This window comes from Lithobates pipiens, unplaced genomic scaffold (assembly GCF_037356315.1).
Source record: "Lithobates pipiens isolate NorthernLeopardFrog02 unplaced genomic scaffold, aLitPip1_a1.2 Scaffold_16, whole genome shotgun sequence".
NCBI classification, from domain to species: Eukaryota; Metazoa; Chordata; class Amphibia; order Anura; family Ranidae; genus Lithobates; species Lithobates pipiens.
Window position 1 is genome coordinate 551,515,076 of NW_027507748.1, and position 72,089 is coordinate 551,587,164.

A 72,089-nucleotide genomic window follows, 5' to 3' on the forward strand; every position below is an offset into this window, starting at 1 on the left:
CCCGCTCGGAGAAAAGTCCGCTCATTCCGAGCGGGTCTCCAGGTAGGCGGGGCCCGCGAAGGAGACGTCGCTGGCCCCGCCGCCTGGTATGGACTTAAAGGGGAACCCCAAAGCCGAAAAAAATCGGCGTGGGGGTCCCCCCGAAGTCCACAACAGACCCTTGTCCGAGCATGCTACCCGGCCGGCCAGGAAAGGGGGGCGAGCGAGCGCCCCCCCTCCTGAGCCGTACCAGGCCGCGTGCCCTCAACATGGGGGGGTGCCTTGGGGAAGGGGGGGCCGCACGGCCCCCCCACCCCAAAGCACCTTGTCCCCATGTTGATGAGGACAAGGGCCTCTTCCCGACAACCCTGGCCGTTGGTTGTCGGGGTCTGCGGGCGGGGGGCTTATCAGAATCCGGGAGCCCCCTTTAATAAGGGGGCCCCCGGATACCGGCCCCCCACCCTATGTGAATGAGTATGGGGTACAATGTACCCCTACCCATTCACCTGTAAAATAAAAGTACCAAAACAAACACAACACACAAGATAAAATACTTTATTGCACAGCTCCGGGGGTCTTCCGTCTTCGGGGGTCTTCTCGCCGGACTCCTCCGCTATCTTCTTGTAGCTCTTTTGCTAGCGGAGGAGTCCGGCTTTCTTCCTCGCCGCCGGCCTCTTCTCCCGACTTCGGGGGTCTTGTCCCCCTCTTCAGTTCTTCTGCCGGTCTTCTGTCACCGCCGCCGTCGCCGCCGTCGCCGCCGCCTTCCGTTCTTCTTCTTCTTCTCCAGGAGATGTTGCCTCGACGATCTCTCCGGCCGGAATGCCAGGGACGCACTGCGCGGCCACTTATATAGGGACAAGGGGCAGTGTCACATGGCTTTATGTCACATGGGTTGGTGTCACATGGTGACTCCGCCCCCTTACGATGTCATAGTCCCCATGTGACATCAACCCATGTGACCAACCCATGTGACATAAAGCCATGTGACACCGCCCTTTGTCCCTATATAAGTGGCCACGCAGTGCGTCCCTGGCATTCCGGCCGGAGAGATCGTCGAGGCAACATCTCCTGGAGAAGAAGAAGAAGAAGAACGGAAGGCGGCGACGGCGGCGACGGTGGCGACAGAAGACCCGGCCACCGCCTGTAAAAGAGCTATAAGAAGGCGCGGTGGCCCGGCAGAAGAACCGAAGAGGGGGACAAGACCCCCGAAGTCGGGAGAAGAGGCCGGCGGCGAGGAAGAAAGCCGGACTCCTCCGCTAGCAAAAGAGCTACAAGAAGATAGCGGAGGAGTCCGGCGAGAAGACCCCCGAAGACGGAAGACCCCCGGAGCTGTGCAATAAAGTATGTTATCTCGTGTGTTGTGTTTTTTTTGGTACTTTTATTTTACAGGTGAATGGGTAGGGGTACATTGTACCCCATACTCATTCACATAGGGTGGGGGGCCGGTATCCGGGGGCCCTCTTATTAAAGGGGGCTCCCGGATTCTGATAAGCCCCCCGCCCGCAGACCCCGACAACCAACGGCCAGGGTCGTCGGGAAGAGGCCCTTGTCCTCATCAACATGGGGACAAGGTGCTTTGGGGTGGGGGGGCCGCGCGGCCCCCCCTTCCCCAAGGCACCCCCCCATGTTGAGGGCACGCGGCCTGGTACGGCTCAGGAGGGGGGGCGCTCGCTCTCCCCCCTTTCCTGGCCGGCCGGGTAGCGTGCTCGGACAAGGGTCTGTTGTGGACTTGGGGGGACCCCCATGCCGATTTTTTTCGGCTTTGGGGTTCCCCTTTAAGTCCATACCAGGCGGCGGGGCCAGCGACGTCTCCTTCGTGGGCCCCGCCTACCTGGAGACGCGCTCGAAATGAGCGGACTTTCCTCCGCGTGTGTGGGCGAGTCCGTTCATTTCAAAAGTAGGGCGGATAGTATGGCGGACTTAGTACGCCGTATTAGTCCGCTCAAAAAGTGGTGTGTGTGGTCAAGTCCGTTCATTCGAAAGTATGACGGACTGTCCGTCGGATTGTCTGACGGACTAAGTTGGCCAGACAGTCCGCCTCGTGTGTACGCGGCTTTAGTTTCTGAAGAACACAACAGACATCTGTAGTGTGTAGCGTGTAGTGGCTCACCAGAGACTTTGGAAAATATGAGGATATTGTCAAGATAAACCACCACACATAACTGCAACAAATCTCAGAGGACATTGTTCATGGAAAACTGCCGTGGCGTTACAAAGGCCAAAAGGCATTACAAGGTATTTATAATGGTCTGTTCTGGTATTAAACACAGTTTTCCACTCGTCAAGCAAAAAGAGAAGGATTGGGAATTCATATGAGGCAATGACTATAGGTAGTTCTTATACCTCCATCCCTGGTAAATTTTTAAAAGAAGAGAGGGGTTGTGGGACTTTGTATGAAGCAGACTACTAAGTTGAACGAACCAATGAGTATCGTAATTGTTTATTATTAAAAAGGGCATACATACATATAAAATAGTAGAAAAATATATATAATAAAATAGGTCTTGATAGATATATCTAAACAATTCATGATTATACACAATTATTCCAACATGATACACATAGTAAGGGACCATGGGTATGTGGACCCAAATTGTACTGGTAACATACAAACATGATATTAATGATGAAAGTGATTCCTTAAGGTTAACTATAATAAAACACAGATATAACGCGTGGATACTGTGACGTAGCATCATAAGAAAGCTCTACGCATTTTGTAGTCATATTACCACTCATTAGGAGCAGATGTAGATTTGGGAGTATCTATAGTAGGATAAAAATGCTAGAATAGTATGATGGTAGAAAAAAGGGGAGTATGACACAAGGAAAAAAAGGGGGAACACAACGGATCCCAAACACTCTCACCTAGCTGTAGTATATGGGTAAAAATGTTGATATTGAGAATTGGAGGCACTATAGAAGACATCATCCCCGGGAGCTGAGGTGGTAACACCTGCGGCACCACCAACAACTAATGAATAAACATTGAAATGAGATCTCCAGTTATCAGCTGTGGTGTATATAATTAGTGCTGTATATAATTTGTGCTGTATATAGTTCCCAGGAGATTCTGTGAAAATTAATAAATTATCAATAAAGTGATTGCACGACTGATAAACTGAAGAAATGAAAGTTAACCCAAAACCGTGTAACAATAGTAGGTAAACCAAGTGAATGGAAAAGACATAGTGTTTAACATCAAGAGACATAGGATGAAATGAAGGTAGCAGCGTAGGAATAAATGAGTAGGTAAGATAGACCATAAGGTACCTTAGAGGTGGATTCGAGGAATACTACAAGATAATGCAATAGTATCTCAAGAGTGACGCAAAACAAGGTGTTAGCACAGTAAAAGTGTGGTATAAGTACCAGCTGTGGTCCCCAGGTAACCACCATCACACAATCAAAAGGGGAGGCGGCGCCACCGCCTGAGCAACAATTAGCACTCAGCGGTTAGCGCTCAAACCTCCCTCGTGGTATAAGCAGATGGGAAAACATATTGGGGTGTGGCGTCATGAATGATGTCACACACTCGGCATGTGGGCGTGGCATTGACCCGCATCAAGTGCCTGCCTGTCCCCCCCACAATGGGAGGGGAAGGCCCTGGTGCGCATCGCAGCTCCCGGGGATAACGAAAGCCAAGGCTACCCCCAAAATTCAGGAATTGGCCCCCATATAAAAAAAAAAAAAAATAATGGCAAAGGTAGGTCACAGATTATATTATTATTATTATAATTATAATACAGGATTTACATAGCGCCGACAGTTTACGCAGCGCTTTACAACATTAGGATAGACATTACAATACAATACAATTCAAGACAGGGGGAATCAGAGGGCCCTGCTCATTAGAGCTTACAATCTAGGAGGGAGGGTCAAGATATACAAAAGGGTAATAGCTGTGGGGGATGAGTAATGGAGAAAATAGTGCAGTTGTTAGATGGAGGCAGGATAGGCTTCTCTGAAGAGGAAAGTTTTCAGGGATCGCCTAAAAGTGGATAAATTTGGAGACATTCTGACAGATTGGAGTAGTAAGTTCCAGAGAATGGGTGGATATGGGAGGAGGTGATGAGGGAGCTAGAGAGCAGGAGGTCTTGGGAAGAACGAAGTGGGCGATAAGGTTGGTATTTTGAGACTAGGCTAGTGATGTAGCTGGGAGCAGAGTTGTGGATGGCTTTGTAAGTAAGTGTTAGTATTTTGAATTTAATTTGTTGGGCAAGTGGCAGCCAATGGAGGGATTGGCAGAGAGGGGTAGCAGACACTGTGCGGTTTGTAAGGTGTATGAATCTGGCAGCAGCATTCATGATGGACTGAAGGCGGAATAGTCTATTTAAAGGTGAGTCAATGAGGAGGGAGTTGCAGTAGTCAAGACGAGAGATTACCAGGGAGAGAATCAGGAGCTTTGTGGTTTCATTAGTTAGAAAGGGACGTAGTTTAGAGATGTTTCGGAGGTTGAGGCGGCAAGCTTTGGAAAGTGATTGGATGTGGGGCTGAAAGGAGAGTTCAGAGTCCAGGATAACACCTAGCACCTTGACATGTGGGGATGGGTGGATGGTTGTGCCATTGCTCTTGACAGAGAAGTCAGGGGAAGAGGCGCGTGGGGGAGGAAATATTATAAGTTCGGTTTTGGACAAGTTGAGTTTGAGGAAGTGTTGTGACATCCATATAGATATGTCTGTTAGTAAGTTGGTGATGCGTTAGGAGACTGATGGAGTGAGTTGAGCGGTGAAGAGATAGATTTGTGTGTCGTCAGCGTAGAAATTATATTGAAAGCCATGAGTGACTATCAGCTGACCCAGGGAAGAGGTGTAGATTGAAAATAAAAGAGGTCCAAGAACAGAACCTTGGGGGACTCCGACAGAGAAGGGAAGAGGAGTGGGGGAAGTAGAATTGTGACACTGAAGGTGTGTTGGGATAGGTAGGATGAGAGCCACTGAAGAGCACAGTCACGGAGACCAAGGGAGTAAAGTTTTTTGAGGAGGAGAGGGTGGTCGACCATGTCAAAGGCAGCTGAAAGGTCCAGAAGTAGGAGTACAGAATAGTGTCCGTTGGTTTTTGCAGTTAGTAGGTAATTTGTGAGTTTTAAAAGAGCAGTTTCTGTTGAGTGTTGAGGGCAAAATCCGGATTGAAGGGGATCAAGAAGATTGTTTTTAATGAGGTAGTCACTTAGTTGGTTGTAAACCAGACGTTCGAGGAATTTAGAGGAAAATGGGAGCAAGGAGATAGGGCATAGGTTGTTAAGATTGGTAGGGTCCAGGGACGGCTTTTTAAGTATGGGGGTGACCAGTGCATGTTTTAGAGCATTGGGGAAAATGCCAGAGGTGAGGGAGAGATTGAAGATGTGAGTTAGAGAGTGTAGGATAGAGTCAGATGGCGACCATAGTGTTTGAGAGGGAATAGGATCCAGGGGGCAGGTGGTTAGGTGGGCGTTAGAAAGGAGTTTATAAACTTCGTCTGTAGTAGCAGAGTGGAGATTTCATTACGGATTGTATCAATCTTGTTTTTGAAGTGATTAGCAATCTCCTGGGCAGTGAGTGAGTCAGTGGGTGGAGGCGGTGGAGGCGGTGGAGGACGGAGTAGAGAGTTGAAGGTAGAGAAAAGTTTACGGGGATTGGACGAGAAGGTGTTAATAAGAGTTGTAAAATAGGTCTGCTTGGCAGTGTGGAGGAAAGAGTAGTATTTTTGGAGGGCAGATTTGTATTGGTTGAAGTCTTTGAGAGACTTGGTCTTGTGCCACAGATGCTCAAGAGCGCCACTATGTTTTTTGAGAATTCTAGTGTCATCTGTTTGCCAGGGTTGTAGGGGTCAAAGCCTGATTATGCGTATAGTGAGGGGAGCGAGCTTGTCCAGGGTGGAGGACACGGATTTATTGTAGATGGAAGTGGCTTAGTTGGGGCAGGACAGGGGAGAGCTTGTGTCATAGAGGTGGTCAGCAGCAGAATAGAGGAGAGAAGAGTTGAAGTTGCGAAAGTTTCTACAGGTGATGGTTAGGGGATTGTAGGGAAAGGTGTTGGAAGACAGGGAGAGAGAGAAACTAATTAGGTGATGGTCGGAAAGAGGAAAATTATTATTTGAGAAGTTGGATGGAGTGCAAAGGTAGGAGAATACAAGGTCAAGGGTGTTGCCATCAGAATGAGTAGAAGCCTGTACCCATTGCTTCAGGTCAAATGAAGAGGTTAGACTAAGAAGTTTAGAAGTAGCAGGAGTGTTTGTATTAGCAGGGATGTTGAAATCACCGAGAAGGATTGTGGGAATTTCTGAAGACAGAAAGTATGGTAGCCAGGCAGAGGACTCCTCAAGGAAAGTTGATAATGGTCCAGGGGGCCGGTAGATCACAACAATTCTTAGGGAAGTAGGAGAGAATAGACGTATACAGTGAGCTTCAAATGATGAGAGGGAAAGAGAGGGAGGGGAGTGAATAACCTGGAAGGTGCATTGGGGGGATAGGAGGAGTCCCACTCCACCTCCCTTGCGTCCAGTAGGCCTAGGGGAGTGAGTCCAGTGAAGGCCACCCTGGGAGAGGGAAGCAGGAGAAGGGGTATCAGATTCGTGGAGCCAGGTTTCGGTGAGAGCAAGTAGATTTAAGGAATTAGTGACAAAGAGGTCATGAACAGCGGTGAGTTTGTTGCAGACATATTAAAAGTAAGTGTAATAAATTAGTTGTGTGCTTCCATCCCTGGTTTAATGAGAACAAAAAGAGAAGGACTTTATATGAGGCAATTTGTAATAATAAACAATTACTATACTCATTGGTTCATTCAATTTAGTAGTGTTCATCTTACAAAGTCTCACAACCCCTCTCTTCTTTTAAAATGTATTTAAGTGAATGGTTTTCCCCATGCTGTGACATGATAAAACGCACATTAACGCAACATGCAGGCGTGAATGGGGCCTTACAGGGTAGTAAAAAATGTAATGGACTAGTGGTGTCAAATTGTAAGTATCAGCAGTTGTGGGATAACTGGAGAATATTTCTGTTTCAAAAAGAACAAATAAAGTAGCAGGATGCTAATGGACTAGTGGTGTCAGATTGTCTGTTGTCTCTGCTACAAACAACAAATAAAGATAGCAGGATAGATTTGTTATCTTTGCTCTATGATTCGCTGCTGATAGTATACAAGTGACACAGTGCTGCAATTCCTTGCCGGTGGGAAGTTCATCTGACACACATTATTGGATGTTCCAAAGGTTTGATCATTCACTTTGTGTGGCCAGCTGTCACTTTTTCTGGAAACTACATGATAGTGGATAACATATGGGTCGTGCTTATTAACCTCATATTAAAACACCTAAAGCATTCAATAGAAAAAAGATAAGACATAGCTACTGTCTTTCTGTCTTGTGAGTCAAATCATTTCCCAAATTCAAAATCAGAGGTGGGATGATTTGTTACTTTGTAACTATACCATTGAAACCTTCCTCTTTAAATGAATTTACAGAAAGATGATGAGATTTGTTACTTCATTACAGAGGATTGTAAATATACCAATAAAACCTTTTTCTTAAGAATATACAGAAAGATGATGAAAGATGATTGTTTTTTTAAAACCATATAGTTATTTAAACCGCAGTTAGTCACTAAATTATAGTTTAGCTCTCTACTATTGTATTGACCCATACAAACAAGTTCAGATTAAGCAAGTAGAAATAAAAAAGCAAGGTGAAATAATAAACTACAATTGTTCATGATTTCTTTAGTTAATTAGATAATGTTTCTGATAAAGAATTACAAAAGCGTGCCTGTTCCAGAATGGCCAAGGTTGGGGATACTACGAAACATTTTAAAGCAGAATTTTAGCAGGCAGTATGTGCAGGAGAGGAAAACAGAGGGTATGACAGTGGGCAATATGTGCAGAAGAGGAAAACAGAGGGTATGACAGTGGGCAATATGCGCAGAAGAGGAAAACAGAGTAAACAGTATGTACAGGAGAGGAGTTTGGAGGGTATGACAGTAGGCAGTATGTACAGAAGAGGAGTGCAGAGTGTAGGAGAGTGGGCAGTATGTGCAGACATGGTAGAAACTAGGGGGTTGCTGGAGTGGGCTGCGCCCCCCAGATCTCAGCTGTGTCCCCTCCAAAGCACCTTGACCACCCTCCCTCCACCCTGGATCCTCTGCCTGGCCGCTGAGCTCCTTTCCCATCCCAGCACTGTACACAGCTCCTCCTCCCAACACTACACGGAACTGAAATCACATTCCTTTAAACACAGCCAGTGTGTTTTGACCCGGGAATTTCACAGGTTAGAACGGCAACATAGCAGCCAGCTACACCTTGTGAAAATCATGGCTGACTGGCTGTGTGTAAAGGTCTCTGTCATCTTCCTTTCCAATGGTGATCCCTGTTCTCTGACTCTCCAGCAGTGATCCCTTTCCTCTGACTCTCCAGCAGTGATCCCTTTCCTCTGACTCTCCAGCAGTGATCCCTGTCTTCTCCCTCTCTCTCTCCAGTGGTGATCCCTGTCTTCTGACCCTGCAGGGGTGATCCTTGTTTTCTTCCTCTCCAACTGTAAACCCTGTATCCTCCCTCTCCAGTGGTGATCCCTGTGCTCTGACTCTCCAGCGGTGATCCCTGTGCTCTCACTCTCCAGCGGTGATCCCTGTGCTCTCACTCTCCAGCGGTAATCCCTGTGCTCTGACTCTCCAGCGGTGATCCCTGTGCTCTGACTCTCCAGCGGTGATCCCTGTGCTCTGACTCTCCAGGGGTGATCCCTGTGCTCTGACTCTTCAGGGGTGATCCCTGTGCTCTGACTCTTCAGGGGTGATCCCTGTGCTCTGACTCTTCAGGGGTGATTCCTGTCCTCTGACTCCCCAGGGGTGATTCCTGTCCTCTGACTCCCCAGGTGTGATTCCTGTCCTCTGACTCACCAGGGGTGATTCCTGTCCACTGACTCCCCAGGGGGGATCCCTGTCCCCTGACTCCCCAGGGGTGATCCCTGTCTTTTCCCTCCCCAGGGGTGATTCCTGTCTTTTCCCTCTCCAGGGGTGATTCCTGTCTTTTCCCTCTCCAGGGGGGATCCATGTCCTCTGCTTCTCCAATGGTGATCCATGTCCTCTGCTAATCCAATGGTGATCCCTGTCCTCTGCTTCTCCAATGGTGATCCATGTCTTCTCCCTTTTCAGCGGTGATCCCTGTCCTCTGGAGGATTGTATGACAGTGGGCAGTATGTGCAGGATAGGAGTGTAGGCAATATGTGCAGGAGAGGCGTACGTAGTGTTTGACAATGAACAGTATGTGTAGGAGAGGTGTGAGGAGGATATGACAGTGAACAGTATGTGCAGGAGAGGGGTGAGGAGGGTATGACAGTGAACAGTATGTGCAGGAGAGGGGTGAGGAGGGTATGACAGTGAACAGTATGTGCAGGAGAGGGGTAAGGAGGGTATGACAGTGAGCAGTATGTGCAGGAGAGGGGTGAGGAGGGTATGACAGTGAGCAGTATGTGCAGAAGAGGGGTGAGGAGGGTATGATAGTGAGCAGTATGTGCAGGAGAGGAGTGAAAATACAACTTCAGAAGTGATGTAATGTGTTGACTAGTTTTATATGTATTCTTTAGTTTCTGAGCATGCGTAGCCTTGCTCTTACGATTTTTTTTCATGCGAAAACCATGCAAATTAAACGGAAATTGAGTTTGCGTACGACAAAAATTTTATAGTCTGCACATCCAGCTTTTGACTGACGAAAAAACTGAATCAGCTGTCAAAACCACAATACTAACGACTTGAAAATCGGCATATTGTTCATCGGATGAAATTTTACTTCTGTTTTTTGTATCGTGTGTACGGGGCTTAAGGCTGGCCATACATGTTCAATTTTCTTGTACAATTTTCCTTTAGCTTTACCTTAAACTTTGTAGTGCAAGGGCTTGCCAAACTGGATACAATTGAAAGTTGTTTAACCACTTAAGGACCGCCGTATTGCCATTGTACGTCATCACAATGGCACAGGCAGCCCCTCCCGCTGGATACGGCGGTCCGGTTCGCTCCAGGAGCGATCCGTGATGAGGGGATGGCCGTTGGTTTCTGGCCACCCCCTTTGGATCGCTCCTGGCCAATGACAAGCTTCCTCCCACTGTGTATTGTTTACACAGGAAGGAGGAAGTGATGTCATTCTCCTCGGGGCGGTCTTTTTGACCGGACTACGAGGAGAAGACACAAAGTAAGTGTGCACCAACACTACACTGACATGTAGGTACACACAGGCACACAAACCCCCTCCCCCCGATCCCCCCCGCCCCCCCTCCCCCCCCCAGTCACAGTGTCACTGATTGCATTGATCATTTTTTACTGATCACTGCATTCAGTGTCAGTTGTAAAAGTAAAAACTGTCAGGGAAGTTAGTGTTAGGTCCAGGGTAGCCCCCTATCACCCCCCAATAAAGATTTAACCCCCTGATTGCCCCTAGAGTTAACCCTTTCACCCCCTTTTGCCAGTGTCACTAAGCGATCATTTTTCTGATCGCTGCAGTAGTGTCGCTAGGTAGCTAGTTATTTTTTTAGGTTCACCGCCAGGTTTTTATATCGCTAGGTACCCCGATATACTACCCAATAATGGTTTTAACCCCCTGATTGCTCCTAGTTAACCCTTTCACCCCCTTTTGCCAGTGTCACTAAGCGATCATTTTTCTGATCGCTGCAATAGTGTCGCTAGTGTCGCTAGGTAGCTATTTTTTTTTTTAGGTTCACCGCCAGGTTTTTATAGCGCTAGGTACCCCGATATACTACCCAATAATGGTTTTAACCCCCTGATTGCCCCTAGTTAACCCTTTCACCCCCTTTTGCCAGTGTCACTAAGCGATCATTTTTCTGATCGCTGCATTAGTGTCTTTATTGTCGCTAGGTAGCTAGTTTTTTTTTAGGTTCACCGCCAGGTTTTTATAGCGCTAGGTACCCCGATATACTACCCAATAATGGTTTTAACCCCCTGATTGCCCCTAGTTAACCCTTTCACCCCCTTTTGCCAGTGTCACTAAGCAATCGTTTTTCTGATCGCTGCATTAGTGTCACTAGTGCCGCTAGGTAGCTAGTTATTTTTTTAGGTTCACCGCCAGGTTTTTATAGCGCTAGGTACCCTGATATACTACCCAATAATGGTTTTAACCCCCTGATTGCCCATTGTTAACCCTTTCACCCCCTTTTGCCAGTGTCACTAAGCGATCGTTTTTCTGATCACTGCATTAGTGTCACTATTGTCGCTAGGTAGCTAGTTATTTTTTTAGGTTCACCGCCAGGTTTTTATAGCATTAGGTACCCCCATATACTACCCAATAATGGTTTTAACCCCCTGATTGCCCCTAGTTAACCCTTTCACCAGCGATCACAGTATAAGTGTCACTGGTGACGCTGGTTAGCCAGTTAGTTATTTAGGTTCCCCGTCAGGTTTTTATATAGCGCCAGGGACCCCCATATACTACCTAATAAAAATTTGAACCCCCCTGATTGCCCCTAGTTAACCCTTTCACCACTGATCACCGTATAAGTGTTACGGGTGACTCTGGTTAGTTTGCTTTTTATAGCATCAGGGCACCCACCATTTATTACCCAATAAAGGTTTAACCCCCTGATCACCCGGCGGGTGATATCAATTAGGTTTTAGGGTCAGGGTCTGCGTCGCCCCAGGCAGCGCTAGGTTAGTGCCAGTACCGCTAACACCCACACACAAAGCATAAACCTCCAATAGTGGTATAGAATCTGAACAGATCAATATCTGATCTGATCAGATCTATACTAGCGTCCCCAGCAGTTTAGGGTTCCAAAAAAACGCATTGTTAGCAGGATCAGCCCAGATACCTGCTAGCACCTGCGTTTTGCCCCTCTGCCCAGCCCACCCAAGTGCAGTATCGATCGATCACTGTCACTTACAAAACACTAAACACATAACTGCAGCGATCGCAGAGTCAGGCCTGATCCCTGCGATCGCTAACAGTTTTTTTGGTAGCATTTTATATTTAAATCCGGAAGGCAGTGCTTGGTGTTCGGGGTCCCGTGCATGGCTAGGCTCCCAAAAAGTCCCCCACATGTGGTATCCCCGTACTCGGGAGAAGCAGCAGAATTAATTTTGGGGTGTAATTTGACTTATGCCCATAGCATGTGTGAGCAATATATCATTTAGTGACAACTTTGTGCAAAAAAAAAAAAAAGTTTGTAATATTCCCGCAATTTGTGGCAAAATATAAAATATTCCATGGACTCAGCATGCCTCTCAGCAAATAGCTTTGGGTGTCTACTTTTCAAAATGGGGTCATTTGGGGGGGTTTGTGCCATCTTGGCATTTTATGGCCTTCAAAACTGTGATAGGTAGTGATAGGTAGTGAGGAGTAAAATAAAAAATGTATGCCCTTAGAAATCCTGAAGGCGGTGCTTGGATTTCGGGGTCCCGTACGCGGCTAGGCTCCCAAAAAGTCCCACACATGTGGTATCCCTGTACTCAGGAGAAGCAGCAGAATGTATTTTGGGGTGTCATTTTACATATGCCCATAGCATGTGTGAGCAATATATAATTTAGTGACAACTTTGTGCAAAAAAAAAAGTTTGTAATATTCCCGCAACTTGTGGCAAAATATAAAATATTCCATGGACTCAGCATGCCTCTCAGTAAATAGCTTGGGGTGTCTACTTTCCAAAATGGGGTCATTTTGGGGGGTTTTGTGCTATTTTGGCATTTTATGGCCTTCGAAACTGTGATAGGTAGTGAGGAGTGAAATCAAAAATTTGCACCCTTAGAAATCCTGAAGGTGGTGATTGGTTTTCGGGGTGCCGTGCGCGTCTAGACTCTCAAAAAGTCCCACACATGTGGTATCCCCATACTCGGGAGAAGTAGCGGAATATATTTTGGGGTGCAATTCCACATATAATTATGGCATGTGTGAGCAATATATCATTTAGTGACAACTTTTTGTAAAAAAAAAAAAATTTTTTATTTTTTGTCATTATTCAATCCCTTGGGACAAAAAAAAAAAAAATTCAATGGTCTCAACATGGCCCTCAGCAAATAGCTTGGGGTGTCTACTTTCCAAAATGGGGTCATTTGGGGGGGGGGGTTTGTACTGCCCTGCCATTTTAGCACCTCAAGAAATGAGATAGGCAGTCATAAATTAAAAGCTGTGTAAATTCCAGAAAATGTACTCTAGTTTGTAGACGCTATAACTTTTGCGCAAACCAAAAAATATATACGCTTATTGACATTTTTTTTACTAAAGACATGTGGCTGAATAAATTTTGCCCTCAATGTATGACTAAAATGTAATTTATTCGATTTTTCTTATAACAAAAAAAAGAAAATATCTTTTTTTTTCAAAATTTTCGCTCTTTTTCCATTTATATCGCAAAAAATAAAAAACGCAGAGGCAATCAAATACCATCAAAAGAAAGCTCTATTTGTGGGAAGAAGGACGCAAATTTCATTTGGGTGCAATATTGCATGACCGCGCAATTACCAGTTAAAGCAGCGCAGTGCAAAATTGGAAAAAGACCTCTGGTCCTTAAGGTGCTTATTGGTCCGGGGCTGGTCCGGGGCTGAAGTGGTTAATTTTGACCTCATATTATATGTTTTTTGGTAAATCTAAAGGACAATTGTACAAGGCAATTGAACATGTATGGCCAGCCTAAAGAGGAATGTCAATGCATAAACTGACATTTGAATTCGAAAAGAATAATAAATAAAAAGAAAAAATCATTTAAATGAGCCAGGCAAAATTTCCATAAAAAAATTATAATAGCCTATACCACATGTAAACAAGGACAGTATTGAAATATCTTAACTTTTGTATGTGAAAAATGTCACTTCATTATTTTCAGTGGAATAACCCTTTAAATTTATGAAAATAAATTATGACAGTAACTAGAAAGTAGGTGTAGCCCCAGGATACAAGGTGATACTACCAGAGAAGAATAGGTGTGAATTTCCAGGCAGTTTCAATGAATACCCTTCATTGCAAAAATATGCAAGTTGCTATGCTATGCATACCTTCTTTTAAAAATGCAAATAGTATTAGAGCTGAAATACGAGCTGAAACAAAAAAATAGCATTGCAGTTGGGCTCTCCTGTGCTGCAAGCAGTAATTGCTCTGATCAATAGGGGTGCCGGAATAAGGAGAAATACGTACATTATTCGGCACTCCAGCATGTTCCCTCTATCAGTGGGACCAGGTCGCTGCTGCTTCTCAATTCCCTCTAAATGCATTGACTTGATGTGCATGTTTATACTTTTAATAAATCTCTTATGAACTATACATCAAAGTTGCAGTTTTCTGGACACCGGGTGCTCCTTCTATCTGACCCAAGACTTTTTGCTGAAACGGCTATAAGGCCGTATCAGAAAGGTAGCAGCCCAAGGCCCCAAGAGGGTCCACCATCACCATCCACCATTGGGCATAACCTATTGGACGGGAACTCTTCCTCTTTGCCCACACAGTCATCCACCCACAACCATCGACTCATCTAGTCAGTCCAGCGTGGTCTTCTGGAAAACCAAGTTTTAAAGTTGGGAGTTGTGAACACTGTACTGAGTGGATGCTGCACTCCCGAGTACACTAAAACATTGGGATTAAAGGCACAGCAGCTAGACTCTCCATGTGCAAGGAGCTTTACTTTTTTTTTTTATATAACTAACCCCCAAAGGAGCCACTGAGTGAATAAGCCCTCTGAGACTAATCTGATGGATGAACTATTGATGTTACCACTTTGACCACTCTGACATACCCCCTGCTCAATTAGCCAAGCAACACCAAATGGAGAAGGAACTGTGAATCTATTAATACAAACAGTCCAAATCAGAATAAAGTAACACAGCCAATGAACAGAAAGCAACAATAACCCCTAAAGCCTAGTGGGCTAAAAAAAACAAAAAAAACAGCCAAGGGTGGAACTGCTGTACTAACAATACAATGTTAGCACAGCAATCTCCCCTGCTGTTCTATTGTGATTTGACAGCCATTGGCTGAGAGTGCTGATCGGGTGATGGTAGGCAGACCTTTATCAGTCATGCACCTTACCCGTGGTTGCAGAAAATAAATTTGCACCATCGATGGGCTTGCTAAATCACAAAAGAACTCAACCTGTCCTACAACACCATCACGTCAAAGACCCCCACACATTAGAGTCACTTCACAGTCCCTCATCATAACAGAGTCCTCCATCCCTCCTTCACAAATAATCACTCCAGGCAGAGGGCGAGAAGCAGAGCAGGTCTGGACAGAAGCAGGACTTCCTTTTTCTTCTGAATGCCTGCCATGGATCATTGTCATTCATTTCCATGGTGCAAGTAGGTCATCTATCAGCATCATAGCAACAAATGGTAAAGTGGTCCCTCTGCACCATAGAAATTAATGGTGTGGTGGATAGGGCATGGCACTGTGCAGCCAGCTCTGCATTACTAAGACCCCAGTCCCTCACCAATGGCACTGGTCCTTAGGTGGAGCAACCCCAGCTTTTGGACCTAATGGGATCATTAGGTCCAAACCTGCAGAACAGTAGTGATTGTTCTTTACAAGAAGCTCCTGCATGGAAGGATATCGTAGAACTTGTTTCATGGTGGATTAGTGCATAGATCACAAAGAACACCAAGATTTAAAGCATAACTCCACTTTTGTTAAAAAAAATCCCCTTTGGGTGATCTATGTACATTGCAAGAATTATAACAACCTTTGTTGCAAATTCCTACCTTTTGTTATTGTGAATAAATCATTGTTTGTTCATCTCTGCCTTTGTGCTCAGTGGGACTAATGAAAGTGATTCCATAATTATGAGTCAGCTGTCCAGCTTCAGGGCACTAGTGAGGAAAGCTGCTGGGCCTGCATTCCTTTAGACATGTTCCTATTGGCAGTATTTTACCATAAATTACATATTTGTTACAAGGGATGCCTGAAATCTGACTTCTATCTTAGTGTAGACTTCTGGGAAAATTGGTGAGACAATACCACAATTAGGGAATGATGTTTCTGGGGAGTGGTCAGTACACATTCTGGGTACAGAACAACTCCAGGTAGCCATATTGCATTGCATTTTCAGAAATTTACAGTGGCTGCAGATTGAAAAGGAAAGGTCATTTTTAATAACATTCAATTAAAATATAAGTTGTGTCACAATTGTATACACTTACTTATTTTTTCTTTATTTGCTATTTTTTTCCCCCACGAAAGTTGAGTAATCCTTTAAGTAAGAAAAACAATGGTTCTTGTATTTAGTCGATAATGTTTTGCCTGGATTTCAGCTTTAAAGTTGATCAATTAATATGTACTTTAGTACTGGCCAAAAGAGATGTGTCCTGGATGGCAGGTATTTCCTTTCTTTGTGCTCCAGGTAGTGGGCTCTTTAAGATACACAGCAGGGATTAATGCAGGAAGAGGTAGGGAGAGAAGAAGAGTGTTGAGAGAAATTTCAAAATCAGATGCCTATACCAAGCCCCAGGTGGACAAAATCTTTGAAAGACTCATCACACTTTGGACCTTACAAATGGACATTATTGGCAGATGCTTTTTACAAATATTGCCTGTGTGAAAGGAGTTTTCTCCACTCCAGATGGATACTTTCAGTACAAAAGAATGCCTTTTGGCCTTCAGAGTGATCTAGCCACATTCCAACAGGCGATGGATAGGACGTAATAATAACCCCATTGTACAACCCTAATTCCAGAAAAGTTGGAGCACTATGTAAAATCTACATAAAAAAACTGAATGTAATGATTTCCATTACAGACCATTTGGCTACAACTGCTGATTGACAAAAGTTTTCCAGCAGTCCCGTCGTTGATCATTAGATTGACTTCTGTCAAGCGGGAACAGCCACAGATGGATTCAAATTCGGCCAGTCCCTGCTGAACCAGCCACATTTTGATCCATCTATGGCTGGATCTCTTGTGATTAACTTGTTAGTGTATTTAAACTTTAATTGTGGTAACACAAATTTTTAGCCAAATGTTGTTTTTTTTATTTTATTTATTTATTTATTTTTATTTATTATATTATTTATTGATTGTTTTTTATTTTAATATAAATTTTAATATTCCGACTTGTTTCATGTGTTTAGATATCAATGTTGTAGTTTCAATTGCCTTGTAGGAATATTTCCAAAGATTCAGTAAGAAAATCAACATGGGAGTTTTGTGAAGATAAAATGATATTACTCTCGACTATATACTGCTTATCATATGTTTCTATGTATTTGGACAGGTCTGAGATTACACTTTAGGCCTAAACAGCTTTGGGAATATTCTCTGGTTACCTGTGGGACAAAGGTCACCGTGGCTGTATATCTTATTGTCAGCTGAACTGGGTTCCTCATTGTGTAAACTTTCCCTGACATGAACTGTCTGTAGGTTCAAGGAAAAAAAAGTTGTTGTTCAAGCTTTGCCTCATTCATTTTAATGCTCAGTAAACTAAAGGAAACTGAAAGTGAAATGTGTAGCCATAGAAGAGCTGTGAAATCACTTCCGATGATGTAAGGAAACAAGGAAATAGTATATTTTCCCAGTTCATTCCCCAGCACCGAAGCCACTAGGACTTATTTTTCCGGGCATGGCATTTCCAGGACAATAACAAGGTATTGATTGGCTGGTTAAGAAACTGCCCACATTGCAACTTTTGACATAATAAACAGCGTAGGAAGCGAGTCATAGCTGCAACCACAATTAAAGATACCTAAGTGCATTAGGACGATTCTCAACATGTGTTATTGTGCAACAAAGAATATTTCAGACTGTTGCAGAATAAAATCACAAGTCTTTCTGTTGTAAATTTCCCTAGATGTTTGAATAGACCTGTAAAGAAACAATGTGGATTGTACAATATATTATGAAATATATTATGATATATATATTATGATATGCTATAATATATTATGAAACAAATGAGGCAATTGATGTAAAGGGGCACTCTGATGGAGATGTTTGATGTAAGGGGGTACTCTGATGGGGGCAATTGATGTAAGGGGCACTCCAATGGAGACATTTAATGTAAGGGGGCACTCTGATGGAGATATTTGATTTAGGGGGACACTCTGATGGGGCAATTGATGTAAGGGGCTCTCTGATGGAGACTTTTGATGTAAGGGGGCACTCCAATGGAGATTTTTGATGTAAGGGAAATCTCTGTTAGGGACAGTTAATGTAAAGGAAACTTTGAGAGGAGCAATTGATGTAGGGGGAAACTCTGATGGGGCAGCTCATATAAAAGGTCACTCTGATGGGGGAAAATTAGGAGACTCTGATTGGGTCATTTGATGGGACACTTTAATAGGGACACCTAATGTAAGGGGGCACCCTGATAGGGAAAATTGATGTGAAGTGGCACTCTGATGAGATCAATTGATGTAAGGTGAAACTCTGATGGGGACAGTTGATGTAAGGGGCACTCTGAGGGAGGCAACGTATGTAAGTTGACACTCACATTGAGGCAACTAATGTAAGGGGGCACTCTGATACAGAAAGTTGATGTAAGGGGACACTCCATAAGGACAGTTGCTGTAAGGGGGTACTCTGTGATACCTAGGCACTGGAAGAAATCTGGAAGACTTCAATTTTTCCACAGTCATATCATCGCAGTCACTGGGAAGAAAACATTTTGATAATCAAGGTCTTACAATAGAATTATGTACTCCAAGGTAAAAAAAAAATTGGCAAGCAGACAATGGGGGTTATTTACGAAAGGCAAATCCACTTTGCACTGCAAGTGCACTTGAAATTGCACTGAAAGTGCAATAGGAAGTGCAGTAGCTCTAAATCTAAGAGGTAGATCTGAAATGAGTGGAAACTCTGCTGATTTTATCATCCAATCATGTACAAGCTAAAATGCTGTTTTTTATTTTCCTTGCATGTCCCACTCGAATTTACAGCAACTTTACTTCCAAGTGCACTTGCAGTGAAAAGTGTATTTCCCTTTAGTAAATAACCCCCAATGTATTTAGAATGGAGAAACTGAAAAGCAAATATATTTCCCTCAGAAAAAGCCCAAACACTTAAGCCCCATACACACTATCATATTGTCTGCTGGTTTTTTCCTTCAGGTTTACCAAAATCATGTAGTACAAGGGCCTGCCTTATTGCATACACATTGAAACCCCTAAGGTTTGACCTCATATTATATGGTTTTGGTAAATCTGATGGAAAAAATCAGCTTAACAGCAACAGTCTCTGGCAAACAACAACCAAGTATACAACTAACTGTACAAACAAAGACTAATTATGCTAGCAAGTGCACAAACTATAACCAAGTATATAACCAAGTGTACTATTAGATTGTAAGCTCACATAAACATGGCCTAACCCTATTGTATTGTATTGTATTGTATTGTATTTGTAGTGTCTCCTTTTATATTGTAAAGCACAAACTGTTTGAGCTAGACAAATCCTATATAATAATAATGATAATAATAATTATAAAGTGTAAAAACTATAGCCAAGTATACAACCAAGTGTACAAACAACCAGCTACACAACCAAGTAGGTAAACAGTTGTACAAAGCAAGAATCATAATTCAATTATAACTGTGAGTATTGAAAGTTCTGTGACCAACAGCCCTTGCATTTCTCAGGTGTAGACATACTGCCAGTTGGGTGGTTGTTGAGGTGGTTGGTATGAAGAATGTCCATAGTTGTTATATTTTGCTTTATTTGACTTTTATGTCATATCCCCCCTAACTACTATAGTAAGTAGTTTCAGCAATAAAGGCTTCACAATTTGCTTTTGTTATTTGGACATTTTGCAGTCAGTGCCCACATATGGGCACTAACTGGCACCATTGTGTAACATAATAATTAAGTTATGCCCAGCAATGCCACTCATCAGTGTCCATCAGTGCCCACCTGAAATGGATATTTTGATGATAGGCAACTCCTATCCTCATATTGATTAGTGGTTCCAAATTAATAATAACTACTGCAGTAGGGAACAGACACAAAAGATACGCTCAGCATCTTTCCAAATAACCGTTCTCCTTTATTATGACGCATTTGAAGGTTTTTATACACACGATTATGTAGGTATCACATTAATATTACAATTGTACATTTATGGTAACAAGGGGCGTTACATAGGCAGGCTAATTTTAATCAGAACTCAAAAGAATGCAAAACATGTACTGAAAACATTATTAGTGCCGTGTGCACAGTGAGGGCATTGTGCAATACATATAAAATAGAATACAATTATATACAGAACCTACAAATTTCCATTACAGTCTCCTCTCTTTTGATCAATATTTTGATCACTAACCATACCTGCTATCACCTTTAACCTGGAACCTCCACACGCTTAGGTGGAGGTAGTCCTGGCCAAAGAGGCAAAAACTCCATTGTGGAGAAAATAATAGCTGAGTAGCTTTTTTCATTACAAAATGACTTTTCATTGTGAAAAACAAATGATTGGTAAGACATATTTACAGAGTACTGGCTGTACACTCCTGTGGCCAGAATGGCCTTCTAGCTTAATTGTTGGTATGCTGACTTATCAGCATATGTAAACACAGACAATTCTACATAAAATGGAAGAGGTACAAAAGACAAATATGACTTCAATGTGGCTAAACTACTTTTTAAATATATATAATTATATCCCTTACAATCAAAGTAATTAAATAAAAAAGTACCCTAGACTGTGATCGCAAGAGGGAAACAAATCAAACACAGAGATTTATTTAATTTAGCCATTTTTGGCAGTGTCTAGTGTGGATCTAGGTGACTTTTCCTTCAAGTTTTGCAAAACTGTACATGAAATAGATGCTGTATTGAGTCTCCAAACATTCCCTTATATATAAATGTCTCTTAAAAATCCACAAGTCACCTGGCTTTAGTTTTAGATCCTTCCAAACTTTTAGGATCTGGAATTGGGGAGAAAACACATAAATGAGTTTGTCAAAAACCTTAAAAGATCAGCAACCTTCTCTGTGAGATCTGAATGCAGAATTTCAGCTGCTGAGATAAAATATAAGCAAGTGAGTAACACACTCCCAAACCAAATCCCCTAGGCAGAGAGTCCAACATCCCCTTAGGGGCTTGATAAAATATAATAAAATATTCATGCAAAAGTTTTCTAGTTTCTTACTCTACTTCGTCCGCTACATTGTAGACAGTAGGGGGTGTAAAAATAAAACCTCAAAACTTCTAGTAAGGACTCTCCTATAAAAATTATTTCCTCTGTTACTCTCTGTAGATTCTGCACTCTGTACTTAAAAACTAATTCTGATAACACTTTTTTACTGTGGCCTTTGCAGTAGCATTTGCCACTGGACATCCAGAAAACATGTCCATACAAACAAAATACATACTTGTAAGGTCCTGACTTGGGCATCTGGATATATCTTTTTGTTATCTCTGGAAGGTATGTTCAGCTTTTGGTAACACCTTTAGTAACAGGTAAAACAAGAAGTGGTATGTTATAAAAACAAACTGTAGAGAACCCTGGCTCTATCCCATGCTCATTTACTAAGGTAGCCATAACGGCTTGTGACTGATGACACAGTCCATGTGTCAAGCTGAAGGGAAAAGAGTGTCTGGCAGACATAAATGATCACCTTTTCCTAAGCCTTGTTTCGTAAGAAGTTGCCCTCTGTGGACCACTTGTGCTTCTCGTTCTGGGGTCCTTAAAGTTGAATTATTAATCCCAGCTATACTGGGCCAGAACTAGGGTGGAATCTGTGAGTTGCACAGACCCAGCAAGTGTCCAGGGCTGTAAATAAAGCATCCTTAGACCCTGTACACACGGTCGGAGATTTTCACAACCAAATCCGTCGGATTTTGTCCGTCAGATTTAGTCTGACGGATTGTGTCCGAAACTGTTGCATACACACGGTCGGACTAAGTTGTCGAAAAATCCGATCTTTCAGAACGTGATGACGTAATTTCGTTATGATGGGACTAGATTTAGGCTAGTAGCCAATAGCTTTGATGCAGGAATTTGATCTGAGCATGCGTGGCACTTGGTCCGATCAAAATTCTCTACACATGATCGGATTACGTCCGACCGGCCCAGTTGGTCGGGAAATATTTCCAACATGTTGGAAAATTGGGTCCGACGGAGATTCGGACGGAATCAGTCCGATGCATACCACACACAGTCAGATTATCTGACGACACGGTCCGATAAGACGCATTCCGACGGATTCTCCGACCGTGAGTTAGAGTTGCCTGGTCTGCTTCCATGTGTCAGTTTTACTGTTAGTATGGTTACCTCAGCAAGAACCTGGAAGGCTGAAAACAGCCAATCAAAATAACTTGGCGTGCTTGATTAATTTACCTGCCGAAGTAAAAACAAACTTCTGGCCCTTCAAATGCAACCAAAAGCTCTCTATATCTCGACTATCTAATTAAATATATACTCTTTTATATCTCACAGGCTTTGCTAAAACATGGAGCTCTGCTTCTTGAGCTGGAGAAAAAGGATCCAATGACTCTGAATACAGAGTATCCTTCTGGGTGATAAACTGCATACTCAGTATGGGTATTGGCATCCTCAGTATAAAACCGGGAATAACACTACAAAAAAGTAAATATCTGGGTCTTCAGGGAGTGTGTCCTGCACTGGGCTCACAGCAGCTGATTCCTACGTCATCAATTTAACACATGTGGTTTCTCTTTGTCTCCAGCCTCCTCCAATAGAGGCAATAAGGTGGCTGGATTCAAAATGTATGCATTTTTCATTGTTAGATTTGTACATAAACAAAACAAATTCATATTTTGAACCTTTCATTAGACAAACATTTAGTTAGCTATATATTTGCTGTGCAGAATGTCGGACCATTAAAAATTAAATATTCAACCAAATTAATGTCTGTAACTTTGTCTAATAGCAACTTTGCATAAAATTACAGCTCTGATATATCAGGTGAACCCTTCATTACTGGGTCCAGCTTGCATAAATATAATGGCTTGTTTTCTATCATGCTGTTTGTGTAAGAACTCCAGTTTCGTGTTTCAAAAAGACAACTTTTTCCTGGCAATATTATAATAAATGATAACAATACCCTGCAGTCATGCAGAGATGCCCAAAAATCCAAAATATTTGTCTACTTATACTGACTGCACTTACAAGGAAAAGGGGCACACCATTTCACAATCCACACATTCTGCTTTGGATTTCAAAAATAAAAATACATAAAAACAAACGGACCAACAATATGTATGACGGACTAGAAAGCACTCGGCCATCAAAAACTATAAACCAACTGGCTGCAGGCAGCAGCTATCCTAACAGGGTGTGTGGACTTGATGTGATGGGTCTGTTATATTTAAATGTTATTATTACTCTCACATCATGGACCGCACATTAAGTTATTATCAGACTTTAAGATTTAATTTCTGTAGAAAAACTTCCTTATGTATCCCATTCATCTTGGCTTTGTTAAACATTATTGCAGCTGTATTCAAATTAATAATTAATTGTTATCTTAATCTAAACTAATTAAATTTTTACCAATTTCCCCATTAACCTGGATTTCATTTCCAACCAAAGGTTGTCTAAACCAGTTTCAATATATCTATATTTATTAATAAATTAATACTCATATGACAATTTCAATATCACACACTAATATATATGCACAGATAAATGTCCTTAAAGGGGGACATATTACTTCATTTTACTCAATTTGTCTCTTTTTTTTTAAATGCACTGTTTCCACTATCACAGGATATTCAAATTGTGTAAGAAACGGTTAAATGTAACCTTCATTTTACCATGTTTGGAAAACAGATTCAAAAATAATTGTGATCACAGTTTATCATTAGATTCGTTAACCTGGCACATTTTGTTATAAATGTTTTGTCTAAAAAACTGAAATTGGCATAGTTACCTTCCAGCTTATCACCAACCTCTCATCCCAGCTACATTCTTTCAGGAGAACACAAAGGAGGGGGTCACATTTGCGTACATGACACACACAAGTGATAGAACTAAAGGTTCCAGCATTCACAAACATACTCAAATATATCTCTAAAATTGCTTACATTATTCCCATTTGTACACAACACATGCATATCATTCTCTCACTTTATTTTAATGCTTTTTAATACTTCCTTGCTTAAACTTCTGCTTTCTTTATTTTACTCTGATATCCTTTGCATCCAATGTATTGTAATACCATACTTCACATACTGTACCTTCTATGATCAGACGGGCAGCCATAGTGCTCATCCCATCTTCCCTCTCTGACAACATATAAAGCATTCTGTTTTAACTCTCATTACTGTTTCTTGACTTTACTAGTTGTAATGCCTGACCCCAAATTCATCCCACAACTTAACATCAAAAAGTCCCTTTCTGTCTAGTGTTAATGTCACTCTTGATCCATCCTGCTCACATAAATAGCTGTTTCTCTAGCTGTATACTCTGCATGATTCTTTGTCCCTGTGGACTTTGGTGGTAACCCAGTTAACCTTTGTGGATCCCTGTCAACTTTAACCATTAATCTAGGGGCTCAGTATAGGCAGAACCGCACCTTTGGTTCATATATAGCGCTCCTCTTGCGCTGGGCATTTTTGAGGGTCTCTTACCCTTCATTCCCTTACTTAATTTAATGCCCATAATGACTGGTCAGTCTTCTCTACGTGTGCCTATACCCTCTTGCCTCTAAACAACTTTATCTAGCAGATGTACTACATATACCTGTGAACAGCACTATTCTTCCCTTTCTCTATAACACTCCGATGGACAGTAGACAGTGACAACATAACATATAACCACTAATCAATACAGTTTGATTAAGGGGAGTAAAATAGGTACCCTTTGTCCCGAAAATGCCTTACCAATCAAGGAAGTCTGATAACTCAAATGTAAGCAAAAGGCTTACCTCAGCCGGCTGATTATCAGAAATTCCCGGATCGTCTCAAGCTCCTCGTTTCGGATACTCAGGGTCACCTGATAACCCCTGCTGGCTGGCTCGCCACCTGAAATGGATATTTTGATGATAGGCAACTCCTATCCTCATATTGATTAGTGGTTCCAAATTAATAATAACTACTGCAGTAGGGAACAGACACAAAAGATACGCTCAGCATCTTTCCAAATAACCGTTCTCCTTTATTATGATGCATTTGAAGGTTTTTATACACACGATTACGTAGGTATCACATTAATATTACAATTGTACGTTTATGGTAACAAGGGGCGTTACATAGGCAGGCTAATTCTAATCAGAACTCGAAAGAATGCAAAACATGTACTGAAAACATTATTAGTGCCGTGTGCACAGTGAGGGCATTGTGCAATACATATAAAATAGAATACAATTATATACAGAACCTACACATTTCAATTATCAGTGCCCATACATCCCACCTATCAGTGTCACCCATAAGTACCCATCAGTGCCGCCCACGAATGCCCATCAATGCCGCCTTATCAGTGCCCTTCAGTGCAGCCATATTAGTGCCCATCATTGAAGACGAAAACGTACTTATTTACATTAAAATTTAACAGAAACAAAGAAAAACTTGTTTTTTTTTCAACATTTTCGGTCTTTTTTTATTTGTTGTGCAAAAAATAAAAATCACAGAGGTAATAAAATACCACCAAAAGAAAGCTCTATTTGTGAGAACAAAATGATAAAAAAAAATGTTTGGGTACAATGTAGCATGACCGCGTAATTATCATTCAAATTGTGACAGCGCTGAAAGCTGAAAATTGGCTTGGGCAGGAAGGTGTCTAAGTGCCTGATATTGAAGTGGTTAAAGAAAAATTATACAAAAAAAGAATTGGTTGAACCCACAAGTGTTTTTTTTTTTTTACAAATGCTATTCCTTTATATTTACAAATGCAGAACTGTACAAATTGGATGAAATATTTAGTACTGGGAAACACTTATTGATAGATAAGTTGTGCATTTTATATACAACTATATAGATCATACCAAAATGAGGGTCAAATGAGGAAGAAAGAAGGACAGAGGGACTTTGTTCCAAATGAGGGACAGTCCCTCAAAATCAGGAACAATTAATGCCACCCCCATGCACCTTCTAAACTGCAGCACATTTTTGCCTGCAGGTGGTTAGGTGGGCGCAGGTGCGTGGACAGGTGCGATCCCGCAACTTCAACTACCAGCTTTACAAGTGTGAACCTAGTCTAAAAGAATGTTTCAGCTATTTATATGAAAATATAAACATACATAAACCGTGTTATTACTCTCTTGCAGTTTCACAAAATTTCCAATGAAAGGAAAGAAATCGTTAAAAAAATTGTAAAATTATGTAATTTTTTTTTACATCTGTCTCTGAAATGTCCCTTACCAACATCCCTTTGGTCTAAAAATCCTGAGATTATAGCTGCCCCACCTTTCCAGTACCTTCTCAGCCAATAGAAACATGTATGTGAATACTGTGTGATTGTATACTGTGTGTGTGTATACTGTGTGATTGTATACTGTGTGTGTGTATACTGTGTGGCCCCATAATTTCTGATTGCCTGGGGGCCCCATAAACTCCTATTGCCCAGGGGCCCCATGAGTTGTCAGTCCGCCCCTGAGTACAGCAATGATCTTAGATTTTATATTCAACAATACGGTACTTGGAATGATACTAGAAAACTATTTTATTTGTGTACATGAACCTCAAGCTAGTGATGAGAATATGTGCATTCATAGTTTTCTTTTAAACACATTTGTTTAATTTCTTTTAAACAAATCAGGCTTCCATCTCCCAGAGTGGGCTGTGTGCAGGGCTCAAGTCCTGCGGGAACGCATAGGAGCGGAGTTCCTGTACTTTTTCTACAACAGGAACTCAGTTCCCGTTAGCAGCCGTGTCCTACAAAACTTTGAAGTATGCGAGCTGTGTGGCAGGTGCTACACCAGCAGCTGCCAACACAGCTCCCAATAGTAAGTGCCAAACACCTGACCATTCAGGCATTGCCAGTAGGGGGCCCCATGACAGCTTCCACTTCGATCAACCTGTCAATCACAGCTAGCTGATGAGTAGATCAGGTCTACTAAGAGATTGTATTTAGTCAGACCTCTCGTGATGCGCTCCTCCCCGTCGGCCCCTCCTGATTTTCTGTCTCCTCATTCCCCCCCCCCCAGTCTCCTGCATACTTGCTCTGTGAGTCCCGCTGAATCCCCCACTCCTCCTCTATCTTCAGTGCTATATGATGAGAGAACCCAGAGGAGGAGCACAGCTATTCTGCTCACAAGACATGCAGGGAGAGAGGTGAGCTGAGGGAGGAACATCAGTTTGGAGAGGTAAGCTGAGCACAATACCTGGCAAAGTTTAATGCCAGGAGGGAAGTTTATGTGGAAATATGTGAAGGGTTGGAATAGCAGCGAGTGTGTATTGGAGCCCTGCAGAGTTTGCAGCCCCCAAGCTAACATACATCTCCTAAGCAGGAACACATCGCTATCTCCCCAACCAGTCTGTCCAAATAATGTGCAGTTCATTTATGACCTTTCCGTTTAACCCTGTGTTATCCAAACTCTGTTCAATGAAAAGTGTAAACTCACCACATAAACACTATATACAAAATAACATTCCCCAATAAAGATCAGAACATGATGTTCACATTTGCATGGATATTGAATGAATGATGATTATTCAGAGAATTACCGTATTTATGTTTATTGAGGATTTGTTTTTTTTATGTACTAACAGTTAAGCTTCATACACACAATACGAAAATTGAATGAAAAATACCACTTTTGAAGCATTCGTGCATATGAGAGTATCATTTTTTTTTTCTTGGTGGGGGAGTGGATCTTGGGTGGGAATTCGCACACTTTTTTCCCCAGGACTTGACCCCTGGCTGTGTGCTCCTGTATCTGGTCTTTTCTTTTCCCTGGGCTGTGCTGAGGATCAGAGTGGCTGTGTTTCTCTGCTAGGAGCACTATACGCTGATGATGAATGGGGCTGCCAATGTAAGAAGACCCACAATTCTCTGCAATCAGGGAAGGAGGAAGAGAGCGTTTCCTGGGCATTCAGTGTTACATAGTTACATAGTTACATAGTTAGTCAGGTTGAAAAAAGACACAAGTCCATCCAGTTCAACCACAAAAAAAAAGTATATAATAATATCATACCAGCCCATATACCCAAATCTATACCCACAGTTGATCCAGAGGAAGGCAAAAAACCCCAACAGAGCATGATCCAATTTGCTAAAGCAGGGGAAAAAATTCCTTCTTGATCCCCGAGAGGCAATCGGATTTTCCCCGGATCACCTTTACCTATAAATGTTAGTATCCAGTTATATTATGTACACTTAGGAAATAATCCAGGCCTTTCTTAAAGCAATCCACTGAGCTGGCCATAACCACCTCTGCAGGGAGTCTATTCCACATTTTCACAGCTCTTACTGTGAATAAACCTTTCCGTATTTGGAGATGAAATCTCTTTTACTCTAGACATAAAGAGTGGCATCTTTGTTGCTGGGAACCTGGAGCTCTACACATTGGTGTTTTGTGTGCAGGGAGCTGGAGCAGTATGGACCTATCGTGGTGTACTGGGACGAGCCTGTGCAGAGGTCAGAGAGCTAGAGCTAAGCCTGAGGGGACCTGTTCATGAGGACTGATTTACCAGGGCCTGGGTTCCTAAGGACAGCAGACAGCCAAACATCAGGGTCAAGGTTCGCTGTGTACCAGGATTGGTGAGCAGATTCAATGTTAACAGTTCAGTACAATAGGAGATTCCCCTTATTGCCTTGCTGCCCAAAGCAGTATACTGCATGCAGAGACAGTAGCTAAGTGCGCCGCCATACAGACAGGGCCCCAACGTTAGTCAACCCAAATTTGCAAATTTGTACTATACAAACACCTCCCAGGGGTACTCAGCTCAGGAAAACATACATAAACCTACATCCAGGGGTATATACACCGAGTGCACTCTGGGACACTTTTCTTTATCAGTTGTCAGAGGGCTACCATTAGACTTTTCATTGCCATTTATACATTTCACTTTTTATGCTGTTTTTTTTTTTTTTAAGGCTGCGTATGTCAGACTAACTTGGTTATTGCCATACAACAGAGTAGCATTCACGTCAGTTAATTCAGTACATTATAAATGATTCTTTACCTGTCCATAAATATTGGTGCATTGGTCCTTTACTTTGCCTTTTTGACAATCTACTTTCTTTATTTATTTACAATCTAGCAGCCTGGCGTTTATTTCCTATATGTCAGTAGTTGTGGGTAGTGTTCTAATACCTAAGCTAATATAGGTATTTGCAGCACACTATCATATAACCAGGTGTGTCAGAGGGGACAAAGCAGTTCACAGATTCGTGGCAGAGAACAGAGAACCCATACCAAACGGCTCCTCGGGGGTAAGTGCTACTAAATAAATAGTTGTTTCTGTGAATATTCTGCTTCCGTGTAAAACTTTTTCTATTACATTCCCAATACAACATAAACAATTTTTCATGACCAAAAATTACATTAACCACTGGAATTTTGTTCATTCAGATAAGAAATAAAAAAAAATTCCATCTTGTCCCTTTTTTTATTTTTCCGCCCATTGGGTCAAAATTGGTCATTGGTTTTTGAGCCCATTCATTTGTCGAAAATCAAATGTAAAATTAAAAAATGAAGGTTTTCTAAGGAATATCAAACCGTGTATGGCCAGCACAAGGCCTCTTGCACACAGATGTACTATTTACTAATGTTTACACGCAATATCTTGCTGTCAGAGGCTGACAGAATGATCCTGAGTGAAAAAGTTATATCTTGTATATATGCATACAGGTGCATAAACGCGTCATGCATATGCACATGTATGTGTCAATTTCTGAACTCTGAAAATGTTCTATATATTTTTTTTACAGCTCTGAATGCATCACTGCATTACGTATCTTTATCTATATGTTGTGCCATAGAAAAAAATGCACCTACAGTATGTTTGGATCTGTAAGAAAAAACTACAGTGCTACCAATGCTGCATTTTTATTTTTTTTACCTGTGTGCAAGAGGCCTTAAATGTTGACAGCAAATGTTAGCAAATGTGCAGGAAATTTTGATGAACGCAGACAAACTAATGATGGCTGCATTAGCCAAAGTTTAATAAATGGGCCCTTGAGTGTCTGTCCATATTTTTAATAACCAGGCTCCTGTGTAAAAATACATATAGTTTTTTTTAATTGTTATTCAAGATTTACTGCCAACAGTTTGTGCAGTTGACAAGTGCGGTTATAATATAATATAATAATATATATATATGGTGGTAGCCCCACCATCCAAGTGCACATAGGGTTGTGAAAATTAGAGGGCCCCTCGCAGGCGAGCTTCGGGCTCTGCCTCGCTGCGCTCGGCTCTTTTATACTCCACTTGGATGGTGGGGATAGAACCTTCACTCACGGCGCAGGTGCCGTTCATCCTTGGCTATTTTTGGAATCTGTGTGTGCTGTGTACTGCGCATGCGCAGTACACAGCGGACACTATCCGATGGGGGACCATATATGATAGGACACAGACAACAGGCAAGTGGTCAGCACAGAGAACTTTTCATAGATGGAAATGGCAGGCAGTCAGAAATACATTAACCATGCTTAATTAATATCGTAGTGAAGTATGGTAATGACGGAAGCGGTCTCCTATGCATAGGCCCGATTGGGAAGAACACTGGTGCCAATAATAATGGGTGTCATGTCTTACACCACCTGACATTCTTTGAAGGGTTTTCAGCCTGTTTCTGTGGGAGGGATCATACTTGGGAAATTACTTTCGTGCAGTCTGCTCACTTGTGGAAGGCCTTCCTCGTACACAAAGGCTTTGACAATATCCTCTTGATATCTGAGAAAGGATGTGGGTCTTTCTGTGGACTTACGATAGATTACATAGAAATTATAATTTGCCAAATGAAAGCAGTAAATGTAAACTTTTTTATACCAGTGACGGGATTTGCTAGTTGCTAGATAGGGCTGTATCATTTGATTATTGTAGTTGACAAACCCCCATGAACTGATTGTAGTTATGTACTGTGGCAGCACGCAGGTAAAGTCACCTGGTTGTATCCAGGATGGGAAATATGTGTGCCCTAGATTCAGGCTTTATGCAGACCTTTACAATTAGAGGGGAAGAGTTAATGAGCCCAGCTGAAGTAAGTGGGCTCATTAAGACCTCTACAAAAAACCCCAGCATGCTTAGGGAGATGCTCCATCCTGGAACCAGTTTTGTGTTGTATAGACTGTGGAGTGTGATATCTGTTCTGTGCGGTGAGTTAACGCCTGTGTGGCAACCCTCTACAACAGAGACAGGGACTGGTGCAGCACAAGGCTGCACTCAGTTGTTAGACAGGGAATCTAAGTGTGTAGTTAGAGGTCAAGCTGACCAGGATTTATTTTCATGTTTTATTTTTTGTTTGGCTGTTATATGTATCACTGCATGTAGCATAAATAAACTGCATCTTTTGTTTTTTGCACCTACAACGCTGTCTGCTGTGCCTGATTTTGTGTTGTGAACCCATCCAGGGGGTCACACACACCCGCTGCCGAGCTAACCCCTCACAGTTGGTGGAGAATGCGGGCAGTTTTTTTTTTTTAATTTTAAAGGCCAGCATGGAGGAGATACTGAGACAGCTGGCTCTAGCAAATGCAAACCAGCAGCAAGCAAATGCAAATCAGCAGCAAACAAATGCAGCTTTACAAAAGAGCCTTGCAGCTCAGCAGAAAGCTCACCTGCAGAGTCTGGAAGCTCAGCAACAAGCCCAGCAGCAATCTGAAGCCTGCTTCATAGACCTGTTGCAGAAGCAAGAGCAGAATTTTCAACAGAAAATAGAGACATTAATACAGCAACGTCCGCAGACCACTGAAGCAAGTGGTTACAATAATACCACATCCTTTGGTGTGAGCCGTTTATTGACAAAAATGACTGGAGAGGATGATCCGGAGGTGTTTTTGACCACATTTGAAAGGACTGCTGAAAGGGAAAAGTGGCCTAAGGAGCAATGGGCTGGACTGGTGGCCCCTCTGTTAACTGGGGAATCGCAGAAAGCTTATTATGACCTAGAGCCTGACCAAGCAAAAGACTATGTGGTGCTAAAAACAGAAATATTGGCACGGCTGGGTGTCACCCTGGCCGTCCGGGCTCAGCGTGTGCATAATTGGACTTTTCAGGTTGGAAAACCCCCCAGGTCTCAAATGTATGATCTCATTCCCCTGAGCAGGAAGTGGCTGCAGCCAGAGACTTTGACCGCACCAAACATTGTGGAACGTGTTGTTATGGATCGTTTCCTGAGAGCTCTTCCTACTGCCATCCAAAAATGGGTAAGCCATGGAGACCCAGAAAATGCAGATAAACTTGTGGATCTGGTTGAGAGGTACTTGGCTACAGAAAACCTGACCACCTCTTCCAGGGACTCACGGACTTTCCACCCTAAGACCAGATCATTCCCAGTGGCGGGTAAGATGACTCCAAGGGGTGAGGGTGGAGAGAGTGAGAGGGTGGGAGTTCTACCTAAGGTCTGGCGGGAGCAGCCCAGGAAGCCCATGCTGCAAGAGACAGCGAAAAAGATTATTTGCTACCGCTGCCGGCAAGAGGGACATATTGCAGCCAATTGCCCCGTTGTGGATGAGCCTATGCAATGTGACTTTATAAGGGAGAGACGTCAGTCGCTGTTTGCGACAGTTGCATGCACTGCCATTCGGGGACCTGAGAAACATTTATGTAAAATGTGTATAAATGGTAGAAATGTTGATGTGTTGCTGGATTCAGGTAGCCTGGTAACATTGATAAAAGCTGAATTAGTTACTACAGAGGTCTCTGGGAAGAACAGGGTGGCTGTTATTTGTGTGCATGGGGACACCCGAGAGTATCCTGTAACTTCAGTGTTTTTTGAGACCCCCAAAGGTAACCTCTCTCATCAGGTGGGGTTAGTGTCTCACTTACCACATGATGCTATTGTGGGAAGGGATTTTCCAAAATTCTGGGAACTCTGGGATTGTCCTGAGCCCCCCACTGGTGCCCCTATAAACCAGGAAGATGACCAGAATTCCTCTGGGAGTGGTGAGGACTCTCCTGAATTTCCCTTGTCGGTATTGGCGGGGGAAACTCGAGAAACTGGGGGGGAGCCAACATCCTCAGATGAAAACATGCCGTCTGTGGAGTTTTCGGATCTTGAGGTTCACAGGGAAAATTTTGCCACAGAACAGTTAAAAGACCCCACCCTAATAAAGGCACGGGAAAATGTGGTGAAAATAAATGGCGAGTTAGTGAACCCAGATAAGACTTGCCCTTATCCTTACTTCACTATGGAAAGGGACCTGCTGTATCGAGTGGCTCAAAGGGCAGAAGAAACCATTGAGCAACTTGTAGTGCCCAAACCTTACAGGAAGTTGGTGTTAGAATTGGCTCATGGGCACATTCTGGGAGGTCATCTGGGGACAGAGAAAACCAGAGAGAGGGTATTGCAGAGATTCTATTGGCCTGGGGTCATGAAGGAAATAGAAAATTATTGTTCCTCCTGCCCTGTGTGTCAGAAGTCGGCACCTATGCCACATTTCCGTAACCCGCTGGTACCTCTTCCTATCATTGAGGTCCCCTTTGAAAGGATCGCAATGGATTTGGTAGGTCCGATAATGAAGTCCACCAGGGGGCATCAGTACATTTTGGTTATATTGGACTATGCCACCCGTTATCCGGAAGCAATTCCTCTCCGAAATACCTCGGCCAAAACCATAGCCAAAGAGCTATCTCTTGTTTTTAGCCGTGTGGGTATTTGTAAGGAACTGCTTACGGACCAAGGTACACCCTTTATGTCCCGGGTTATGAAAGAATTATGCAAGTTGTACAAAGTGACGCAATTGCGTACATCTGTGTATCACCCCCAAACAGATGGGTTGGTTGAAAGATTCAACAAAACCCTTAAACAAATGTTAAAGAAGGTGGTGGATAGAGATGGAAAGAATTGGGACTGTCTAATACCCTATCTAATGTTTGCCATTAGGGAGGTACCCCAATCCTCTACGGGTTTCTCACCCTTCGAGTTGCTCTATGGGAGACACCCAAGAGGGCTGCTGGATATCGCCATGGAAACTTGGGAAAATGAGAGTTCTCCTCACAGGAGCGCGATTGAGCATGTCACCCTGATGCATGATAGAATTGCACAGGTAATGCCAATTGTAAAGGAACATTTAACCCAAGCGCAGTTAGCACAGCAGAGAGTGTACAACCGTGGGGCCAAGACCCGTACTTTTTCCCCGGGGGATAGGGTCTTGGTGCTAGTCCCTACGGTTGAAATCAAATTTCTGGCCAAATGGCAAGGTCCATATGAAGTAATTGAAAAAATTAGTCAGGTGAACTACAGGGTTAGACAGCCAGGAAGGCGAAAGCCGGAGCAGATCTATCACGTCAATCTGCTGAAAGCCTGGAGGGATAGGGAATCCCTAGTCGCAGAGACTTTGTCACAAGTACAGCCTGATTGCTTAGTTCCTGAGGTTGGAATAGCAGACACCTTATCGAAACCCCAACAACAGGAGGTTAAAGAGTTTGTACTTCGTAACAAAGAGATTTTCTCTGAGCTTCCCGGGACAAACATCTGGCGTAGAGCATGACATTATCACCCCGCCAGGAGAAAGGGTAAAACTAAAACCTTATAGAATACCAGAGGCCCGACGGGAGGCAATACGTGGGGAGGTTCAAAGGATGTTGGAATTGGGTGTGATAGAGGAGTCCCAGAGTGACTGGTCCAGTCCTATCGTACTAGTGCCCAAACCTGATGGGAGCTGGCGGTTTTGTAACGATTTTCGACAATTAAATAAAGTTACAAAATTTGACACCTACCCCATGCCGCGTATAGATGAGTTGATTGACCGGCTGGGAACAGCCCGATATATGACAACTCTTGATCTCACCAAAGGCTATTGGCAAATTCCCCAGGCCGAGTCGGCCAAGGAGAAAACTGCGTTTGTAACCCCAGATGGGGCATTCCAATATAAGAGAATGCCGTTTGGGTTACAGAATGCACCGGCAACATTCCAGCGGAAAATGGATAAGATTCTGAGGCCCCATCAGAAATATGCTGCAACTTACCTGGATGATGTGATTATCCATAGCACAGACTGGGTCTCACATTTGCCGAAAGTACAAGCAGTCCTAGACTCTATCCGGGAAGCTGGGTTTATGGCCAATCCAAAGAAGTGTACCATTGGACAGGAGGAGGCCAAATATCTTGGGTACACTATTGGGAGGGGGGTGATAAAACCCCAAGTCAATAAAGTCGAGGCCATACAGAGTTGGCCACGTCCCAACAGCAAGAAACAGTTACGAGCCTTTTTGGGAATCGCTGGCTATTATCGACGATTCATTCCCCATTTTGCTTCTCAGGCTGTTCCCCTCACTAACCTGACAAAAGGGAAAGAGTTGGTCATGGTTAAATGGTCCCCAGAGGCTGAAGAAGCATTTCAGTCCTTAAAAACAGCCTTATGTAGCCAGCCAGTGTTGTACTCACCAGACTTCTCTAAGGACTTTGTTGTACAAACTGATGCATCAGACGTTGGGTTAGGAGCAGTGTTATCCCAGGTCTGGAACAGGGAAGAGCACCCAGTCATTTACCTCAGCAGGAAGTTGAAGCCCCATGAGGTAAATTACGCCACGATTGAGAAGGAATGTTTAGCAGTGAAGTGGGCTCTAGATTCCCTTCGGTACTATCTGCTAGGTAGGCACTTTGACCTGGTGACTGATCACGCTCCTCTAAAATGGATATCTCAGAACAAGGAGACCAATAGAAGGGTAAATAGGTGGTTCCTGGCCCTACAAGAATATAACTTTACAGTTAAGCATCGCCCTGGTGTTAAAATGGGGAATGTGGATGCTTTGTCTCGGATACATGCGTGTCTGACTGCTTGTGTTACAACCCCAAGGTTGAAACAAGAGGGGGGGGGTATGTGGCAGCACGCAGGTAAAGTCACCTGGTTGTATCCAGGATGGGAAATATGTGTGCCCTAGATTCAGGCTTTATGCAGACCTTTACAATTAGAGGGGAAGAGTTAATGAGCCCAGCTGAAGTAAGTGGGCTCATTAAGACCTCTACAAAAAACCCCAGCATGCTTAGGGAGATGCTCCATCCTGGAACCAGTTTTGTGTTGTATAGACTGGGGAGTGTGATATCTGTTCTGTGCGGTGAGTTAACGCCTGTGTGGCAACCCTCTACAACAGAGACAGGGACTGGTGCAGCACAAGGCTGCACTCAGTTGTTAGACAGGGAATCTAAGTGTGTAGTTAGAGGTCAAGCTGACCAGGATTTATTTTCATGTTTTATTTTTTGTTTGGCTGTTATATGTATCACTGCATGTAGCATAAATAAACTGCATCTTTTGTTTTTTGCACCTACAACGCTGTCTGCTGTGCCTGATTTTGTGTTGTGAACCCATCAAGGGGGTCACACACACTCGCTGCCGAGCTAACCCCTCACAGTACACAATCAGGATTCTCAACTTGACCGTGCCTTCCATGGATTTCCACTGAGGTATGGATAGAGGAAAGCACATACACGTCTTAACAGTGAAAATGTGAAAAGGGCCTTCGCGCTACTATTCAACAAATAAGACCAATAAACAGGGTGAATATACCTCTTCAAAAAATCAGCGCATAAAATAGTAGATATAGGAAAAAATATACATTATCAAGAACAAAACTGCACGTGCAAATGTAAGGTGCAAGAAATGCAGCTGAACCTAATAATATACACAAACTATCCAGCAAAAAATAAAAGTGAACAAAGAGTCCTGCGCAAATCAATCAAAAATCCTTATAAAGTGCTAAGTGCTAATGAAAGTACAAATATATATGAAAAAAAATAATTTGCAAAATACAAAAGTCCATAAAGTGAACACCAGCGTGTAATTCACAGGCACCAATGGTGGAAATGCAGATGAAAGCAGTGTTATAAATCCCAGGATTAAAGGCTCTCAGAACTCTCACCTCCAAGAATAAAAAACAGGCACATCGGACCAAGCTGACCAACTCCACTCCTTGTCTCCAGCCACCAGGGGGGTCCTCCACTGTAGCCAACTAGGAAGCAATATTCTCCACACCGGGCCACAAGGGGGCCGTATAATACATGTAAACTATACTGCAGTTGCGGAGAAGATATTCACAGAGATGTGCGGCTCAAAAAAATAATAAAAAACATGGAGAGAGAGGGAAGGCTCTGATAGTGTAGTAATTAGTTAAAATATAACGGTTTAATTGAAGAAATAAAAATCGGACTCTCACATTTAAACATATAAAACACAGCACAAGAAGTAAAATGGTGTTATGGCGTCTTCCGGCAGTCCTACTTCACTTCCGGTACGACGTAGGCCACTCCCTACGCGTTGCGTCAATCACGTGACTTTTTCCCCTGAAGAAGTCATGTGATTGACGCAATGCGTAGGGAGTGGCCGTACGTCGTACCGGAAGTGAAGTAGGACTGCCGGAAGACGCCATAACACCATTTTACTTCTTGTGCTGTGTTTTATATGTTTAAATGTGAGAGTCCGATTTTTATTTCTTCAATTAAACCGTTATATATTTTTTTTTTTTTACAATATTTTTATTCAATTTTCAACAGAAGAAATTACAAATTCAGTATCTGACATTGTCGATGCATAAAAGCACAAGAAAATAATACGGAACCATTCAACTATAAAAAGGAAGGAGGAAAGAAACGGTTGTACATGTATGAAGCTGCAAGGGTATTTCAAAGGGTTACAGGCCCAACCCCTCCAGATAGTTATCCTGCATCTTGCTCCTATCAGGGGTCCAGAGACAAGCATCTGAGCCCTCATTATCCAATCCTCCCTTTCTGACTTCAGTGCCACAGTACCTCCTCAATATATGATAATAAAAGAAAAAAAGAAAAAGAAGAGGGGGTACGGGCACTTGTGTTTTCAGGTGCCCTCATTTAAAAAAGGAAATGAACGAAAGTAGCTATAGTAAGAAAGGATAAAGAATTAAGAAATAAAAAGCAAAAAAGAAGAAAGAAAGAAAAAGAAGAAGAAGAAGAAGAAGAAGAAGAAAAAGAAGGATGCACTCCAGTTCCCGGGGACCACCCCCCAGCCCCACATCAGAAGGACTCCCTTTACTCAGTTACCAGATCTCTAATCCAAGGTTCCCACACTCTATTAAACCAAGCCATTCTGTCAGCGAGTATTGCCGATAAACGTTCATTCACCATTATCCAGGACAATTTTGCTTTAAGTAAGTAAAACGGAACAATTGGTGATTTCCACGATTTAGCTATGGAGATCCTCGCTGCCACAAAGATAAAAGTTATAAGCCTGCTCATTGGCTTTGAAGCCCCTTCTACGGGGCGTCCCAGCAGCGCGTGCAGGGGCGATTTGCGGAGGTTCACTTGGGTCAAAGAATATATAAAATTGTATGTGCGTATCCAAAACCGTCGCACCTTCGGGCACGACCACCATATATGATACATTGTACCATCCGCATTACAGCCCCTAAAACACCGCGGAGACGCCCCAGGGGCGAAGGTGGCCAGACGGGCCGGAACCATATACCACCTCATCAGCACCTTATAGTTTGCTTCAACCAAAGATGTGTTAATGAAAGATTTTGATGCACTTCGTATTATTTTGTTCCACTCCTCCATCGTCAAAGTGACATGCATATCCCCTTCCCATCTCTCCATGTATGGCAATTTCTGAGAAGGGGGGAACAAAATATTGTATAGCCGAGATATGTGACCCGTGAGGTCGTCGTACGTCCTGCAAATAGTTTCCATCGGGGGGGAATGTGGTGAGTGCAGAAGTGCGACTCAGTGACGCCAAAAAGTGCGCTATTTGAGTATAGCGATAGAATTCTGCCCTCGGAAGCTGATACTTTTCTTGCAGGGACGCTCGCGACAGAGCCCCCTTATGGTCACACAAGTCAGCTATCCGAAGTAAACCCTTGTTGGTCCACCATGAAAACTCTTGGGGGCGAAGACCCGGGGCGAACACCGGGTTGTTAAGCAAAGGGGCTAGCGGGGCATGTCCGGATTTGAAGTTATGGGTAGTAGTTAGCCTATCCCACAAATTTAGAGAGAAGGACAAAGTCGGGCACATCACCGTGGGCCGGTCCTTAGCTCTCATCCACATTAAGTGACTAATTTCTTTTCCTGGAAATTGAGAGGATTCCAGCAGCATCCAGAGCGGCCTGTCTCGCTTAGTATGGAACCGAATTAATTGTGAAATTAGCGCCGCCTGGTGATATTTAAACAAATCCGGCATGCCCAAGCCACCCCCCACCTTTGGTGTATACATCGTCCGTCTATTCACCCTAGGCCTTCCGTGCTCCCATATAAAGTCCAACAGTTTACCCTGGAACCTCTGAAGTTCTCGCCTATCAACAGAGATAGGTAGGGACCGGAACAGGTAGAGTACTTTAGGTAAGACTGTCATCTTAATGGAGCACAACCTGCCAAACCATGACGGAGAGTTATTCGACCATCGTTTAAGATCTGCAGAAATTCTTTTGAACAGTGGGGGAAAATTATGTTTATACAATGACGTGAGAGTAGGGGTCAGTGTGATACCTAAGTATGGTAAGGTCTTGTCTTGCCATTGGAATGGAAAAGAGCTCCGTAGAGCACGGACTATATGCGGTTGTAGGGACACATTAAGTGCCTGAGATTTGGAGTGGTTTACTTTTAACCCTGTGAATGTAGTAAAATGTTGCAATACCTTGTGCAAATTAGGTAAAGAGGTGACTGGGGAGGAGAGGAGCAATAAGATATCGTCTGCGAACAAAGCGCATTTATGTTCCCGTCCGCCACTTGTGACACCCAATATATCTGGATGTGCACGGATTTTAATAGCCAAGGGCTCCAAAGCTAATATAAACAATAGGGGAGACAGGGGGCACCCTTGGCGGGTCCCTCTGCGTATATGTATATTTGGTGACTGGTGCCCTTTGATCATTAGATTCGCCGTGGGGGTGTCATAAATCTTTTTAAGCGTAGTCAAGAAACTCGGTCCAAAACCATATTTACCCAAAATAAAGAACAAATAATTCCAGGACAAGGAATCAAACGCTTTGTGCAGGTCAAGAGAGACCAGTAGTGCTCCTCTCTGTCCCCCTCCATCCCATCCCGAGTTCAATGCAGAGATAAGATCAATGACCCGTCTGGTCTGATCTGGGGCTTGTCTAGTAGGGACAAACCCAGACTGGTCCGGGTGAATATAGTGTGCTAGGAACCCATTTAAACGTGTAGCCATTATCTTGGTCATTAATTTGAGGTCCACGTTGATTAAAGAAATGGGCCGATAGTTTGTACAATCACCGTGGTCCTTGTTTGGCTTGGGAATTACATGTATATAAGCCCTATTCTCGTGTGGAGGCAAAGGGCAACCCCTGCGTAGCTCATTGTAGTAAGAGCAGAGGTGAGGAGTCAGGATCTCACTATATTTACGGTAATAATGGCCCGAGAGACCGTCAGGGCCCGGTGATTTAGACGGGCGCAGGGATTTGATGGCCACCGCTATTTCCCTCTCTGTAAAAAACCGTTATATTTTAACTAATTACTACACTATCAGAGCCTTCCCTCTCTCTCCATGTTTTTTATTATTTTTTTTTGAGCCGCACATCTCTGTGAATATCTTCCCCGACACCCTAGGTGGCCGGATGCGAGCAGTGTGCGGCATGTGAATGTGTGAGGAGATGTGAGTGAGTTGTCTCCAGGCTGTCTCTCCCACATCTGATGTGCTGATGCTTGCTGAGTAAAGAGGTGCCGAGCAAGCGGTGGAGTGTATACGGTGGGCATAGAGATTGACGGAGAAGCTTCGGGAGGTGCCGAGGAACCGAAGAACGCTCCGGGAACGGCCGAGGCCTTCCGAGGTTAGCCGAGGCTGTCCGAGCCGGCTGAAGGTGGAGCAAGAGCGGAGAGCGGAGACGCCGGTTACCGAGCGGCGGAACGCACTCGGAAGTGCCTGTAATCCATGTGGAGAGCTGAGGGCTGGGAAGAACATCTCCCGGGGGGAGCCTGGGGAAGTCTTGATAAGCACTTCTTACGCTTGGCGTTCTGGCTCCCTGTACCCTGCTGTATACACCTGGACTGGGTGTACAGGAGACTGCGGGAATTAGACAACAACATACAGGTCAGCTCTTTTTTTGCCTTATTAATTGCTGTTACAAACAGTTTGATGCCGAGGATATCGGGAACTTAGGACATAAGTACACCGCATATACTGAACTGTATATATTTCATTAAGTTGAGTGCTGTAGACACCTGGAACTTAAAACTGTGTTTGCATCTGTGCCAGGCAGTGCCTCCTTATCAGTTTTTTTTTTAAACAAGAGACTTATAAAGACTCATATGGATGAATAATCCTGCTAAAAACCTTTTTGCTAAACCTTAAAATTATATATACAGCAGTATATTTTTCTTTCCTTGCCGGCACCTAGCAGTCTGTTTAAAAAAAAAAAAATCGGTCACCATCAGCACTGAGTTATTACTAACTCTGATAACCTTGGTATTAAGGACTTTTTATTTTTATTTTTCCTGGGAAAAATTTTATATGAAATATTCCGTGCTCTTTTTCTCTCCCTCCTGGAATTTGGGAAAGGACTCATTAAACCCCCCCCCCCCCTTTTTTTTTCTTCTCTTTCCTCCCCTCCTCTCGATATAATATAATATAATAGTGAGTTGGTATGTCGAGGCGAAGAGGTGAGGAACAGGTGCAACAGGAAAATGTGGGGCCACAACAACTTCGCTCATCTAAGGAAAAAAATAATCAGACAGCGGCAGCAGCCGCTGCAAAATTAGAGCGTTATGTTCATACCCCCGGTCAAACCCCAACAAAGGGAGGACAGATGGTGCAAACAAAAATACATCAGGGTGCCCCATCAGATAGAAAAAGTCAAGGTCAATCATCTACAATGGCTGCGGTAGTAACTGGACATAAGAGTAAAAGTAATAAAAGTCATGGGGAGACCCAATGTGATCTGGAACCCGCCTTGAGTATTGGTCCACCAGTGGAGGAGGCTCCAACACTGAATGATGTTCTGCAAGCGGTAAATGCATGTAAATTTTCACTGGTAGAACTAGGTGCCCAATTAAAAGGAATGAAGGAGGAATTGTCATTGGTCCGACAAGATATCCAAAAAGTAGTAGAAAGAACAACGGCGTTGGAAGCAAGGATAAGCCAGGTGGAAGATGATATGTACCCAATACAGCATGAGGTTAAGAGTATGAGAAAGCAAATGGACAGTTATGTTTCTAAAATGGATGAAATAGAAAATAGATCCCGAAGAGATAACATCAGGATGATGGGGTTGCCTGAGAAAAGTGAAGGTCTTGACCCCATAAAATTTCTGGAAGCCTGGTTTATAGAACTTTTTGGAAAAGAAAGTTTTTCACCTTTTTATTCGATAGAACGGGCTCATTGAGTTCCTTTTAGAGCTCCGCCTCCTGGAGGCCGTCCTAGACCCATGCTGCTGAAGTTCTTCAATTATAAAGATAAAGTGACATTGATGCGTAAGGCGAGGGAGATGGGGAATATTTTTTATAAAGATACGAAGATTTCACTTTACCCAGATTACTCTCTCGAATTGCAGAGACGCAGGGCGGAATTCCTTGGAATTAAACGTACATTGCAGCTATATAGAGTAGCATATGCACTTTTATACCCAGCAAAGCTGCATGTGATGGCACCGGGTGGGACCCAGATTTTTGATTCCCCAGCCGGGGCATCACTATGGCTGGAAGCTAATAAGGAGACCCTGCAGAGAAACCAGGGGGAAAGGGAGGGAACCTAGAAAGTGAGGGGGGGAAGAAGTGGGGGAGGGAGGAGGGGAAGGGGAGAGGAAAAGGTAAGGGAGAGAGGGCAGGGGGGGAGGGGAAGGGAGGAAAAGAGAAGGGAAAGGGAAAAAAGATGAAAAAGGGAGAGAGGTAGGTTAAGGGTGTAAATGGCTGGATAAAAATAGTGGCAGGTGGAAGGTAAGTTGAGGGAGATAGTGGGGGAGGCACAAGGGAGTTTGGTAGTGTGAAGAGAAGGTGTATGGATGATATGGTCACGTTAAACCCCTTTGGGGCGCACCTTGAGAGGTGGAGGGAGGGGAGGTGGGGGAGGGATAGGGGGGAAGGGGGGAAAGGGGTGTTTGGGGGGGTGGAAGGGAAAAATGTATGAAAAATCTCACGAGAAGGTAAAAGTCGAATACTGCACGATAGATGAACAGGAGAACAAGTTAAACACTAGTAAGCATTTAGATAAAAAAATATACACAATGGCTAAAGTTAAATCACAAGTAAATAGAACACTGAATAACCAAAAGGAGGTGAAATGCATATGGGTGCACTCTGAATATGGTGGTATCTGCAGGGCTCGTATATTAGAGGTATCATATATGCTCTTTGTATCGTTGTTGCTTTTTTTTTTTTTTTTTTTTTTTCTCTTTTATCCTCTTATTCTGCTTTGACAGATGATACAGGTTAAAACACTTAACATTGGGTCCTGGAATGTGAGGGGTTTGGGTAGTACGATTAAAAAAGCGACAGTTTTCTCTATGTTGGAGAGGCTTGATGTTGGACTGGCCTGCCTGCAGGAGACACATTTAACAAAGATGTCTATATCACAGTTAAAAAATAGGAAATATCAACAGCAGTATCACTCAATATATACCTCCTATTCAAGAGGAGTAAGTGGGATAATAAGAGATGGGGTGAGTTTCTTCTGCAGGCAGGTCAGTATTGACGAAATGGGCCGATATGTCTTTCTGTATGGTGTATTGGAGGGTAGATGTTGTATCCTGGCAAATATATATATATATACCTCCACCGTTTAAAATGGAGGTTGTGTATAAACTTATGGAATTCATTGGGGACAAAGAAGACGTCCCGGTTTTAGCTCTGGGAGACTTCAATGAAGTCATCGATGAAGAGATTGACAGGCTACCCCCAAGAATGCGGCCCAGGAGTACAGGTGTAACTAGGTTGAGCTGTTTCTTGAAGGAAATAGGGTTAATGGATCTGTGGAGAGAGAGAAATTTGAAAATCAAGCAATATTCTTGTTTTTCAGGATCTTTTTTTACCCTCTCTAGAATAGACCTGGCCCTGGGAAATGCGGAAATGTCACAAAATATAAGGAACATAGTATATATGCCCAGAGGGGTCTCAGACCACTCATTGCTAATTATGGCATTAAGTCTGGGGGAGAAGAGAACGCAAGGGGGATGGAAAATTAGCCCGTTCTGGTTTGAACTAATAAAGGATACAGAAGAGGTCTCGTCAAAGCTACAAGAGTTTATAGGGTTTAATACAGGTACCGCCTCAACCAGTGTAACATGGGATGCCCTAAAGGCTTTTCTTAGGGGCATCCTGATTCAGCAGGTAGCAAGAATCAGGCGAAAATCTAGGAATTGGGAGGAAAGTATCAGGAAGGAACTGATAGAGGCCGAAAATAACTATGTAAAAGACCCAACCTTAGAAAAACAAAAAATGTGGTTAAATAAACAACAGGGGTATAAGATAGCAATTATAAAAAAAGAAGAGAGTAAACAAACTTTTCAGAAGCAGCGTTACTATGGGGAAGGGGAGGGGGTGGGCAGAATGCTGGCCCAGTTGGTGAAAACAAATTCTCCTCCATCTGTCATCCCCAGGATTAGAACTATGAATGGGGTACTGTCCATGAGCGGCGAGGAGATAGCAGAAACCTTTGGAGTTTATTATAGAGAACTGTATCGGTCACAAGGGGTGTGGGAGGAAGGGGAAATGAATAGTTTTTTGGAGGGAGTGGAGTTGGTGACTCTTACTCGAGAAGAGAGGGAAGAACTGGATGCCCCGATAACTCTAGGTGAACTTCAACAAGCAGTGATTGGGATGGCTAATCAAAAGTCCCCAGGACCTGATGGGCTCCCGGTGGAGACATATAAATATTATGGGGAGACCCTGCTCCCAGAGCTGTATAAGACATTAAGGGGCGCGGTGGAGAAGGGAAAATTGCCCGTCTCGATGACAGAAGCAACTATCATCGTGATCCCCAAAGAAGAAAAGGACCCATTAGAGGTAGCCTCATATAGGCCGATATCCTTATTGAATTCGGATGTTAAAATCTTAGCCAAGGTATTATCAAATAGGCTGAATCAACTTATCATAAAATTAGTACATCCAGACCAAACGGGATTCATTCGGGGAAGATCCACCAGTATGAATATTAGAAGGGCATTCTTGAATATTCAGACACCGTCAGAGAACATGGGGTCAAGAGCCATAATGTCACTGGACGTAACTAAGGCCTTTGACAGCCTAGAGTGGGAGTATTTATGGTGTGTATTGGAGAAATATGGGTTTGGACCCTCCTTTATTGGATGGATCAAAATTATGTATAATGTCCCTAGTGCAAAGGTAAGGGTTAATAATAAGTATTCTGAAAAGATTGAAATGAGCAGAGGGACAAGGCAAGGATGCCCATTATCCCCGCTGCTCTTTGCACTCGCCATGGAGCCATTGGCAATAGCAGTCAGGTCAAATCCGGGGATAAAAGGGTTCCAAAGGAAGGGAGAGGGACAGGAAAAGATCGCTTTATATGCAGATGATGTTCTCCTCTTTCTGGGGGACACTGGCCAGTCTCTTGGGCAGGCAGTCAAACTAGTAGAGGACTTTGGAAGTTTTACGGGGCTAGTTATAAATTGGGGGAAGTCAGAGTATCTCTGAGTCGACCCCCTAGATGCTGTGGCTGCGCCTGGGGTCCCCCAGGTGAGGGTGGTGGACATAATGAAATATCTGGGCATATGCTTGACAACAAACCCTGATTAGTACATTCATAAAAATTTATTGCCACTATTAAATAAATTTAAGCGAAAGTGTGACGTCTGGAGCCGGCTCCCCTTATCGGTGATGGGTCGGTGTAGCTTGATTAAGATGATATGGATGCCCCAACTGCTATACGTCTTACATAATGCACCAGTATGGATATGCAAAAAATGGTTTAAAAAACTTGAAACCCTCTTTCGGGAGCTTATTTGGAAGAAGGGTACGGCTAGGATCCGACTCCAGGCGTTACAGTTACCAACAGATAAGGGGGGTTTGGCGGTGCCACATCCCAGAAATTACTACCTGGCAGCGCAGCTGCAGCATCTGGCGGGTTGCGACTTGGGAAATGGAAGAAACCTAAGAGGAGGGATAATGATGATGGGAGCTTCACATGAAACTGTGGCCGAGGTATTAGAAGCAGACTCCTTTCAGTATAAAAACTCCATAACTAGCATGGTGAGTAAAGTTTGGAAAACGGTAAAAATATTAATGGGGTATATAGGGCTGTCAGAATTTACTCCTTTGTGGGATAATAAAAACCTACCGGAATTACTCTCATTTGGGAAGATTAAATTATGGGAAAGGCGGGGTATAACCAGGTTGAGTCAACTATATGACGGTAATGTCTTAAAGACATTCATGGACCTAAAAAAGGAATATGATATACCACAACAATCATTCTATAGATATCTACAGTTGAGATATGCTTTAGCAGCTCAGTTTGGCGTACAAATGCCAGTGTGGGATAAAACGCCCCTATTTCAGAAGTTATTTACAATGGATAAGTCTAGATGGTGTATATCAGTAATATATAATCAGCTATGTATAAATTCTAATCAGGGAGTTGATCACCCGAATCAAAAGAGGAGGTGGGAAGAGGATATAGGGGAAATATCAGACGAGTGCTGGAGGAGAATAATGGAATTAGGGCCAATGGTTTCAGTTTCTCCCCCACAAAAAATCTCGCATTTAATGCTAGTACACAGGGCCAGGGCCGGATTAACATAGGGGCTATTGGAGCTGCAGCTCCAGGCCCCTTTCTCAAGATAGGCCCATTTGCCAAAAAAAGAAAAAGATCGACTTCGAGAACTGTAGCTCGGCGATCAGGAGTCACAGAGACCCCACCTTTGGGGTGTAGGTAGCTAAAGACCCACTCCAGCACTGGGGCTGCTATCATCTATGGTTCCGGAGATACGGGGCTCCTTGCGCAGCCTGTCAGAAGCTGCATACAGAGCGACAGTATAAATACAAGCTGGAACACTCTGCAACAGACGGAGAGGATGAATTCACAGTGCTTATAATAATTATTTGTAGATAACTTATGATAATTAACCCCTTGCCACCCAGGCCCATTCTGAGACTTCTCTCCTACATGTAAAAATCATCATTTTTTTTATGCTAGAAAATTACTCAGAACCCTCAAACATTATATATTGTTTTAGCAGACACCCTATGGAATAAAATGGTGGTCTTTGCAACTTTTTATGTTATACGATATTTGCGCAGCAATTTTTCAAACTTTTTTTTGGAAAGAAACTGTTTCATTCATAAAAAAAAACACTAAAGTTAGCACGATTTTGCTTTACATTTTTTACAGGTTACATGTTTAGAGTTACAGAGGAGGTCTAGTGCTAGAATTATTGTTCTCGCTCTAACAATCGTGGCATATGGAACCTGTGTGTGTCTGACTCTGATACTAACCAGTGCCTACCCAGGGACTGACTAGTATCTCTCCCCAGCCTGTCCCCACACACCCTCTCACCTGCTGACCTGTGAATGGGGCAATCACTCCCGCAGTGTTATTGTGTTCTGACAGTGAATACAATGATTAGTGTTGCTAACTATAGCTGGCAGCACTGATTGTTTTGGGGAAAACCTGACAGGCTGGTTGTACTCAAGTTGGTTAATAGGTTGACTTGTGTAAAACCAGCTAGCCCATACATAGATCGACTATGGCTGGTCTCTGCTTAATTGGTGTAATTTCAATCCATGTCTGGCCCACTTAATCACTACGCAGTCCCTAAACATCCTTCCACAAACCTTTACATTTTTCCTTCCCAGATTACTTCATCCTCCTCTCCTATACATAGTGCCCACTGTCATACTCTCCACACTTCTCTCCTATACATAGTGCCCGCTGTCATACTCTCTACACTTCTCTCCTATACATAGTGCCCGCTGTCATACTCTCTACACGTCTCTCCTGTACATAGTGCCCGCTGTCATACTCTCCACACTTCTCTCTTGTACATACTGCTCACTGTCATATCCTACACACTCCTCTCCTATACATAACGCCCGCTGTCATATCCTACACACTCCTCCTCTCTTGTAAATAGTGCCCACTGTCATACACTTCTCTCCTGTACATATTGCCCACTGTCATACCCTCCATACACCTCTCCTATACATAGTGCCCACTGTCATACCTCCAACACTTCTCTCCTATGCATAGCACCCACTGTCATACCCTCCGCACTCCTCTCCTGTACATACGACCCACTGTCATACCCTCCGCACTCCTCTCCTGTACATACTACTCACTGTCATACCCTCCATACTTCTCTCCTATACATAGTGCCCACTGTCATACCTCCAACACTTCTCTCCTATACATAGCGCCCACTGTCATACTCTCCACACTCCTCTCCTGTACATACTACTCACTGTCATACCCTCCATACTCCTCTCCTATACATAGTGCCCACGTCATACCCTCCCTCCACAATCTTCTCCTGTAATTACTGCTTACTGTCCTACTCTCCACACTTCTCTCCTGTACATAGTGCCCACTGTCATGCCCTCCACACTCCTGTACATATTGTTCACTGTCATACCCTCCACACTCTTCTCTTATACATAGTGCCCAATGTCATACCCTCTACACTCCTCTGCTGTGCATACTGCCCACTGTCATACCCTTCACACTCCTCTCCTGTACAAAGTGCCTTCTGCCATACCCTCTGCACTCCTCTCGTGTACATAGTGCCCACTGTTAGACCCTCCACATTCCTCTCCCCCACCTGCACATACTTCCCACTTGTATACCATCCATACTCCTCCCCTATGCCTCTTACCCACAAAAACTGTTCTTTGAAATTATACTGAATATCCTCAATGTTACCAGCTCTAGAATGGGCACTTTTGTCAGTTCAACTAAAGGAAACCTCACAGTCCTCATATTTGTTCTGCCCCATTATTAGTACTTATTTCATTTTGTAATTACTATTGTGATGTGTAGAGGAACACGGGGGATGTCAGCTACTATAAATATAGCACTTGTAAAGAAAAGCATCCCTGAAAATATTTTTGAAATGTTGACAACTATGCACTTAGGCACTGCCCAAGGGCCACAGGGTCAGTAGGGGGCCCCATGAGAGGCTCGTGATATTAAAGCGGTAGTAAACTTTTCTAACATTACGACTTTTTAGAGGCCCTGGGGTAGGTTATGCCATAATGTACAAGTATGCACAGCATATTAGCACATTAGGGTACACTTAAATTGTCAGACTGAGCCCTCCAGTGCTGTGCTGTGATCAACCGGCGGGGCCCCGGGCACTTTCATCTTCACCCGGTCTTCCTTCTGGGTTCTGTGCCTTCGGTCACTTGCCTTGGCCAGGCTGCGTTGATGTCATTCCCATCCTCTCTCTCTAACCCCCCCCTTTCTCTCACATCCTCCCTCCCTTACCCCTCTTTCACCCCCTTTCTCTCTCTCTCTCTCTCTCATCCTCCCTCTCTCTCTTTAATTTAACTTGTTATCACAAAAAATAGTTTGCATTTTTATTTATTTATTGTTTATAAAAGGCCCCACCAAAATCCTCAGCACCAGGCCCATGATGTTCTTAATCTGGCCCTGCACAGGGCTTATTATACACCTAAGAGATTATATCTGTTTGGTAGGAAAAACGATGACAGGTGCCCTAGATGCCGGGGATATGGAGACCTCATACACATGGTATGGCGATGCCCAAAGCTGTTTCGTTATTGGAGGGGAGTTGTGGAAACTATAAATAAAATCTTTAAGGTAGAGTTGGAATTAGACCCAATAATTTGCGTGCTGGGCTATAGGAAGGTGCCGGGAGAACAAAAATGCACTACAGTGGCAGTTATACGCTGCCTATTTCAAGCACGTAGAATAATTGCACAAAGATGGCAGGCGGAGAGGGCCCCATTGGTGAGTGAATGGATTCAAGTTATTAGTGAATAAATATGGAAGGAGAAGACAGTATATGTAAAAAGAGGGAATCTTAGAGAGTTTGAAAAAATATGGAGACCATAAGTAAACAAAATGGGGTACTCTATGGATTAGAAATGAGAAGGAGAGAGATAAGATTAAACATGACTCTACTTTTTGCCATGAATAAATATCCTAATACCATATTGGAAAAATAGGTAATGAAGGAGAGAGGAGAGGAGGAGAGAGAAGGAATGAAAGTGAGAAGAACTGCAGTAGAATAGTAAGTTAATGAGGGAGGAGGGTTCTTGAGAAGGGAGGGGGAGGAGGGAGGGGATAGTGATAAAAGGACGATATTTAAAGAAACATGGAATATAGAAGATAAGAATTTATTGTAAATATTGTGAGAAATTATTTTTGTAACGGTGATATATTTCTGTTCTTTTTTAATGTTAAACGTGTATTATGATGACTTGTAAATCTGAAGGAAAATGGAATAAAGAATATTAAAACCCAAATTCACACCCTAAAAAAAAAAAAAAGAATATCTTCCCCGCAACTACAGTATAGTTTACATGTATTATACGGCCCCCTTGTGGCCCGGTGTGGAGAATATCGCTTCCTAGTTGGCTACAGTGGAGGACCCCCCTGGTGGCTGGAGACAAGGAGTGGAGTTGGTCAGCTTGGTCTGATGTGCCTGTTTTTTATACTTGGAGGTGAGAGTTCTGAGAGCCTTTAATCCTGGGATTTATAACACTGCTTTCATCTGCATTTCCACCATTGGTGCCTGTGAATTACACGCTGGTGTTCACTTTATGGACTTTTGTATTTTGCTCATTTTTTTTTTCATATATATTTGTACTTTTTTAATTTATTTATATTTCATTAGCACTTAGCACTTTATAAGGATTTTTGATTGATTTGCGCAGGACTCTTTGTTCACATACACGTCTTGCTTATCACTCCATTTTAGGGCCAAAACATCTTTATTATGCAAACTCACTGATTTCCACCTTTGTACCCTTTGGTCACCAGCCTTTGTGGGTAGCTCTTTCGATTTGCACTCACTGCGCCACATTTTAGATTTTGCTTCAGCTAAAGATGGCAGAAAAGGGGCAGGTTGGTGTAATAGTCATCAACGTAGAGGTGATTACCCTGATTGAATAGTGGTGTTACAAGGTACTACACAATTCTTCCACTGCTCCCCATAGGAGGTAGAGCAGTCAGGGGTTTCCAGCTGGCTGTTCTTTGCTTCACACGTGCGGGAGGCATACATGTACCCCTGTGACCCTAATTGATGTTCAGTCTGCAGGTAAAATGGATGAGGGACTTGTCAACATATGTTTGCCAGGAATATACTGTACAAATGAGGAATTTCTGAGAGATAATATAATGAAAGTGGCTGAATTTTATAAAGTTTGTCATATCCAGGCTAATTTTGGGGAGGGCACAGTATATTGTCGCTAAAATGGAGGAACCGCAGAATAATTTTCTACTGTGTCCTTGGCATAACCTATGAATATATGGGCATATGATGAATGAGGTCTATGGACCATTAGAGTGTACTTCATTTTTTGTGAGTTCCATATTAAGTGCCTCATGGACACTAGTATGAGCCCTAACTCTCAGTGGCTGAGATGAAACCCCACCACTAGCACTTGAACTTTCATCCAGATGGACTGCACTGCTGGTGCTCGCCATTTCAGAATGATGTACAGCACTGCTGGTGGTTGCCTGCTCCTCTCCAGAACACCTCATCCTTTTTGTAGGCACCCTTGCCTCCTCTGATTCAGTCACATACCCAATGCTCTCCATGGACAATGAGAGTTCCCCGCTGCGCTCATCTGTCATGCTAAGGATTTGAAATGCCTTCTCGCTGGTGTACATGGTTTGGACATTGGCATATACTGGTTCTGGTAACACTATACTGGTGTGACAGTGACACTGGGACAGATAAGGCTACAATCAGGGACACAGTGGATGGCTGCACTGCTGTGGTTGCAATCTGGACACCATAGGTGGCTACGCTGTTGTGGCTGAATCATCGCACATTTAGATGTCTGCCCTGGTGGGTGTGGCTGAACCAGGGCACTGATGATGGCTGCACTGGTGTAGCTGAATCAGGGCACTGAGAGATGCTGCACTGATGTGGCTGAATCAGGGCACTGAGAGGTATGGAAAATAAAACAGGTAAAGCTTGGGTTAAAGTTAAAAGTAAATCGTCAGCAAACAAGCTTATTTTAAAAGATTTGGGTCCCAATTTGATACCCCAATATTTGGGTTGGATCTGATAAGGCATTCCAGGGGACCCAAAGCTAATATGAACAGTGTGGGGGAGAGAGGACACCCTTGGCGTATGGATTGGGAATGATACAGATCGGTGAGGTAGCACTAGCATACTGGAATAGTTACATTTTTAGATTTACATTTTTTTAAATTGATTGTGCTAAGGTTTGTAAGTGTCTGTTAGACTCTTGCTTGTGGCACAGTGATAAAAGCATCTTTTGTAGGGAAAAGGACTGTGGTATATGTGTGCTGTGTAAACAGTGAGTAGGCTCAGTTATTAGTTAACCATTAAGCCCCTCCCACTGATGCAATTTGGCCATAACCCCATTCACCCTGACATACTGCAGGGGCTGCTTCATTAATGGCAATAATTTATTTTGCATAGCAGGTGTTAAAAAATGATTGGCCTCAGCTGCCAGATATTCTAGGTATGCTGCTGAATAGATCAAGTTGCCTATTGTCAATGATTAAAGATTCCAGACTGCCACCCAGTGCAAGGGCAGGGGGGTGGGGGTAGGGGTAGCAGGGGTGGCTGCCCCTGGAGCAATGAACTCATGTGAGTAAGGGGAGTGTTGTATGGTGATTTCCTGCTGCTACATTGGTGGGAACCTACTACAGGAGTACTAACAGTGAACTCTCTACAGGAGCAGTGACAGCAACAGATAGGATGAGAGAGTCGGGGGAAGGTGCTGGCTGTACTCTCTCCCCTACAGCTCCTTCCTCCTGTCAGTATACAGGAGTTGATGCAGGAATGCTGTCAGATTGGGACTTTGTAGGGTTTCATAGGGTTGGAGAGGGGAGATTTGGTTTGAGGGGGGTGAGGATTCTACTAGAATGGTGGGAATGGGAAATTAGAGCTGGGAGTGCGATGGTGGGGGGGGGGGGGGTAAAGATTTGTGCTGGGAGTGGGGATTTATACTGGGAGAAGGGGACATTTTTTGGGGGAGAATTTGGGCATGCTTAGGGGAGTAGGCCTGCAGAATAGTGCTAGTTTTTGTGAGGGGGGATATTTGCTGAGACATGATGCTCACATACCATGGGGGGGGGGGGCAGTTTGCCATCTCCGCCCCGAGTGCTAGATGACCTTGTCCTAGCACAGCTGCCACCCTACCTGTCAGTGCAATCTGTCTGGCTGCTCATTGCTGTTGTATGTTCTTGTTGATGAAAGAGTGTTATCTGTACATCTAGAACAAAACTACCAAAAACAGAATGAATATTACCCTATTCTTGATCTAGTGGGTTTTAGGTGTACTTAAGTAGAGCAGGCAAATTGTTTAATTCAGCTTTTTCACTCCAGTTACTTAGTGTGATACAGTGTGTACCAACTGGGGGGTGAGGAGGGGGGCGGTCCACCCTGAGTGCCACACACTGGGGGGGTGTCAGACTGGTGTCCCCGTCCTCCCCTGTAAGTGAAGCAGTGACAGCGGGCCAGGCTCAGGCAAGCAGTGGCAATGTGACAGTGCAGGGAGAGGCGACCTGTGACAGGGTGAGTGGGTGCCCGAGCCGGGTGCAGACTGTTCCACTACCCGGGTGACACGCAAGACCAGCCACTGGATTAACATTTCTAAGATAACTAGCAGGTGATTGGTTGTTAGGTGGTCCTAGAAACCAATCATTAGCTTGTTAAAATAAAAAATAAAAAATTTGGGGGGAGGGTAAGGGGAGGGGAGGGGGAGGAAGTGGAATAAATTTGGAATAAATTTACTTTACAAGACCGATTTGATATATTTTTATAGGTACTGTATGAGAGATATTAAATTAAGGACTGTGATTGACAAGGGGGGGGAAAAAAAAGGAATGATAAACTGCCACAATGATGTGAAGTTGGAGAAGAGGGATTCTGAGCGTTAAGCTGATTTGGGTCCTTTAGTAATAAATTTAACTTACTGAGGTGGCAAGAAAAAAAAAATTAACTCCAGCAGTTCCCGCCCTCTGTTCAGTGCTGCTGTGTGCATGAGTAAGGTAGGAAGGGGCAGAGCTGTGTAGCATGTAGGGAGTCCAGAGCTGGGGGGTTGTGTAACATGCAGAGGGTCCAAAGCTGTGGGGGGGCTGTGTAACATGCAGGGGGTCCAGAACTGTGGGGGGTTGTGTAACATGCACAGTGTCCAGAGCTGTTAGGGGGTGTAACATGCAGGGGTTCAGAGCTGTGGGGAGTTGTGTAACATGCAGGGGTCCAGATCTGCAGAGGGGAGAGGACTGTGTAATGTGCAGGGGTCCAGGGGTGCAGGGTGCTGTGTAATGCAAAGGGGTCCAGATGTGCAGGGGGTTGTGTAAAGTAAAGGAGTCCAGAGGTGCAGGGTACTGGGTTATGTAAAGGGGTCCAGAGGTGCAGGGCGTTGTGTAATGTAAAGGAGTCCAGAGGTGCAGGGTGCTGTGTTATGTAAAGGGGTCCAGAGGTGTAGGGGGTTGTGTAATGTAAAGGGGTTCAGAGGTGCAGGGGGTTGTGTAATGTAAAGGAGTCAGAGGTGCAGGGTGCTGTGTATTGTAAAGGAGTCAGAGGTGCAGAGTGCTGTGTAATGTAAAGGAGTCCAGAGGTGCAGGGTGCTGTGTAATGTGCAGGGGTCCAGAGCTGGGGGGGGGGGTGACTGTGTAATGTAAAGGGATCCAGTTGTGGAGAGGGGGTACAAAGTAGTGACAAAGAGATATTGGGGGATGCAGAGGTTTGCAGGGGGCACAGTGGGGTGTTTTTACATTTTAAAGTTGGTCGGTGCCAGAAAAAGTATATGCTCTGAGTGCCAAATGCTCTAGGTACGCCCCTGCTGGGAGGAGTAGAGTGGTAGCACAAGACAGTTGATCTAGGGGCAGAAAATATAAATCTTTGCTTGTCATGTCCCATACACCAGCATAAAAAACATTAATGGACTAGTTTCTTAAGAAACATTACATGTTTAAACAAAAATAAAATGTTATAAGGTGCTGGAGTTTTAGTCCTTCAGGTGACATTTACAATTATTTCCTTGTGATTTTTATCATATAGGTAATTTATAGTGTTTATTCTAGCCCATTGGGGGTGAGAAAGCAGCTGTAACGTGCAGCATAGCGTGACAATATTTTGTTTGTAATAAAACTTTACTTATTTTAGCTAAATGCTATGAACTAAAATAATGTCTTGCATACAGAAGTGGTTTACAGATTTGTGCATTGTTTACAAACAGTTTATGCCACTTGTAATAGCTCACACTCTATCATAATTAGTTTTAGGGCATAACAAACCTTCTTGGTTTGAACTGGTTTTCGTCATCATTGACAATTGTTTTTTTATATAGTTTTCAGTAAGGCCGCGTACACACGAAAGGACTGAATGGCCAACTTAGTCCGTCAGACAATCCGACAGACAGTCCGTCCTACTTTCGAATGAACGGACTTGACCACACACGATGAACAGACAGTCCGTTGAAAGCTTGCGCGATGACGTGTACAGCACATACGACGGGACTAGAAATCGGAAGTCCAATACACAGCAATGCAACCTTTCGCCGTGTAAATCCTTTCTGAGCATGCGCCATACTTAGTCCGTCCAACTAGCCTACTCACGAGCGGACTGTCCGCTGAAACCAAAGTTGGACGGACAATATTACGGAAATTCCGAAATACTTAGTCCGCCAGACTGCACGCTGAAAAAGTCCGCTGAAGCCCACACACGAGCGGACTGTCCGCTGAAATGTGTTTCGGCGGACTAAGTTGGACGGACAGTCCTCTCGTGTGTACGCGGCTTAAGTCACAGCTGGCTAAGGCCTCTTTCACGCGGACTGTCCGTTCAGGTCCCCCTGTCAGTTTTTTAGGCGGACTTGAACGGACGCTCCATAGACCTCTATGGAGCGTCGGATGTCAGAGGTGACATGTCTGCTGACATCCGACCCGCTCCGATCCGAAAAAGTGTGACGGAGGAAAACCCTACTTATCCATCCATCTGAGGATTCCGTCCTCATCCGAACCCCCCATAGGGGAGAGCTGCGCTCTGACAGGTCCATCCCTGCACAGTGTGCAGAGACAGACCTGTCATCTTCCTGCTCAGTGGGGATCAACGGAGCGATCTCCAGCTGAGCAGAGCGGGCTCCGTACATGGACACTTCCGTGTAAAGGAGCCCTTATGATGCCAATGAGCTGAATACAGTTTCAAGCTCAATAGTTTAAGGTTTTGGCTTAAGTTATTTGTGTTTATTCATAATGCGGGAGTTAGTAGAAGTATGGCCTAAAGCTATTTTGGCTATACTTTTCCGGTAGGTCACAGGAATGCAGTTTATTCACTCAGCCGATTCAGGTTTGGGAAGGATCCTGACTTTACAGCCAGGATCCACCCAGATACCTGGACTGACAGCTGGATCAGCCTCTCAGCGGGTCACTGGGAGACTGAGCCGGCCACACCCTTCACAGCCCATCACTCCAGTGAGCGCTGGAGGGGCAGAGCAGAGGGCCGGTGACTGACAGTCACCAGCTCCCTGCTCAGTGAAGACTGAGAACTGAGCAATCAGTAGTCTTTGATTGCTCAATTCTCAGTCTTAGAAGAGACAGGGAGCAGGTGTAGCATCGGATCAATGCTGTATCCACCTTGGTTGATGCCTCATCTGAGTACCCGAGTACCTGTCACGGCACATCAGAGTACCCGAGTACCTGTCACGGCACATCAGAGTACCCGAGTACCTGTCACGGTCCACCAGAGTACCCGAGTACCTGTCACGGTCCATCAGGATACCCGAGTACCTGTCACTTAAATAACTTAAGCCAAAACCTTAAACTATTGAGCTTGAAACTGTATTCAGCTCATTGGCATCATAAGGGCTCCTTTACACGGACATGTCCATGTACGGAGCCCGCTCTGCTCAGCTGGAGATCGATCCGTCGATCCCCGCTGAGCAGGAAGATGACACGTCTGTCTCTGCACACTGTGCAGGGATGGACCTGTCAGAGCGCAGCTCTCCTCTATGGGGGGGGTCGGATGAGGACGGACCGTAGAGGTCCTCATCACCCGATCCAATCCTCAGATGGATGGATAAGTAGGGTTTTCCTCCGTCACACTTTTTCGGATCTGAGAGGGTCGGATGTCAGCAGACATGTCACCTCTGACATCCGACGCTCCATAGAGGTCTATGGAACGTCCATTCAGGTCCGCCTAAAAAACTGACAGGGGGACCTGAACAGACAGTCTGTGTGAAAGAGGCCTTAGCCAGCTGTGCCTTACTGAAAACTATATAAAAAAAGAATTGCCAATGATGACGAAAACCAGTTCAAACCAAGAAGGTTTGTTATGCCCTAAAACTAATTATGATAGAGTGTGAGCTATTACAAGTGGCATAAACTGTTTGTAAACAATGCACAAATCTGTAAACCAGTATTGATCATTGCACTTCTGTATGCAAGACATTATTTTAGTTCATAGCATTTAGCTAAAATAAGTAAAGTTTTATTACAAACAAAATATTGTCACGCTATGCTGCACGTTACAGCTGCTTTCTCACCCCCAATGGGCTAGAATAAACACTATAAATTACCTATATGATAAAAATCACAAGGAAATAATTGTAAATGTCACCTGAAGGACTAAAACTCCAGCACCTTATAACATTTTATTTTTGTTTAAACATGTAATGTTTTTTAAGAACCTAGTCCATTAATGGTTTTTATGCTGGTGTATGGGACATGACAAGCAAAGATTTATATTTTCTGCCCCTAGATCAACTGTCTTGTGCTACCACTCTACTCCTCCCAGCAGGGGCGTACCTAGAGCTTTTGACACTCACAGCATATACTTTTTCTGGCACCAACCAACTTTAACCACATCAATACAGTGCACTTACACCCCCTTCCTGACCAGACCAATTTTCAGCTTTCAGCGCTCTCACAGTTTGAATGACAATTACTCAGTCATCCAACACTGTACCCATATGAAACTTGCTTCCTTTTTTCCACACAAATAGAGCTTTCTTTTAGTGGTATTTAATCACTAGTGGGTTTTTTATTTTTTGTGCTATAAATAAAATAAAACGTAAATTTTGTGAAAAAAATGCCTTTTTCTTTGTTTCTGTCATAAATTTTTGCTAATTAGTAATTTTTCTTAATAAATTTTGGCCAAAATTTATACTGTTACCTATCTTTGGTAAAAATAACCCACATTAGTATATATTATTTGGTCTTTGTGAAAGTTATAGAGTCTACAAACTATGGTGCCAGTCACTGAATATTGATCACATCTGATCAGGCCTTCAGTACATCAGGTGTACCTCATTTCTTGAGACACTAACAAGTCAGGAAAGTACAAATACCCCCCAAATGACCCCTTTTTACAAAGTAGACATTCCAAGGTATTAAGTAAGTAGCATAGTGAGTTTTTTTAAGTTGTCATTTTTTCCCACAATTCTTTGCAAAATGAAGATTTTTTTTTAATTATTTTTTTTTTTTACAAAATTGTCATATTATCAGGTTATTTCTCACACACAGCATATGCATACAACAAATTACACCCCAAAATACATTCTGCTACTCTTCCCGAGTATGGCGATACCACATGTGTGAGACTTTTACACAGCCTGGCCACATACAGAGCACCAACATTGAAGTAGTACCTTCAGACGTTCTACGAGCAAAAATGACGCATCTCATTTCTCAACCACCTATTACATTTTTGAAGGCCCTGGAGTACCAGGACAATGGAATTTCCCATAAAATGACCCCATTTTGGAAAGCAAACACCCCAACCTATAATCTGTGAGGCATAATGAGTCTTTTGAACAGTTAATTTTTTTCCAGAAGTTTTTGGAATATGTGGAAAAAAATTAAAACGCATTTTTTTTACACAAAATTGTCAATTTATAAGATATTTCTAACACATAGCATGTATATAGCAAAAATGACACCCCAAAATACATTCTGCTACTCTTGCCGAGTATGGCGATACCACATGTGTAGGACTTTTACACAGCGTGGTCACATAGAGAGGCTGAACATTGAAGTAGTACGTTCAGGCATTCTAGGAGCATAAATGACGCATCTCATTTCATTCCTACCCATCACACTTTTGAAGGTCCTGGACCACCAGGACAGTGAAATTACCCACAAAATGACCCCATATGAAACTTGCGTCCTTTTTTCCACACAAATAGAGCTTTCTTTTAGTGGTATTTAATCACTAGTGGGTTTTTTATTTTTTGTGCTATAAATAAAATAAAACGTAAATTTTGTGAAAAAAATGCCTTTTTCTTTGTTTCTGTCATAAATTTTTGCTAATTAGTCATTTTTCTTCATAAATTTTGGCCAAAATTTATACTGTTACCTATCTTTGGTAAAAATAACCCACATTAGTGTATATTATTTGGTCTTTGTGAAAGTTATAGAGTCTACAAACTATGGTGCCAGTCGCTGAAAATTGATCACATCTGATCAGGCCTTCAGTACATCAGGTGTATCTCATTTCTTGAGACACTAACAAGTCAGGAAAGTACAAATACCCCCCAAATGACCCCTTTTTACAAAGTAGACATTCCAGGGTATTAAGTAAGTAGCATGGTGAGTTTTTTTAAGTTGTCATTTTTTCCCACAATTCTTTGCAAAATGAAGATTTTTTTTTAAATATTTTTTTATTTTTTTTACAAAATTGTCATATTATCAGGTTATTTCTCACACACAGCATATGCATACAACAAATTACACCCCAAAATACATTCTGCTACTCTTCCCGAGTACGGCGATACCACATGTGTGAGGAAAGAAAACACCCCAACGTATAATCTGTGAGGCATAATGAGTCTTTTGAACGGTTAATTTTTTTCCAGAAGTTTTTGGAATATGTGGAAAAAAATTAAAACGCATTTTTTTTTTACACAAAATTGTCAATTTATAAGATATCTCTAACACATAGCATGTATATAGCAAAAATGACACCCAAAATACATTCTGCTACTCTTGCCGAGTATGGCGATACCACATGTGTAGGACTTTTACACAGCGTGGTCACATAGAGAGGCCGAACATTGAAGTAGTGCGTTCAGGCATTCTAGGAGCATAAATGACGCATCTCATTTCATTCCTACCCATCACACTTTTGAAGGTCCTGGACCACCAGGACAGTGAAATTACCCACAAAATGACCCCATTTTGGAAAGCAAACACCCCAACGTATATTCTATGAGACATGGGCTGTCACAGCCCATCTGAGTACCCGAGTACCTGTCACAGCCCATCTGAGTACCCGAGTACCTGTCCCAGTCCATCTGAGTACCCCGAGTACCTGTCCCAGTCCATCTGAGTACCCGAGTACCTGTCCCAGTCCATCTGAGTACCCGAGTACCTGTCCCAGTCCATCTGAGTACCCGAGTACCTTTCACAGTTCATCTGAGTACCTGTCACAGTTCATCTGAGTACCCGAGTACCTGTCCCAGTCCATATGAGTACCTGTCACCGCCCTTCAGAGTACCCAAATACCAGTCACCAAGCCATCAGAGTACCTGTCACCAGGCCATCAGAGTACCCGAGTACCTGTCACCAGGCCATCAGAGTACCCGAGTACCTGTCACCAGGCCATCAGAGTACCCGAGTACCTGTCACCAGGCCATCAGAATACCTGAGTACCTGTCACCAGGCCATCAGAGTACCCAAGTACCTGCCACCAGGCTATCAGAGTAACCGAGTACCTGTCACCAGGCCATCAGAGTACCAGAGTACCTATCTCCAGCCCATCAGAGTACCCGAGTACCTATTTGCAGCCCATGTCTCATAGAATATACATTGCGGTGTTTGCTTTCCAAAATGGGGTCATTTTGTGGGTAATTTCACTGTCCTGGTGGTCCAGGACCTTCAAAAGTGTGATGGGTAGGAATGAAATGAGATGCGTCATTTATGCTCCTAGAATGCCTGAACGTACTACTTCAATGTTCAGCCTCTCTATGTGACCACGCTGTGTAAAAGTCCTACACATGTGGTATCGCCATACTCGGCAAGAGTAGCAGAATGTATTTTGGGGTGTCATTTTTGCTATATACATGCTATGTGTTAGAAATATCTTATAAATTGACAATTTTGTGTAAAAAAAAATGCGTTTTAATTTTTTTCCACATATTCCAAAAACTTCTGGAAAAAAATTAACCGTTCAAAAGACTCATTATGCCTCACAGATTATAGGTTGGGGTGTTTGCTTTCCAAAATGGGGTCATTTTATGGGAAATTCCATTGTCCTGGTACTCCAGGGCCTTCAAAAATGTAATAGGTGGTTGAGAAATGAGATGCGTCATTTTTGCTCGTAGAACGTCTGAAGGTACTACTTCAATGTTGGTGCTCTGTATGTGGCCAGGCTGTGTAAAAGTCTCACACATGTGGTATCGCCATACTCGGGAAGAGTAGCAGAATGTATTTTGGGGTGTAATTTGTTGTATGCATATGCTGTGTGTGAGAAATAACCTGATAATATGACAATTTTGTAAAAAAAAAGAAAATTAAAAAAAAATCTTCATTTTTCAAAGAATTGTGGGAAAAAATGACAACTTAAAAAAACTCACCATGCTACTTACTTAATACCTTGGAATGTCTACTTTGTAAAAAGGGGTCATTTGGGGGGTATTTGTACTTTCCTGACTTGTTAGTGTCTCAAGAAATGAAGTACACCTGATGTACTGAAGGCCTGATCAGATGTGATCAATATTCAGTGACTGGCACCATAGTTTGTAGACTCTATAACTTTCACAAAGACCAAATAATATATACTAATGTGGGTTATTTTTACCAAAGATAGGTAACAGTATAAATTTTGGCCAAAATTTATGAAGAAAAATTACTAATTAGCAAAAATTTATGACAGAAACAAAGAAAAAGGCATTTTTTTCACAAAATTTACGTTTTATTTTATTTATAGCACAAAAAATAAAAAACCCACTAGTGATTAAATACCACTAAAAGAAAGCTCTATTTGTGTGGAAAAAAGGAAGCAAGTTTCATATGGGTACAGTGTTGGATGACTGAGTAATTGTCATTCAAACTGTGAGAGCGCTGAAAGCTGAAAATTGGTCTGGTCAGGAAGGGGGTGTAAGTGCACTGTATTGATGTGGTTAAAGTTGGTTGGTGCCAGAAAAAGTATATGCTGTGAGTGTCAAAAGCTCTAGGTACGCCCCTGCTGGGAGGAGTAGAGTGGTAGCACAAGACAGTTGATCTAGGGGCAGAAAATATAAATCTTTGCTTGTCATGTCCCATACACCAGCATAAAAACCATTAATGGACTAGGTTCTTAAAAAACATTACATGTTTAAACAAAAATAAAATGTTATAAGGTGCTGGAGTTTTAGTCCTTCAGGTGACATTTACAATTATTTCCTTGTGATTTTTATCATATAGGTAATTTATAGTGTTTATTCTAGCCCATTGGGGGTGAGAAAGCAGCTGTAACGTGCAGCATAGCGTGACAATATTTTGTTTGTAATAAAACTTTACTTATTTTAGCTAAATGCTATGAACTAAAATAATGTCTTGCATACAGAAGTGCAATGATCAATACTGGTTTACAGATTTGTGCATTGTTTACAAACAGTTTATGCCACTTGTAATAGCTAACACTATATCATAATTAGTTTTAGGGCATAACAAACCTTCTTGGTTTGAACTGGTTTTCGTCATCATTGGCAATTCTTTTTTTATATAGTTTTCAGTAAGGCACAGCTGGCTAAGGCCTCTTTCACACAGACTGTCTGTTCAGGTCCCCCTGTCAGTTTTTTAGGCGGACCTGAGCGGACGTTCCATAGACCTCTATGGAGCGTCGGATGTCAGAGGTGACATGTCTGCTGACATCCGACCCTCTCCAATCCGAAAAAGTGTGACGGAGGAAAACCCTACTTATCCATCCATCTGAGGATTGGATCGGGTGATGAGGACCTCTACGGTCCGTCCTCATCCGACCCCCCCATAGAGGAGAGCTGCGCTCTGACAGGTCCATCCCTGCACAGTGTGCAGAGACAGACCTGTCATCTTCCTGCTCAGCGGGGATCGACGGATCGATCTCCAGCTGAGCAGAGCGGGCTCCGTACATGGACATGTCCGTGTAAAGGAGCCCTTATGATGCCAATGAGCTGAATACAGTTTCAAGCTCAATAGTTTAAGGTTTTGGCTTAAGTTATTTGTGTTTATTCATAATGCGGGAGTTAGGAGAAGTATGGCCTAAAGCTATTTTGGCTATACTTCTCCTGTAGGTCACAGGAATGCAGTTTATTCTGCACTCCTATGACCCATTTTCTTCCAACAGCCCACTGTCAGCTGACTTCACTCAGCCAATTCAGGTTTGGGAAGGATCCTGACTTTACAGTCAGGATCCACCCAGATACCTGGAATGACAGCTGGATCAGCCTCTCAGCGAGTCACTGGGAGACTGAGCCGGCCACTCCCTTCACAGCCCATCGCTCCAGTGAGCGCTGGAGGGGCAGAGCAGAGGGCCGGTGACTGACAGTCACCAGCTCCCTGCTCGGTGAAGACTGAGAACTGAGCAATCAGTAGTCTTTGATTGCTCAATTCTCAGTCTTAGAAGAGACAGGGAGCAGGTGTAGCATCGGATCAATGCTGTATCCACCTTGGTGTGTATAATTATTTTTTTCTATTACTATTTATTAGTGAAAAGCTAAAGCTGGCCATACACATAGATTTTTTGTGTTCAGCCTTCTGGCTGAATGAAAACAATCTACCAGATTCCTCTATCCATACTATACAGTGAGAATGGATGAATTTTTACCCACTATGTTATCATATTCTGACAGCCAGTGGTGACAGCTGTCAGAATACCCCAACAGCAGCTACATATGATTGGATGCCGGTGCTGTTCAGCTCACAATTTTCCAACCCTGCTGCTTTTGATTATTCAAAAAGCATGTCGGGTGGGAGGGTGCTGACAGGTCCACCCTTGAAGTGCATTGAAGCTGGCTCATCAAGAGGGGAAACTCTCTAAAGTGTAGATTTTAGATGGCTGTGCTGTCACACATTGCATAGGCATGGTCCGCTTATGTCATTATTAGGAAGTTTTTCAAAGTAATTATGTGCAGACAACACTGAACAAAGTGCAAGCAGACAGGAAGTGGCTGATAGAGGTGGGAAGAGATCAGCAGCACTGAGATGCAACAAAGGATGAAAAAGTTTCAAAATAGTATTTATAGGAAAAAACTTGACGGCTGTTTTTGAAAGTTGTTTTGGAAACAAAGTTAGATTTATTTTGCCATTGGACGGGGCCAGTTCCCCCCGAAACACATAAGCAGTTTTTTTTGGAAAGTGAACTTATGAACACTGTGTTTTATGTTATGCCTGTAACACCCTCTAGCTAGTGTGCTAGTGTATATATTTAGCTGATAGTGTAGGTAAATTGACTTGGCTTAGAGCCAGGCCTGGGCTGAATCTGGGTCAGGGTTGAGTGACTCAAGGATGACTCAGTAAGCAGCATCTCTGGTGCCTCCCCCTGTTCTGGAACCTTGGAGAAGCTTCCAAATGTAGCGGGAGGAAGCTAGGAGGAGCTGCTTGGCATATTTATAAGAGCCTCAGCCAATCCTCAGCAAATGGGCCGAGAGGGGGCAGGCCACCTCATGAATAGATACAACAAAAAGAAGAGGGGGTATATAATAGATTAATACCTAGCCAATGTCTCAACCACCCATTGGTGTACCGTCCTCCAAAAAGTCATACGTTACCAAAAAGGAAAAAAAGACCTGGAGGGAGTAAAGCTCCCAACCTGCGCAGCCAAGCGGTAATTAGATGTCTGCCCTGGTGTGGTTGAATCAGGACACTGATGATGGCTGCACTGGTGTAGCTGATTCAGGGCACCGAGAGATGCTGCACTGATGTGGCTGAATCAGGGCACTGAGAGATGCTGCACTGATGTGCCTGAATCAGAGCACTGACAGATTTTGCACTAGTGTGGCTGATCAGGTCACTGATTATGGCTGCACTTTTGATGGCTGCAATCAAGGCACTGACAGATGCTTCACTGGTGTGGCTGAATTAGGACACTGACAATTGGCTGCACTGGTGTGGCTGAATCAGGGCACTGATGTTAGCTGCTCTAGTGTGAATGAATCAGAACACTAACAGGTGGTTGCACTGGTGTGGCTGAATCAGGGCACTGATGTTAGCTGCTCTAGTGTGAATGAATCAGAACACTAACAGGTGGCTGCAGGGGTGTGGCTGAATCAGGGCACTGATGTTGGCTGCTCTAGTGTGAATGAATCAGAACACTAACAGGTGGCTGCAGGGGTGTGGCTGAATCAGGGCACTGAAAATGGCTGCACTGATGTAGCTGATCAGGGCACTGGTAATGACTGCACTGTTGATGGCTGCAATAAGGACAAACAGCTGCTACACTGGTGTGGCTGATCAGGGCACTGATGAGGCTGCATTTGTGTGTGACAAGGCGCACAAGCAAGAGGATGTGCGGGTAAGTCCTTCTGGAGCAATAGAGCACCTGCCTGGCTGTTTATCTACATTGGTCAGGCAGGAAGTAGTTAAAGTGGTTGTAAAGGTAAAAGTTTACCCTAATGCTTTCTCTACATTAAAGTAAAGAAACATTTAATAGCAGCTCTCCCGCTGCTCCCTAAATACTCACATGAGTCTGATCTCCATCCAGCGCTGTGAACATCTGCAGCAGCTCTTCTCCCTTGTCTCAAAGGCTTGGCTGAGGGCAAACGTAGTACCTGGAAGAGTAGTAGTGTCTGGAAGAGAGATATTAAGTGCCATGGCTTTATATTCATTGATAGTAAGGCCAGATATTTTTGAAAGATATATAGGTATGGAAAATAAAACAGGTAAAGCTTGGGTTAAGGTTAAAAGTAAATCGTCAGCAAACAAGCTCATTTTAAAAGATTTGGGTCCCAATTTGATACCCCAATATTTGGGTTGGATCTGATGAGGCATTCCAAGGGATCCAAAGCTAATATGAACAGTGTGGGGGAGAGAGGACACCCTTGGCGTATGGATTGGGAATGATACAGATCGTTGAGGTAGCACTAGCATACTGGAATAGTTAAATTTTTAGATTTACATTTTTTTTTAATTGATTGTGCTAAGGTTTGCAAGTGTCTGTTAGACTCTTGCTTGTGGCACAGTGATAAAAGCATGTTTTGTAGGGAAAAGGACTGTGGTATATGTGTGCTGTGTATACAGTGAGTAGGCTCAGTTATTAGTTAACCATTAAGCCCCTCCCACTGATGCAATTTGGCCATAACCCCATTCACCCTGACATACTGCAGGGGCTGCTTCATTAATGACAATAATTTATTTTGCATAGCAGGTGTTAAAAAATGATTGGCCTCAGCTGCCAGATATTCTAGGTATGCTGCTGAATAGATCAAGTTGCCAATTGTCAATAATTAAAGATTCCAGACTGCCACCCAGTGCAAGGACAAGGGGGTGGGGGTAGGGGCAGCAGGGGTGGCTGCCCCTGGAGCAATGAACTCATGTGAGTAAGGGGAGTGTTGTATGGTGATTTCCTGCTGCAACATTGGTGGGAACCTACTTCAGGAGTACTAACAGTGAACTCTCTACAGGAGCAGTGACAGCAACAGATAGGATGAGAGAGTCGGGAGAAGGTGCTGGCTGTACTTTCTCCCCTACAGCTCCTTCCTCCTGTCAGTATACAGGAGTTGATGCAGGAATGCTGTCAGATTGGGACTTTGTAGGGTTTCATAGGGTTGGAGAGGGGAGATTTGGTTTGAGGGGGGTGGGCATTCTACTATAAGGGTGGAAATGGGGAATTAGAGCTGGGAGTGCGATGGGGGGGGGGGGGGGAGGCAAAGTTTTGTGCTGGGAGTGGGGATTTGTACTGGGAGAAGAGGGAATTTTGTTTGTAATGTAAAGGAGTCCAGAGGTGTAATGTAAAGGAGTCCAGAGGTGCAGGGTGCTGTGTAATGTAAAGGAGTCCAGAGGTGCAGGGTGCTGTGTAATGTGCAGGGGTCCAGAGCTGGGGGGGGGGTGACTGTGTAATGTAAAGGGATCCAGTTGTGGAGAGGGGTTACAAAGTAGTGACAAAGAGATATTGGGGGATGCAGAGGTTTGCAGGGGGCACAGTGGGGTGTTTTTACATTTTAAAGTTGGTCGGTGCCAGAAAAAGTATATGCTGTGAGTGCCAAATGCTCTAGGTACGCCCCTGCTGGGAGGAGTAGAGTGGTAGCACAAGACAGTTGATCTAGGGGCAGAAAATATAAATCTTTGCTTGTCATGTCCCATACACCAGCATAAAAACCATTAATGGACTAGTTTCTTAAGAAACATTACATGTTTAAACAAAAATAAAATGTTATAAGGTGCTGGAGTTTTAGTCCTTCAGGTGACATTTACAATTATTTCCTTGTGATTTTTATCATATAGGTAATTTATAGTGTTTATTCTAGCCCATCGGGGGTGAGAAAGCAGCTGTAACGTGCAGCATAGCGTGACAATATTTTGTTTGTAATAAAACTTTACTTATTTTAGCTAAATGCTATGAACTAAAATAATGTCTTGCATACAGAAGTACAATGATCAATACTGGTTTGCAGATTTGTGCATTGTTTACAAACAGTTTATGCCACTTGTAATAGCTCACACTCTATCATAATTAGTTTTAGGGCATAACAAACCTTCTTGGTTTGAACTGGTTTTCGTCATCATTGGCAATTCTTTTTTTATATAGTTTTCAGTAAGGCACAGCTGGCTAAGGCCTCTTTCACACGGACTATCCGTTCAGGTCCCCCTGTCAGTTTTTTAGGCGGACCTGAACGGACGCTCCATAGACCTCTATGGAGCGTCGGATATCAGAGGTGACATGTCTGCTCACATCCGACCCTCTCCAATCCGAAAAAGTGTGACGGAGGAAAACCCTACTCCTCCATCCATCTGAGGATTCCATCCTCATCCGGCCCCCCCCCCATAGAGGAGAGCTGCGCTCTGACAGGTCCATCCCTGCACAGTGTGCAGAGACAGACCTGTCATCTTCCTGCTCAGCGGGGATCGATGGAGCGATCTCCAGCTGAGCAGAGCGGGCTCCATACATGGACACGTCCGTGTAAAGGAGCCCTTATGATGCCAATGAGCTGAATACAGTTTCAAGCTCAATAGTTTAAGGTTTTGGCTTAAGTTATTTGTGTTTATTCATAATGCGGGAGTTAGTAGAAGTATGGCCTAAAGCTATTTTGCTTTAGGCCACAGGAATGCAGTTTATTCTGCACTCCTATGACCCATTTTCTTCCAACAGCCCACTGTCAGCTGACTTCACTCAGCCGATTCAGGTTTGGGAAGGATCCTGACTTTACAGCCAGGATCCACCCAGATACCTGGACTGACAGCTGGATCAGACTCTCAGCGAGTCACTGGGAGACTGAGCCAGCCACTCCCTTCACAGCCCATCGCTCCAGTGAGAGCTGGAGGGGCAGAGCAGAGGGGCGGTGACTGACAGTCACCAGCTCCCTGCTCGGTGAAGACTGAGAACTGAGCAATCAGCAGTCTTTGATCGCTCAATTCTCAGTCTTAGAAGAGACAGGGAGCAGGTGTAGCATTGGATCAATGCTGTATCCACCTTGGTGTGTATAATTATTTTTTTCTATTACTATTTATTAGTGAAAAGCTAAAGCTGGCCATACACATAGATTTTTTGTGTTGAGCCTTCTGGCTGAATGAAAACAATCTACCAGATTCCTCTATCCATACTATACAGTGAGAATGGATGAATATTTACCCACTATGTTATCATATTCTGACAGCCAGTGGTGACAGCTGTCAGAATACCCCAACAGCAGCTACATATGATTGGATGCCGGTGCTGTTCAGCTCACAATTTTCCAACCCTGCTGCTTTTTATTATTCAAAAAGCATGTCGGGTGGGAGGGTGCTGAAAGGTCCACCCTTGAAGTGCATTTAAGCTGTCTCATCAAGAGGGGAAACTCTCTAAAGTGTAGATTTTAGATGGCTGTGCTGTCACACATTGCATAGGCATGGTCCGCTTATGTCATTATTAGGATGTTTTTCAAAGAAATTATGTGCAGACAACACTGAACAAAGTGCAGGTAGAAAGGACGTGGCTGATCGATGTGGGAAGAGATCAGCAGCACTGAGATGCAACAAAGGATGAAAAAGTTTCAAAATAGTATTTATAGGAAAAAACTTGACGGTTGTTTTTGAAAGTTATTTTGGAAATGAAGTTAGATTTATTTTGCCATTGGACGGGGCCAGTTCCCCCCTGAAACACGTAAGCTGTTTTTTTTGGAAAGTGAACTTATGAACAATGTGTTTTATGTTATGCCTGTAACACCTTCTAGCTAGTGTGCTAGTGTATATAGTTAGCTGATAGTGTAGGTAAATTGACTTGGCTTAGAGCCAGGCCTAGGCTGAATCTGGGTCAGGGTTTAGTGATTCAAGGATGATTCGGTAAGCAGCATCTCTGGTGCCTCCCCCTGTTCTGGAACCTTGGAGAAGCTTCCAAATGTAGCGAGAGGAAGCTAGGAAGAGCTGCTTGGCATATTTATAAGAACCCCAGCCAATCCTCAGCAAATGGGCAGAGAGGGGGCAGGCCACCTCATGAATAGATACAACAAAAATAAGAGGGGGTATATAATAGATTAATACCTTGTCTCAACCACCCATTGGTGTACCGTCCTCCAAAAAGTCATACGTTACCAAAAAAGGAAAAAAGAACACCTGGAGGGAGTAAAGCTCCTAACCTGCGCAGCCAAGCGGTAATTAGACAGTAACAAGACTTGTTGGAAGGTAAAAAATGTGTGTTTATTTAAACAAAATATTACAATAAAAAGAGGAAAACTCTAGTTGGGACACACAGTGAATCAAAAACCTCCTTGCACCTTACAAATAAAAGCAAACACAAAAAAACAAAGGCACAGATACAGATGTCCGGACTAGTGGGACCAAGTGAAATGCAGTTGTCAGTGTTGATCCGCAATGGAAATAATTGAGGAGTAAACTCCACTTAAAGTACACAGCACTAGCACTTATACCTCCTGGGCTAACCCTGAAGTCCACGGGCTGCAAAAGAATGAGACTATGCATGGTTGAAGGCGCATGTAGAGATAACACTTAATAGACGAGTCAATGCAAAAACAAAAGCACTTATCTTCAGCATGCCAGAAAAATCACATGGGATCCAATGAAATTAGGTATTCTTCCAAAAATGGAAATATCCTTGTGTCATATGCGATAACTTGGAGCCGTACATAGGACCACACTCATGGGGGCTTTTGTAGCCATAGATGAAATGGACTGTCTACTGGGGGTATGCACAATGTGAGGAGTGAAAAAAAGCAGGTAGTCTTACCATCTTGGTGTAAGGCAGTCAAGTGGAGCCATGGTATACTTCTTGTCACTGTAAACAGTCAATGTATGGCAGTCTATGGCGACTGCAACTGCTGATGTCCAGTAGATCTCCTTGTGCCATCCAGCTGCTGGCCTGCATTTGCCGGAGATATCAGAGGCTCACAACTCATGTCAAACTTGAGACTTCCGCACCAGCTGCGATGGACGTGTGCTGTGCCCTTCAGTGTCTCTGTGGTGTAAGGGGAACTCCCCCATGTAATCAGCTCAGTGTTTATCCACGTGGGCCAAAGCATCCCAGCTGTCCATGATGTGTCTGTGATGTCAACGGGTTTTGCTACGTCCATATGTCAGGATAACATGCCCTCCCTCCTCATGTCCTTAAACAAGGAGCCATCTTGTGAGGGGGGGCCGCCCACTAAAGTGACAAAATATTATTATATTGATATATGGCTACAGTGCCTTGCAAAGGTATTCACCCCCTTGGCTTTTTACCTATGTTGTTACATTATAGCCTTTGAAAAGAAGCAACAGTTGTCCATGGGACTTTAAATAAAGTGTTAATGCTGATCAGAGGGTAAACAAATGTGAGTAAAAGAGTAACAAGGTTTATTTAGATCATAACAGTAGCATCCAACACAGAACATAAGCATGGGTGACAGGTAAAACAGAAACATAACATAGTAGTCCTCTAGGCATAGCCATAATAATATAACATCACAGATTATTAATAGTACAAATATGCATGGTACATCTCTAACCAGACACGTTTCGCAAGCTTTCCTCACATCTTCAGGGGCTGATGTGCATATCTAATATCTGTAACAACAAATAGAATATATATTGGAGTATAACTTATGATTTGAACACGAGCATGAGAGCTGATCATCCCAAACTTACTTGTCAGGCAGTTGGCCTCAAGGACTGATCCAGAGGAAGGGTCAGCGGAGGACATCTCCCCCGGGAGCTGAATGGACAAAGACCACAGCATGGAGGACCGGGACCAGGCGCAGGACAGGCACGGCAAAGATTTTGAAAAAAAAGGAGTGTGAACCCAAACTTCTACCCATAGACTTGGAGGACGTACTGACTGTGTAAAATGTATATTAGTATAGGTATGAGTATCAGAAATAACAATGTCCTAAAAGTACTTGCTATATAATTAGTATATTAGTATAAGTCTGTATATCTAAAATAGCAATGTCCTAAAAGTATAAGATTATGTATACAGTATAAGATGTTGTCCTGCAAAGCATGGGAGGAAGATGGTGTGAGAAAGACTGAAGGAAAAAAAAACCCTCTTTAAATAATGATGAAAAAAATAATAAAAAGAAAATGGAATGAAATGTGAATGAATTGCCATAAGGTGCGTGTATGGAAATGAGGAAGTGTGCGAGTGATGTAATAATATATATGTGTACAAAGTATGACAATGTGCTTACCAGTGTAGTTAATCTCTCAAATATGTGTTGGAGGGACAAAATAAGACAAAAGTTTGCCATGCCAAAAGCCCTCGCTTAAAAGCCCGAACATGCGCCGCAGCCTCCGCCCATAACGTCATGCATTTGGCAGTCAAGGGGAGGACCGCAATGCGCCCGTCAAACACGACGGCGCGACAACGCGATACCCACCACTCAGAAGACACACAGCCCCCAAATATGTGGAGACACCACATGATGCGGAGATCCTCCAATGGGCATAAAGGCACGACGCCGATGCACTGGTGGCTCCACCCCTCCAAGGAAATAGAGGGACAGAGACAGCAGGGGAGGAAACTCCCCATTTGTGCATCGC